Raw genomic sequence first — 72089 nt, 5'->3', positions numbered from 1 at the left:
AATTACAGGACAATCAATGATTTCCTGGAAAGAGTTGAGGACGAGGACAATTGGCGCAATAATCGCGACAGTGGTGGAGGCCATGGTAACAACAACAGGAACCACAACAACGATAACTATGGGAATAATGCATACCGCAATCTTGGCAGCAATAACAATAATGGTTCGGGCCGTAATGACAATCGGTACAATGCAAATAATAACCGGAATGACGGAAACCAGTATCATACTAGCATGATACGGGCTGCGCAGAATAGTAATAACGCCAGAGGGTGTGACCAGCCGCCTCAGCAGTATCCGGGGAGCGTATCTGCTGGGACGAGACAGGGAAACCATTAGCCGCGCGGGTGAGGGGCCGACCGGGCGTGGAGAAATTTTGGCGGCCCAATAACAGGAGAAAACCGAGGTGTCGTCGTTATGAAAATTCCGTATGGTCTAATCAACGGCGGGAGAGTGTGCCAGTGTTAGGAGAAAGGAGTGCGTCCACAAGTAGTAGATCAACTGTATACACGGCAGTAGAAAATACATTCACTGTCAGTGACAACAATTTAAGTAGTGTTCCGGAAATCTATTATAAAGGGGCAGCTGTAATACCCACAGCGGAACTGGAGATTGAGTTTAAGAATAATTCGCAATTGTTGAGGGAAGATCAGATGTCGGATAACACGTCCGTCATTGAGCGAGGGGATGCAGAGAGGGATGAGGTCTGGTTAAGGCAGTTCGGTCGCTTATACGACGAACTAAGAGATTATAGGGGCCTGTACGGGAGAAGCATTTATGGAGAGCGCGGGCAGGATTTGCCGCGTCTCGTCCCGCAGGAAGATAGTGATTGTGAAGTGATGGAAAGTTCTGGCCCTAACCGGCAGACTTTACTAGAAATAGTTTATGTTAATGGGGAGCACGAGCAAGATGCGTCGTGTTTCGTCCCGCAAGAGTTGAATGTTGAAGTAGTAACGGAAAGCTCTGGCCCTAACCGGCAGACTTTACCGAAAGTTGTAGTGGTAGAAGTAGCCGACCCATCCGACGCGAACATCCAGTTTAAACATTGCGAGAGTATTAAGGAGAAAGATTACGAAAATTTTAGTGATAGCCGGAAACGATTGGTAGAAAAGCACGTAGATTACAGCGTGTATGAGGTTAGAGCTGACATTATACGGTCAGAAGATAACAGTGTGGGTTGCGCAGATCTAGAGAAAGTAATTGCAGATACTACTGGGCACATGTCTCCAGGTAGATTGGCAGATGAGATCAATCTGATTAAAGAGGAATCAACGAAGGTGACAATTAGTGAATTGATAGCAAAGCAACACTCACTAGTTGACGAGTTACAGGAAAAGGTTTCGGTATTGGAGGCGACGCTACAGACTAAGCCTCAGGACAAACGTGTTGAAATTAAAACTGTATGTGAACAGAGGCTGAAAAAGCCGCCAGATAAACCGGATTTAGGATCAAAGCCGGATGGTTTTTTCTGGAATGACCTGGATATAGACGAGGATTTACTGTGGGAAAATAAAGAAACAGTCGAGGACAAGTGTAGACAGATAGTAGTGTCTGTTAATATGCACGACCTACAACTAAACGTGTTGATTGACACCGGTGCAGAATTGAGTGCTGTATCTGGGAAAATATTTGAGTTACTGAAAGACAGACCTGGCATCGTAGTTATGCCAGTAACAGGGGTGAAAATTATCGGTGCTACTGGGAAGGCCAGTAAACCGGTCACAAAACAGACTTTTGTCAACTTCGAGATATGTGGGGCACGATTTGAACAAGAGTTTGTCGTCGTGCCAGACTTAACTACGGAAGTAATTATCGGGTTAGATTGGCTATTAAAGTACCGTGCAGTGATTAATTGCGAAAGCAAAACTTTGACATGTACGTCACAAGATAAAGCAATAGTAGTTAGTTTTGACGAGGCAGGAGACGGTGTGCATAGGCAATACCAGCCTACACACATTGTTAACTGGCCGGATGACATTGACGTAGGAATGAATTTGAACTGCCGTAACGTGAGGAATCTCGGCATTGACAAAAGTGTAGAAAGTGAATTGGAAGAGATAATCAAATTCCCTCCACGGATTGACATTAGTATTGGTGTGAAAAAAGATCGTTTGCGAGAAGTAATGAAGCTAAGAGCCGATGCACGCATACGTCGTCATGACGCTAAAGCGCGTTTTGCTAAGTTTGCAATCGGAGACTTAGTACTTGTAAAAGCTCATGAGAAATCGAGCGAGATAGACAATGAAATCTCTAAATTTAAGTTTGTTTATAATGGACCTTATAAAGTCATTGGTATACCTCACACAAATGCTTATTGCTTAGAGTATCCAAGCTCTGGAAAACGATTAGGTATACGGAATATAGTAGACTTGAAATTGTACCAACCTAGGATCGATTAATACCACACAATGCGTAATTTGTACAATATGTAAATATAGAGTGTAAGATTTAAGGATGTGCCATGTGGCGATGCTTTTGCCTGACCTAGAGGTCATTAAAGAAATTGTAATTAATAAGTAATTTATGTTGATTAAATGATTTAAGAGTGATTATTTATCAATTGAAAAATCCAAGCTGCTAGTTTAAGTTTTCAGCTGAGTCACAGTAGATTAAGGAATGTAAATATGATTTTGTAAATAGCTGTAAGATTCCATAAATATGTGATTTACTAGTCATTGCCGATGTACTTAGACGCTGTTTTCAGTTTCAGGCTTGTACATGTGTGATGATGGACAGTGTTGAGTTATCCACTGTGATAGTGTTAATGGACTCCTTGAGATTACTCGGGAGTGAGTTTTTCCTAAAGAATTCAGTGAAACGGACGTTCTGGAAATGCCGTTACGCAGGCGAGTGAGATCAAGCGTGCCGCATAGGCGGGCGCAACAATACTGGCGAGGCTGAGCCGCTGTCGGCTCTTGTGCCGCTGTCGGCTCTTGGGCCGCTGTCGGCATTCTTTGTACTTGCGAGTACGGAAGGCGGAGTTGTTTTTCTTCCCGGACAGCTGATATGAAAGAATTCTGTTGTCAATATTTATGTTTTTGTCGATCTGCTGTATATTATTTTCTTGTTTAGCGTTAAGTGCACACTCATGACGAGAATATTAATTATGAAAAGTTTATATAAAACACATATTCTGTGTAATTAATTATTAATTTGAGTATTTTGATATACCTGTTTTCTATGACCATGTAATCTGATTAATTTTGTAAATAGTATTCCATTTCTTGATACTGTTGGGAATTTTGACAATTTTAGAATAGCTAAACCATTTTCTATGTTTTCTATGAATTTTGTCAACCTGTTTTATTTTGTGCAAGATGACAGAGTGGAATAAGATTAGGAGTGTCTTCACTCAATTATTATGGTCTAAAAATTGATTTATGGTTAATTAGACGAATGCTAAATTTTGTTGATGTTTTGAGCATATGCATATCCGCTGTTTCTTTTTTGGGACATTTACTGAGTCTGTTTACGTTACACGAACATCCTCAGACAATGTGGGGCACGTGTAACGCCGGAAATGCATATCCTCCTATTTCCGTCTATTGTACTATTATTTTTTTTCCTTGTTTGTTACCTCAAGATATGACATTTCTGTCTCTTTATATATTGTAATTGTTTTACTGTTTGTATATATATATTTCTGCACTTATGTCGATGTATAATTGGTTTGTTTCGTAAATATTATTTGTATTTTTACGCTGGGTCTTGCCTAGGGAAAACTGCTATCGAACGATTACGTCGATAGGTCGTGTGAAGAATCAAAGTGTGTAGGATCTTTGGTAGTGTTAACTCTGCCGCGTGGAGCGCGGGCAGAACAGAGAGAGTCTGGCTGGAGTAGCGAGTGGAGCAGGTGTGTTGTGTGACGCTCCCGCGAGTTGCCGCGCTTTCGGGGTTTGGCAGCATGTAATTGCGCTCGACTCGCGATGATAGTTTCTGACATGGTGTCGCGGACGGGAAGCATTAGCTGGCGCACATCAAGAGCCCGTTTCGCCTGGTGACCGTGTCGAGAAGAAGGCGCGCCAACATCCAGCTTCTGCAACAGCGACGGCCGACAATGAGTGACTGTCGCCACCTCCTCGATCGACGGCTTCAAACCTTCAATCAACCAACAAGGAAGACTAAAAGCACGTAAAGTTTCAGAACTGTATGGCAGACCTCAGCTTTTCAAATTGTTCCATTTGCCTCGCAAAATTACAGCAACTTAGCATGAACCTTTGTTGCTCATTGTCCCAATTGCATTGCCAAGTAGGGTCCCTTCCTTTTCCGAAATGAGCCCGAGGTCGTTGAAATTCAAACGCCAGCATCATTCGATTTCACTGCTTTAATTTCAAAGTTCAGCTGGCTACAATATTTAGATTGCAAAAGCACAAATTAAGAGTGCGAGTTTTGTTACCGTATTTTAGTTACCTGTGACTGCAGCTCAGCTTGGTACGTACTAAATTTTACTATTGTTAATTGTTCAGAATCATTTAATTCAAGTTCAAAGTTAATTCTCTTATTTCTAAATTGCGTAGAGTCAAGTTGCTTTTGAAATGATTGTTGAGGTAGTCCAAGACTAACCGTATTTTACTGGATTTCGATGTGCTTCAGAAAGAAAGCTCACTATTAACTTCAGTCACTAAATTAACTTTCGATTTTCCGGTTTTATTAATTCTTTTGCTAAATTAAGTCAGAGTGTAGCGAAATTTATTACTTCTGACAAACTTTCAGTTTTCACACTACACGTGTCAACCTTCAGTTGCCACGCTTCTAGTGTTAATTATATGTGTAATAACCTTTCTTTTTCAGTTACTATAGTAATTGTCCTTAGGACTGGCGACCGTGATTTCCCCCAAATCTCAAATATCTAATCACCGCTAGTTAATTGTTAACGTAACGGCCGCACATTTACTTTCTTTATTAACTTTACCCCTTTTAAAAAATTAATTTCCACCAGTTTCATTTGCATTTTTCCTTTCATTTAGATGTAACCCTTTCCTCCCTCTTTACCGATAGATTAACTTCGGTGACGATTGTTTTTCCCAAATTTCCATTAGGTACACGCGGTTTAATTTTTCACTGTCATTAAGGTCGATAAGTGAGGGGGGAGGTTACATCCTTTCTCTCAGAAGTGCTAGTTCTACAAGGTCCGCAGAAGAGCTTCTGTGAAGTGTGGAAGGTACGAGACGAGATACTGGCAGAATTGAAGCTGTGAGGACGTGTCGCGAATCGTGTTTGCGTAATCAGTGGTAGAGCACTTGCCCGTGAATGGCAAAGGTCCTGAGTTTGAGTCTCTGTCCAACACACAGTTTTAATCTGCCAGGAAGTTTCATGGTTATCATATATTTTTGAAGGATAATTCGCAGCAAATAGCAGTTTCCGAGGTGATGTTTTGGTTGTGGTCTCATAGTATACCTAAACCTAGGGTGTACAGTACGCTCCATACCGTGCTCTATATAATTAAAACCACACTGGAGAGAAAATGAGCCACCCTCGGAATACATCACACTAATATCGTGTAATAGTATCTCTAGCCTTATTATGGTTACCATTTTGGCGAGGATGAGTGTTCACAAGTTACTTCAGGTATGTAGTTTCCAGCTGAGGCCACTCATAGGTGATTAGAGCCTCTAGACCTACCATATTACGAGGATGCTGACTTGCTACATTCCAGCCGCTGTTGCAAATAGTCCCGAAAATTTCCTTTGGATTAACATGGGGTGATTCAGCTGACCTGTATGATGCGACAGGATGACTGGTTGGTCAAATCAGGAACGCATACCTGCAGCCCTGTAAACACGGGTGTTGTCATCACAGAAGACGCAAGTCAGATTAGCTGCAGAGGAATGGTGAAGAATTGGTCACTCAGAATGTTGAAATAAACGTTTGGTTCATGTTCGCGGTGACTGGAATAGCTGTGTCCAAGTCCTGCTGTAGAAAACACCTCCGAAACATTATAGAATCATCTCCAGCCCGACTATATTGTTCGTCGGTGCAGTCTGGCTCTATATGGAGAAAAATGCAAGTTACGATCCAGAATCAGCAGTGTCCTTCCTGTCACGTCGTTTAAATAATATCTGGGCATAAAGCTGAAGAGAAATGTGAAATGGAACAAGCATATGAGTACTGTGGTAGGGAAGGCGAATGGTCGACTTCCGATTATTGGGAGAATTTCGGGAAAGTGTGGTTCATCTGTAAGGGAGACTGTTGTGTTGGCAGAAGAGCCAACACCGTGTTACTAGTGGAGGCCGAAATGCACGCGTTTTAGCTCACGCAGGCTGGCGTGAGGAGGGAAGAAGTACACTCCTGGAAATGGAAAAAAGAACACATTGACACCGGTGTGTCAGACCCACCATACTTGCTCCGGACACTGCGAGAGGGCTGTACAAGCAATGATCACACGCACGGCACAGCGGACACACCAGGAACCGCGGTGTTGGCCGTCGAATGGCGCTAGCTGCTCAGCATTTGTGCACCGCCGCCGTCAGTGTCAGCCAGTTTGCCGTGGCATACGGAGCTCCATCGCAGTCTTTAACACTGGTAGCATGCCGCGACAGCGTGGACGTGAACCGTATGTGCAGTTGACGGACTTTGAGTGAGGGCGTATAGCGGGCATGCGGGAGGCTGGGTGGACGTACCGCCGAATTGCTCGACACGTGGGGCGTGAGGTCTCCACAGTACATCGATGTTGTCGCCAGTGGTCGGCGGAAGGTGCACGTGCCCGTCGACCTGGGACCGGACCGCAGCGACGCACGGATGCACGCCAAGACCGTAGGATCCTACGCAGTGCCGTAGGGGACCGCACCGCCACTTCCCAGCAAATTAGGGACACTGTTGCTCCTGGGGTATCGGCGAGGACCATTCTCAACCGTCTCCATGAAGCTGGGCTATGGTCCCGCACACCGTTAGGCCGTCTTCCGCTCACGCCCCAACATCGTGCAGCCCGCCTCCAGTGGTGTCGCGACAGGCGTGAATGGAGGGACGAATGGAGACGTGTCGTCTTCAGCGGTGAGAGTCGCTTCTGCCTTGGTGCCAATGATGGTCGTATGCGTGTTTGACGCCGTGCAGGTGAGCGCCACAATCAGGACTGCATACGACCGAGGCACACAGGGCCAACACCCGGCATCATGGTGTGGGGAGCGATCTCCTACACTGGCCGTACACCACTGGTGATCGTCAAGGGGACACTGAATAGAGCACGGTACATCCAAACCGTCATCGAACCCATCGTTCTACCATTCCTAGACCGGCAAGAGAACTTGCTGTTCCAACAGGACAATGCACGTCCGCATGTATCCCGTGCCACCCAACGTGCTCTAGAAGGTGTAAGTCAACTACCCTGGCCAGCAAGATCTCCGGATCTGTCCCCCATTGAGCATGTTTGGGACTGGATGAAGCGTCGTCTCACGCGGTCTGCACGTCCAGCACGAACGCTGGTCCAACTGAGGCGCCAGGTGGAAATGGCATGGCAAGCCGTTCCACGGGACTACATCCAGCATCTCTACGATCGTCTCCATGGGAGAATAGCAGCCTGCATTGCTGCGAAAGGTGGATATACACTGTACTAGTGCCGACATTGTGCATGCTCTGTTGCCTGTGTCTATGTGCCTGTGGTTCTGTCAGTGTGATCATGTGATGTATCTGACCCCAGGAATGTGTCAATAAAGTTTCCCCTTCCTGGGACAATGAATTCACGGTGTTCTTATTTCAATTTCCAGGAGTGTATACTGACGTGAGGTCTGGAACATGACATGGAATTAAAATTCAGAAAGCGGACGTAATTAGTTTGATACTTAACTTTAATCCATTAATGAGAAACGTCGCTCTTGACGGTATATGATTCGCAATATTATCTGTTCAGAAAACATATATTAACTGAAGAAGGCGCCTTGCTAGGTCGTAGAAAATGACGTAGCTGAGGGCTATGCTAAACTGTCGTCTCTGCAAATGAGAGCGTATGTAGTCAGTGAACCACCACTAGCAAAGTCGGCTGTACAACTGGGGCGAGTGCTAGGGAGTCTCTGTAGACTGGACCTGCCGTGTGGCGGTGCTCGGTCTGCAATCACTGATAGTGGCGACACGCGGGTCCCACGTATACTAACGGACCGCGGCCGATTTAAAGGCTACCACCAAGCAAGTGTGGTGTCTGGCGGTGACACCACAGAGATCGCATATACGACGCTGTTTTTGAGTACCACTCGAGTGTTTGGAACCGCACGAGGTCATATTAAAGGAAGACATCGAAGCAGTCAGAAGCATGGTCACCTAGTCACGGCTGTACACCTTTTACAGCGCTCCAAAGCGACCCGTGTGCTGTTTCTATGGTGTGACTAATACTTTGTTTAGCAAGCCTACTTTGTCCGTGTCATATCGTACCAACTTTTCGTTTACACTGACGAGCCAAGATTGACGAAAAGGCAATGGGGCACGACGTGATGCATTTGTCTCACCACAGTTGTGGTAGAATAAGGTTTCTGACGCCCCACATTCAAATTGAGTCCCTAAATTCAAACCAACAGCGACCACATTTGCTGTAGACCCTCTGTAGCCTCTTATAGATCTGTAGAGGAGACGTGACGTCGATTAGTCACACACTTGTAGTCGTTCCCTGCAGCTGTTTATGCATGTCGAAACACTGTTTTTGAGATCTTCCCTAACATGGGATCTTGTTTAACCTGCAATGTTCTATAACCCATGCACCTTGCACCAACTATCATCTCACGATGACAGTTAACACGCGACGTATTTTAGAATTCACTACACTCCTGCCTGAACAGACTACTCAGATGTTGCGTCTACACTAGCGCACTATGCCTGTAGTCACAACAGCCGAGCGTCATGCGCGACAATCTTCGAAAGGGACAACCATTCCCGTTACTTTTGGTCACCCACTTTATGACTCTACTTTAATTTCGTTCTATCGTACAGATGACATCTCGACAATGTTTATGCGACACAGTTCTCTCAATGCTTTTGCTACCTTGTTAAATCAGCCAGTATCACTCAATGCCAACTCATATCCCATATTTCCCACATTTTTCTTTAAAAATTCGGTGTGGCAGATTTTATTATTTTAAATACAGGGTGATTGTAATTAAGGTGCAGCTTGGAACAAACCTCTTCCTTGCTGCATAAGCTTTATCTGTTCATCTCGGTAACTGCGCTGGTCCAAAAACCGACTGAATATCTATAGCAATATTGTGGTCGACACAAGAGGTAGATTTAAAACACTTCCATTACATTCTCGGTATAAACTGTTCATCGATGTAGCGAGTTTCGGGTGTCACACATAGTTCAGATTAAAGGGAAGCATATTGTTACCTACTCACTAGTTCACAGATTGTTAAAACTTCCTCATGCAGCAATCACACAGCACAGTCCATTGATTCAAAACGATTCATATGTGGCAAAAATTTAATGTATCGGTTCACCATATCACGTCCTGATACATGTTTAAGGAACTAGAAATAATTACGATAGTGCACAAAATAATCAGTAAGTTCGTCAACACTGTCCTGCAAACCAGTCATTGTTCATGGGACTCTAATAAGTTCTCACTCGGAATTAATTAGTAATTTCTGTCACAGAAGTCACGAATTAAAACCTCGAGTGAAGAAAATAAACTGTACGCAAAATAAGTAAATACTTCAGAATATTAGTTATCGGACTACGGCACACTGCTCACAAGACACAGGCGTTACTCCCTTTACTCTCAGCCGCAGACTGCCTGACTTCAAATGTGCCATGTCCATGCATAATTTCGCCTATGAAAAATATGTTTTATACTATTCATTATTAATGGCAGCCATGTTAGATAAAATATTTTATGACGCTCAAAATATTGAACTTTCTGCTTGGCGAGTAAATTAAAAATTATGCACATGAAACAGAAAGTAAAAAATTTATCAAAAAAACTATAACTCCAGAGTTCAGAAGCTAACAGTACTTTTCACATAATTTGTAACTGACGTTACCAATGGTCTAAAACTCCAATGTTAATTAATTCGGAAGATAATTAGTTTCAGACAATTTTAGAAACTTTACAGAAAAGTTGTGTAAGTAGGCTGTTTAGGTTTTTTTATTGGTAACGCAACCTCTGTATGAAAATCACTGGCTGTGCTGTGTGCAGTCTGTGGCTGCTTTGCATTGTTGTAATACTCGCCATTGTAGTGTTAGGCAGTTGGAGGTGAGCCGCCACCAGTGGTGGATGTGGGGAGAGAGATGGCGGAGTTTTGAAATTTGTCATGAACTGCTATATTTATATATGATGATATCAAGGTAAATACATTGTTTGTTCTCTATTAATATCTTTCATTTGCTAACTATCCCTATCAGTAGTTAGTGCCTTCCATAGTTTGAATCTTTTATTTAGCTGGCAGTAGTGGCGCTCGCTGTATTGCGGTAGCTTGAGCAGCGAAGATTTTTGTGAGGTAAGTGATTTGCGAAAGGTATAGTTTAATGTTAGCCAGGGCCATTCTTTTGTAGGGATTTTCGAAAGTCAGATTGCGTTGCGCTAAAAAATATTGTGTGTCAGGTTAAGCACAGTCTTGTATAATTGTTCAAAGGGGACGTTTCATATGTCGACCCTTAGCCGAGGATACCTCACTGGAATCTTCTGATTTTTTCTTGTAGTTTGTGTAATTAGTGTAGCTATTGTTTATTGCTAGCGCGTAATTGTAGAGAGAATCTCCTTTGTAGTTGCAGTCTTTCATTGTTGTACAGTAAAACAGTTGTGGCATGTATGTAGATTTGCACCAAGTATTTCGCAGCTGCAATTAACTAGATATTATTTTCAGTGTTATGTTAATGTGTTCTCTTATTTTTGCTCTTCAAATTGTGTTTTTCTGTGTTATCGTGTGAAATATTGTGACAATTATGGCGTGTGAAAAACGTAATACTAGGCTCCAAAGTAAACTGAGAAATGACAGTGAAGACGAAAGCAGTGTGTTAGCGCCACCGAGTAGTGAATTAACTGATGTTCAAAGTAGTAATTTGGTAATTGCGCATAGGGAAATGGAGCGGGCGGCAAACAATGGTGTAGACAGTGAAACAGGTAGTGAACAGGGAAGCGTTATCGATCGATTGGTCGGCAACAGCTCGCCTCAGGAATCGGGAATGACAGAACACAATATTGCAAATACTGCAGACTCAGGATTTGGGTTCTCACCGTTTTCTCAAATGAGTCAAGACACATTTTCCGCTTGCCAAAATGTGAATGTTGCCGGTGCAACTTCACTGCCGAAAAGCACTGAGGAACATGTTTCAGACACCAGTGCATTGTTATTACAATTAATGCAACAAATGGGACAAAAGCTTGAAAAGTTAGACACAATGGAACAACACCAGAGACAAACACAGCAACAGTTAGACACAGTGGAACAAAATCTCAAAAAGTTAGACACAATGGAACAACACCAGAGACAAACACAGCAACAGTTAGACACAGTGGAACAAAATCTCAAAAAGTTAGACACAATGGAACAAAATCAGAGACAAACACAGCAACAGTTAGACACACTGAAACAAAATCAGAGACAAACACAGCAACAGCTTCAAAAGTTAGACTCATTGGAACAAACTCTTGAACAAACGCGTGAAGATTTAACTACTGAGTTACATAACATTGAATCGAAATGTCAAAAAGTCTGTAATGACGTAAAAACTCAAATTTGTGAGCATTTTCAACCTATTTTTTCGCGGCATGAAAATGCATTACAGAATCACGAAGCAGCCATAAAAGAACTGCAAATTATTGTTCATGAAAATCATGAGACCTTGCAAGCTAAATTTGACTCAGTTGCATCTACCGATTCGGTTACGCAACTTGCAAAAACTCAGGAAAACATTAAGGACACAGTAGATACTCTGAAACTTGGTTCAGAAAAACACACTGAGGAAATAAGTACACTATCGGAGAAAGTAGCCGAACTTTTGGATCAGTTCACTAATTTATCTACGAAGGTAGATGATAATCTGATTGACGCAAGACCGGTAGTCTTTAATGACACAGAAGAGTATGAACAAATTAGGAAATTCAAACAAAATCAGAATCAAATTAATACACAACACCAAAGAGATATCCGGGAAGTACAAGATCAGCTGACACAGGTAATACAAGAATAACGTATTTCAGAGGACACTCGCGCTCCAACACGGGAAGAGGGACTTAGAAATACGGAAAAGCCGCAAAATAATAACACAGGGCATTTCGGAAGTTATGAAAGAAATTGGCAATGTGCACCGAATTTTGAGATGGAACGGCCGACACGACCTAACAATGAGCGATATGCGACTCGCCGACATGATGATTTTGACTATAAGCTCTTCATTACTACACGTAAATTCAAAACATTTAAGAATTCTGGCAACGACATTCATCCACAAGCATGGCTCCATTCAATTCTCGCATTGTTTTCCTCCCAACTGGTCGTTAGAACACAGATTAGAATTAATGTGTGGCTACTTGGAGAATGAACCAGCTGCAAGAATGCGATCGGTAATTCACGATTGCCACAGTGAAGGAGAGTTTTACCATGCCTTCCTCTCAGCATATTGGTCTCAAGCCACACAAGACCGAGTAAAACATAGCATCATAATGATGAAACGTTTCGAACAATCTGAATTTTCCAGTCTTATGAAATATTTTGAAGACATGTTGCATAAGAATCAGTATCTTTCAAACCCATACAGCCCCTCAGAACTTATCCGCATTTGTTTAATCAAACTGCCTGAACATTTACGACATATTATTTTGGCAGGACGCTGCAAAGACGACATTGAAGCATTTCAGGGACTCTTACAAGAATTAGAAATTGACACTGACAATCGCGGAACGCGAAACCAGGAACACAACAACTACAGGTCACATCCGTCACAATTCCGTGACGACAGAAACAATAACTGGACACGACAAGTCTATTCTTACAACGCAAATCGTGACCAAAACAGACACCACCCGTATGACAACCACTGGCAGAGTAATAGTTACAGAGAAAGATCGCATTTCCGTAGTAATGAATATGACAGAGACAATCATAGAAACAGACAATTTGGCAACCAGAACTATTATTATCACGGGAGACAGAATAACTTCAGACGCAACGGTCCACCGTGCAGTGATAATTCAGGGAGAAATTCTCCACCACTTAACCGACAAGAAAGAAACTACAGGAACTACCGACATGACGACAGACGATATAATCATAACGACAGACCTGAATTTCATCAGAACTGGCGGGATTCAAACAGAGCAGGGCACTTTCGACAACGTGAATTTGTAGAAGCTAGGTCTGCTAATCCCAATAACGACGCGCGCCAACAAAGAGACAGACAATGACTCGCGCCGCAGGCACCCACGTGCGCCGGCTGGCTCAGAGAAAAATAACATAGAAGCTAACCTTGAGAAAAATTCCAGTATTCTTTACCGACGTATACTGCATGATAATTGCGTTCAAGCTGAAACTCTGCGTACTAGGAAGAGTAAAGGTTTACACCACATTTCACATGTAAAACCGTTTATTGAATCTGCTTTTTAACTTAGTCTTTGTCATAAAATTTTTCGCTTCACATTACTAATATGCTTTGTCAGACTTAGAATCTGTTAACATACAACAATGTTTGAAGTTAAATATCCAATCAAGAACCAAGAGAACTTATTTAAACAGAAATGACGAATGCATTGTTATAGTGAACAGACGTCACAGTGTTATTGTGTGTGTACATTCTTGCTTGTTTGTTGCACGATTACGTAACGACTATAAGGCTCACATACTTAGAACATTTACTGGTACTGCTAATGAGATTTTAATGCAACATTTTGGTTTACTTGAAAATACATTCTGGGTTTAAAGTACTTTCTGTGAGATACCAGACGACACAGTGGTTAGTTTATGTGACAACTACATGGTTTTATCACGACGCTACTAATGAGTGACAATTTACAATGTTGCTTTTGCGGTGTTTCTGTTTTATATCTGCACAGTTTTTCTACATTATTCTGCAAAGTAAAACATGTTTTAGTAGTAACTTTTGTGGTATAGCTACAATGAGACTGCCTTTTCCATAGCACAACAATACGTTACAGCACAGTACTTTCCTCATCATGGCAATAAGCGTAATAACTAAGACATTTATACGCAAAGCATTTCACTTTTGTGTATTATGAGGTAAGTACATTGACTTCTGCAGAACTTAGCTTTCGGAGGACGATAACTACAACACTTCCACACAGATTATGTTGCAACAAGACGCACATTTAGCGCTACAGTACACATATTTGAGTGATTAATTTTGTACTTAAAACATTTATTTTTAAAGATTTTTGAATTACAAAGAAAGTTTTCCGTGATACATTTCATTCCATTGCTGTAATCTGTAACACCTGAGGGTATAATTACATTAATCCTCAGGGGGGTACACGCTTACTTTGTGTACCATGTGTGTGGCAACCACAAGGAACCCTAGCTAATATGGTATTTGCTTATACAACTTTACACATCGGTACCATATTTCTCTAACACGCAAATTACACAGCTATCTGATCATGTAACTGAGAGATAAACTTTTTTTTTATTACATCACTGACAGATGTTTACGCAATTACACAGTTGGATAACTTCACACTTATGAAATTGTATTTTGTCTGTACTTTGTGAAATGCTCATATTTTTTCGGAACCATTGTGATACTATGAGAGCTTTGAATGATATATTTGGTAAGGGAGCATGATTTTAAAGTACGTTTGAGGTAGATGACACTGTTGAAATGAGCAGAGAATTTCTTTTAGGTTTTGAAATTATTGGAGGAAGCTACGACGATTTTGAGAATTGACTGAGATGTTATGTTATTATTACGACGACGATGTGTACTATGCTGTTGAGATATGTTTATGATCAATAAGATGACGCTACCGTATATGAGGAATAAGAAGTATGTTGGAAACCAAGAATCGTACTTTAAGAGTTATGAAATGTGCGTAAATGCGTGACTATATCACAATGCTGACGAATATTTTATTTGGACACTTATATTTATAGGATTTTCTTTCTACAGATTTGCAACGCTAATTCTTGACCTGTGAAATATTTTTATGTGAGACTGTCACTGTAGCGGGAACTGCTGTCGTAAATATTTCCATAAGAAAGTTAAGTGACCACCTGCACGTAATGCGTCGTGGGCACGCAGCTGTGTCAGACGCTGGGAGAACAAGTCATTAGTGAGTGCCTCATCAGAAGCACAGGTAGAAAAAAAGAAAGGGGAGGCCATTATCCTCGCTATTGACATTTCCTTGTCGAAAGCATACTGTGGAGCTCGTAATTTATGATATTTACTGAAATGCCTAATGAAATGCCTAATGAAATGACGAGAAATATTTTTACATCTGCACACCTGATTACGACAAGCGTCTTTCTACGAGAGTTGAGAGAATTTCTACTAATTTATGAAATGTCACATGACTATTGAATGATATTTTTATGCTTTGCTTTTTGTAGTTGCTTATTTCACTTGATATCTGGTTTCCAGCTGTGTTGCAGCATTGCTTTTATAAAATAAAATGCATTTGCTAATGTGAACACTTTCTGTCAACAGATCTATTAAATAATAATTTTGTGATCCACATTCTTCAAAAAAGGAGCACTTGGAAAGGAGAGAACAATAAGAAGGGACTAGTAACAGTAACTGCATACATAATATTCTTTTCAAGTACATGGTAATATTTCTTTTACAATAAGTTGTTGTGGTGCACCACTTTAATTACTTAGACATTAAGATGTGATTATACATTTCCCTTATCTGCATTGTTATCTTTAGTGTACTATTTTTTCTGCTTGAGCTATGTCATGTTTAGATATAAGCTGCTGTTTGCCAGGCATAGTGCTACTGAACTTTAATTTGTGTTACTCTGCTAAGCCAGATTTATTTTTTTGTTTGCTGCGCATTGCCTCATATTAGTTGTAATGTTGAATTGCTTGGTAATTTAGATTTACTGTAGCTTGCTTTGCGATTTTCCATTTTTTTTTCATTGCTGTTTATATTAATTGTTTTATGTGCTGCTGCATTGCCTCGTCCCTTAGTTTAGCATCTGAGCTCAGTAGATTTAAGTTAGCTTAAGAGGGGGTAGACTATATAAGAAACTGACTATGGAGAATAGGTAAAGAATGCATTGCGAAGTTATATGAAAAAGATTTGGGCCCAAATGAGTATTGTACAATCAGAAATAATTATTTTGAAAGAAATATGAACAGAATACAGAAAGCAGGCTTAGGTAGGACTTTTTGGGAATAATGATGAACAAAGGGAGATCTCCATGCAAAATACTGCAGTAAAACAAACCCTGTCCTTTCCTTTTGTGTTATCCCACTATATGTTTGTGTACCCTTGTGTATTTGTTTTCTTCCTGTCTCTGTGTACTGTTTCATAGAACTTTTTTCTCTTCTAATACTATGTTACATTCACTATGATGAGGAATACTGTTATCCTCAAATACAATTGGCATTAATAATGTGTTATTTACTTTGTAAAGATGTTTAGACATTATTTATTCTGTTTTGTGTTAATGCTCATGTGTGAAGTTGATGTTTCGAAAGTTATTCTGATCTTTTATGTATGTACTCATGTCATAATTCCTGTAACACTGACGTATATGTCTATTTCTATTCTTTTGTAACGCCTGTTTTACTACAAATGTTATCTGTATTGTTATGTTCTTTAATGATGTATTTTGTACCTTTGTAATTGTATTCTCATGTTATAAAATTGTAATTGACACCAGTTCATCTTATTATTAACTTGTAAGTTACATTTCACTGCACACGTTTCTGTTGGTCATAGTATATGGACAATATGTGAGAAGTAGGGACTGTTAGTGTTTGCACGTGTGTTAATAATTCAGCAAGGGACTGGATAACAGCATTGCTGGTTCTAAGGACAATTCCAAAAACTTTGTGAGTGCACAAGTGGTGGTTATGGACTTGCTATATTATCCGCAAGACTCTTCAATGGTGATTGTGCACCTGCACAGTCACAACAGATGGCTATCTCTACAAGGACTACAATGGGTCTACACCTTTGATGACTCACCAATACCATTATTTATACAAGGGCTGCAGTGGGTCTGCACCTCTGGTGGCCCACCAATCCCATACTATCTACCAGGACTACAGTGGGTCTGCTCTGTGATGACCTACCTACCAATATTCTTCAAAACTTCGACTGACTCTGCTGTGGGTTTGCTCTGTTGTGGCGCATTACCTGTCTGCATGTCGAGAGTCAGCACTGTCTTTCCGTTGGGAGGTCAACACTACTTCTTCAAGACTGCATGGAAATCCACTACTTCTGTGTGCATTTTCTTTTACTGCTCAGACTTTGAGAAAAACACTGCAATTTTACTGTGACGAATGATGAGGACTGTCTTTATGGACTGTGAGAAAATTTGAGCTTTTGACCAACATTGTATCAATAAGTGTGTGCATTTGATTTCTTTGTTATTGTAATTATGAAAAATTTTTTCAAATCTGTATTGGCCACTGCCCAAACCAATTTGTAAAATTTTTTGTGGGGGAGCATGGGGGCTATGTAAGTAGGCTGTTTAGGTTTTTTTATTGGTAACGCAACATCTGTATGAAAATCACTGGCTGTGCTGTGTGCAGTCTGTGGCTGCTTTGCATTGTTGTAATACTCGCCATTGTAGTGTTAGGCAGTTGGAGGTGAGCCGCCACCAGTGGTGGATGTGGGAAGAGAGATGGCGGAGTTTTGAAATTTGTCATGAACTGCTATATTTATATATGATGATATCAAGGTAAATACATTGTTTGTTCTCTATTAATATCTTTCATTTGCTAACTATCCCTATCAGTAGTTAGTGCCTTCCATAGTTTGAATCTTTTATTTAGCTGGCAGTAGTGGCGCTCGCTGTATTGCAGTAGCTTGAGCAGCGAAGATTTTTGTGAGGTAAGTGATTTGTGAAAGGTATAGTTTAATGTTAGCCAGGGCCATTCTTTTGTAGGGATTTTCGAAAGTCAGACTGCGTTGCGCTAAAAAATATTGTGTGTCAGGTTAAGCACAGTCTTGTATAATTGTTCAAAGGGGAAGTTTCAGTTGGAGATATGTACTTTCAAATGATAGGTGTTAATATGCCGAAATAAGTTTCCTACCGCTCACTAAATATGTAAGGTTGTACTATATGAATATTTTAAATTACCAATACTTCATAATTAACAAAGTTTCTGAGTTAACTAATTAGATCACTGCAACCACAATAACAACTAGTACGTAATGAATGATATTCAATGGGACTGAACTTATTTATGAAACTAAAATTACTTTGTTCTCAATGGGTACGAGGTACACTATAATACTGTCACTATCATAGTTTAAAAAAAAAAAAAAAACATATTAGATGCGATTGGATACTGAACTTGCTTCGTCTCAATCTACTCACGGAAGTCCACTGGGGGCTGTAATCATCGAATGACAGCGAAACTTGGTAGATACGCTAATGCGTTAATAGCGAACCGTTTTACTCTGGAAAAAATAGATCCCATTTGGTCACCAGGTGCAAAACTGGCGCTGTACAGCTCTCTCCGGCGCTCATATTGAACAAACTGTCTAAGTGGCGTTAATAAGAAAATCAACATTACGGCTTTCTCATTTTTTTTGATCGTTTCTGCCTCAGTCTCTTTCCTAATCCATAACCGGTACATATGGAAACAATTCTATATGTCTTCCTTGCATTCACAACATCAGATTTGCACCTCCTGGCCAAAATTGAAATTATTTTTTTCAGCGTAAATCGGTTCCAGATTAACGCAAATAGAATATGTACCAAGTTTCGCTGCCACACTATAATTACAGCCAATACCGGACCTCTGTGAGTAGCTGCACTCTAATCATAAGCACCTGGTACTACACTACTGGCCGTTAAAACTGCTACACCAAGAAGAAATTCAGATGATAAACGACTATTCATTGGACAAATATATTATACTAGAACTGACATGTGATTACATTTTCACGCAATTTGGGTGCGTACATCCTGAGAAATCAGTATCCAGAACAACCATCTCTGGCCGTAATAACGGCCTTGATTCGCCTAGGCATTGAGCCAAACAGAGCTTGGATAGCGTGTACATGTACAGCTGCCCATGCAGCTTCAACACGATACCACAGTTCATCAAGAATAGTGACTAGAGTTTTGTGACGAGCCAGTTGCTCGGCCACCATTGACCAGACGTTTTCAATTGGTGAAATATCTGGAGAACGTGCTGGCCAGGGCAGCAGTCGAACATTTTCCGTATCCAGAAAGGCCCGTACAGGACTTGCAACATGCGGTCGTTTATTATCCTTCTGAAATGTAGCGTTTCGCAGGGATCGAATGAAGGGTAGAGCCACGGTTCGTAACACATCTGAATTGTAACGTCCACTGTTCAAAGTGCCGTCAATGCAAACAAGAGGTGACCGAGACTTGTAACCAATGGCACCCCATACCATCACGCTGGATGATACGCCAGTATGGCGATAACGAATACACGCTTCCAATGTGCGTTCACCGTGATGTCGACCAACACGAATGCGACCATCATGATGCTGTAAACAGAACCTGGATTCATCCGAAAAAATGTCGTTTTACCATTCCTGCACCCAGGTTCGTCGTTCAGTACACCATCGCAGGCGCTCCTGTCTGTGATGCAGCGTCTAGGGTAAATGTAGCCATGGTCTCCTAGCTGATAGTCCATGCTGCTGCAAACGTCGTCGAACTGTTCGTGCAGATAGTTGTTGTCTTGTAAACGCCCCCATGTGTTGACTCAGGGATCGAGACGTGGCTGCACGATCCATTACAGCCATGCGGATAAGATGCCTGTCATCTCGACTGCTAGTGATACGAGGCCGTTGGGATCCAGCACGATGTTCCGTATTACCCTCCTGAACTCACCGATTCCATATTCTGCTAACAGTCATTGGATCTCGACCAACGCGAGCAGCAATGTCGCGATCAGATAAACTGCAATCGCGATAGGCTACAATCCGACCTTTATCAAAGTCGGAATCGTGATGGTACGCATTTCTCCTCCTTACACGAGGCATAACAACAACGTTTCACCAGGCAACGCCGGTCAACTGCTGTTTGTGTATGAGAAATCGGTTGGAAACTTTCCCCATGTCAGCACGTTGTAGGTGTCGTCATCGGGGCCAACCTTGTGTGAATGCTCTGAAAAGCTAATCATTTGCATATCACAGCTTCTTCTTCCTGTCGGTTACATTTCTCGTCTGTTGCACGTCATCTTCGTGGTGCAGCTATTTTAATGGCCAGTAGTGTAGATATAATTATTTCGCATCTACCGTTTAGTGTCATATCTATGTATTTGATTTTGTCTAAGCCTTATGATCACTCTCGGACTTCTGTTTAATTATTATTTATATTTTAAATTTGAATTATTGCAAGTCATCCATTCCAAAGTGGAAGTTCCACTACCGCAAGCGTACGTTTAAGCCACTTTTCGACGGTCCGTTAGACTGCCGTCTGCTGACTTTCCGTCGCCTACCAAAACCCGCCCGCTGGAGCGTGGATGGCGCTCGTCCCGTAGAGAGTGTCTGTCGGCTGCAGTGTGCCGGTTGCCTGCTGGGAGCCGGTTTCCCAGGCAACTGCAGACGCTGCGTGGCGGGACAAGGTCATTGCCACGGCGCGGCGTGGTTGCGGCGCTGCGGGTTGCGTCTGTCCCCTTACAGCTTCAGCGTCAGGGACTGAGAAATGAGGAAAGGAAATTTAGGGGCTGACGTCGCGTCTTGTATGTGTGTGTGTGTGTGTGTGTGTGTTTGTGTCTGTGTGTGTGTGTGTGTGAACTCATTCATAATAACTGATAATACGTAACTGAATAACAGCAAGTGGATAATATGTAGAATGTGATAACGATTAGGTTGGCTTTGAGGAAGGTAAAAAGCACAGTAGAGGCAGTTTTGAAGTTGCGCTTGACAATGGAGGCAAGGTTTAACACAAATCAAGGCGCTTGCATAGAATTTGTCAAGAGAGACAGCACTTTCGACAAATGGCGAAGTATGTTTGAAATTCTCGGAAAAATAGGTAAAAACGACAGCGAAACAGAGGTAAACGCAATAAGTATGAGAGCCAAGAGAGAAGAAAGAACAAAAGATCAAGAAAAAAGAGTGCGGATTGGAAAGGGCCTACGGCAGATATAAAGTCGATCTCCCTTATTGTTTAACTTGTATATCAAGGAACGGATGGTGGAAAAAAGAAGAAAGTTTCAATAGTGGGATTAACATTCAGGATAAAAGGATATCAACTGAAGAAATAAAGTCAGTAAATGAGTCCACGATCATGTTTTCCCACTTTATTTATAAAGGTCCGTCTTGATCGCATAAATTGTTTAATTCGCAATTAATGATTTCATCCGCTGTCATCTTCAGACCTGTTACAAATAGGAAAATAGTGGTGCAGCATTCTAAGTTGAATTTGGTGTAGCAATTTCTACAACAAGTCTAGTTATAGATAATAAAAACAGAAATACTAACATGATTAACGACCATGCATACCAGCCATATATACCATAAAAATATTCTGATGTCAGTATCAACGTCATGATCTATATATCTAGGTACATAGTAAGTGTTGGTAATGGTCTGGGCGCGTCCTGTGTTTATACAAATAACTGAGGCTAATAGTGGGCACGAATGTTAGGGTACATGAATAACCAGTGTCGTGAATTCAATAGATAAAATGCAATATGCGTAATAATAAATTAAAATTATTTCGCATGGCAGAAAGAGCCTTTGACAATGAAACACGATCTGAAATACAATATGTGGAAATAAAATTCATACTTAAAACCACGTGAAACGTGTAGAGAGTAATAATAGGAAGCTACTATCCTGGCAAAGTAAATAACACATAATCGCTGCGGTAAAAAAATAGGTAACAGGAACGAGACAACAGATTCAGTGGGTGAGAGGTTTGTTGCTACGTCGTACAATGGTGCATTTCCCGACAGAATTGCACAAGCGTTTGGAAAAAAGGAAGTAAAAATTGGATTTTTTAATAAAAGGACCGATGGTTCTAGGCTACTCCACAACATTAGTAACAACAGCAACAATATGTAGGATCTGGTGTCTACATCACCGACACCCAAAACTATATATATATATATCCAACATAAGAACACATTCTGTACACTTTTGGATAAAGAAAAGCATATGGTAGGATATACAGGAATACTGCGGAAGTGTTGCAGAAGGAGCCAAAGAAGAATTATTGAACCTATTGGAAGAAATGGAACATTATGTACATACAAAATGACAAACAGGGTTATAGCTAAATGAAAATAAGAGTTTAACTTGAACGCTTAATCTGATGTATCCAGAAACCTACCAGTTTTAGCATTGTGGCGGGCCGCAGTAGCTTGGCGTGCGGTTGTGTGCGCCGGCCACCAGTGGCGAAGAGGCTGGGCCTTCTTCCGCAAGCTTCGCCTCAGAACTCCAGAAACTTCTTACAGAGAATCCACGAGGCAGTGCCACTGAGATTCCACTCCGAATGTGTCATGGGCTACCGATATTTTAATTAATGGTCAGTGTCCTGTCAATTATCTTACACTTACGGCTATGTTTGATTGTTTTGTCATGCTAAAATGTTTCGATCATAATTGTGCTGTCATTTTCAAAGGTTTTTAGTCTGACTTTTATACAGTCACAAGTTATTTACTATTTTTATGGTACGTATGGCTGGTATGCATGGCTATTAACCATGTTACTGTTATTATTTTTCTTATGTATCACAAGGCATGTTGTAGAAATTGCTTCTAGTAGTTGAACTTACGTTGTTTGTTACAATAGTGCTTTTCTGTTTGTAAGCTGAAGGTGGCAATGGACGGAGCCGGTAATTGCCAACTGCACAATTTAAGTCATCAAGACGGACCTTTGGAAATGAAGAGATATCAGTCATAAAATTCGCTGACGGTATTGTTATCCTTTGTCAAAGCGAGAAGGAATTACGGATCGTACTGAATGGGATGAGGAAGACGGGATATGGACTGAGAGTAAAGCAAAGAAAGACGAAGATAATGGTGAGTTGCAGAACTGATATTAGCGACAAACTTTGTATGAAAATTGTCGATCACGTAGTGGAAGAACTGAAGAAATGCTGCCACCCTGGAAGCGAAATTCCGCATGACGAACGAACCAAAGAGCATATACGAAGAATACCTGCACAGGAAAAAAAGGAATGCCTTGCTAAAAAAAAGCCCACTAATATCACACATAGGCCGTAATCTCAGGTAGAAAATTTCTGAGAAAGCCCGTATTGTGCGGATGAGAGCCGTGGGCGGTGGGAAGACTGAAATATAGAGAAGTGTAGTGTTTAACATGTGGTGCTATAGGAGATTGATGGGTAAGAAATGTGGAGATCGCTGCAGAATCCTTGAAGAAAGAATATGTGAGAAAAACTGATTATATGCACGGATAGCTAAAAGGACGTTAGGAAATAACTACCGTCGTAGTAGGTGGAGCTGCAGGCAGCACAGATTCTTGAGAAAGACAAAGATTAAAATACATATCCAGTAAATAGTTCAGGACTTGGGATGAAAGTGCTCCTCCGAGATAAAGCGGCTGAGGCATGAGAGGAAGTCGTGGCAGGCTGCATCAAAGCAGTCAGAAGTCTGAACAAAGAAAAAAAAAATTTAATGTTATGTGTGTACTATGTATAACGTTGAGTCATTTTAGATGCCTATAAGAGTTTTCGCTCAGATGTCAGCGATGGAGGATAGTATCAAATTGGCCTAAGACAGAGAAGGAAACCGGCAGTGTACGAGTATATGTCAAAGGAAGCACCCCTTACCTCGGATTAAATGTCTTAAAGAACCCATAGAAAACCTAATTGAGTATAGCCAAACGTAGATTTCGGTCTTGCTCCATCTCGCTCCGTCAGAATGTAACTTAAGTATCCCGCTCAATTCGAATGTACCTCCAGTATGGTAACCAAGGCGCCCCTCGCACAACTGCTGCTGTAACGTCAGCCTCACTGGCGGTTAACAAGCTGTGTCTGTTTCCATATACTGCACACGTGTAACATGAAAAGCTTCCGTAACACCGCGTGAAACTAGCCGACGGCGCAGTCTAGCGTTTCCCGACAAGGAAAAACTGTACTAGAAACACCAACAATAGAAACAAACAACATTAGACGTTTTTCTGTATAGTCTATCACCAAAAAGCTGTTATAAAACTCTGCTTTGTTGCAGCTGGTGCCGACTAGTTGATCATCTTCTAGCAGACCTGAGCATAATACATGATAAGAGTACGCTACTGAAAACATTATTTAGTTCCTTTAAAAATAAGCGAGGTCATTGTCATATTCCAGCAGCTATTAATGTAACCCAGAAAATTTCCCACATTTTCGGCTGCTACTTTGAGAAAACAATACCCCGATTTTTATTGGTTCTGGATGTATAGAATTGAAGATTATGATGTTTTATCGAAATTGGTCACATCATAATAACAAATGCGCAACTGAAACTGCAAAATAAACGATAAATCTGAAATATCAACACAATTGCTGGATCTCTAGCGACGAATATGTCGACAATAATACAATATACAGGCTGTCCCCCAAAAGGAGTTTACAAGTTTGAATTTTAATAACTGGGGAGCTATTAATGATAACCCGATCCTGTGGTGATTCTATGGTGCTCTTATGACTGTGTGTGTAGCCATTCATTTGCTTTTCTTTTGTTATTATTTTCAGTTGCCGGTAACTAGACAAAAATCTCAAGATGGCTGTAAACTTCTCGTTGGAACGGAGAAAATTGATTTTAAAGTGTTGTTGAAATGTAAAAACATGAAAGGAGTGCAAAGGCGATGGCGGGCAGAGTTTGGTATTGGACCACTGTCACATGTAACAATAACGAAATTACGTGACAGATTTGAGAGGAAAGGAAGAGTGCGTGATTTGAAGATGGGGTGGTGTGGCAGGAAGAAATCAGTAGCGAATAATAGAGGGATGAACACAGTGGTACAAACTCTGACAAGATCCCCAAAGAAAAGCATACAGCAAGCTGCACTTCAATCACGTGTAAGCAAATCAAGTATTCACCGTATTTTAAAGTAAGCAACTTGAAAACCCACACATTACCATCGTGGCTTGCGGTAATTACTGGATGAATGAGATGGATAGGCCGACAAGAAAATGTTGAGTTTTCAGCGATATCTCCCGATTAAACACCGTTAGACTTCATCTGTGGGGAACTCTGAAGAACACCGTCTAAGCTGGATGAGGCAATTGTGACGACCTGTGAATCCATTCCAACTGTAACCGTAACACATGTGTGTCGATGTGTTTCTCAGCGTTGCAGACACTGTACCCTCACAGAGTACATGCTCAGCAAATGAAGAGTAATGATTCTGCAATCTTCAGCCGCGTTCATGCTCTACCAATCTACTAGCTGCCTGATTGACCAATATAAATTTATCACAATCAAAAAAATGGTTCAAATGGCTCTGAGCACTATGGGACTTAACATCTATGGTCATCAGTCCCCTAGAACTTAGAACTACTTAAACCTAACTAACCTAAGGACATCACACAACACCCAGTCATCACGAGGCAGAGAAAATCCCTGACCCCGCCGGGAATCGAACCCGGGAACCCGGGCGTGGGAAGCGAGAACGCTACCGCACGACCACGATTATCACAATCAACACAAGTAATTTTGGTAACCCACTTTTGGTTAGTAATTGCTTCTGATCTTTTCAATTGAAAATACACTGCGCTGTGATATTCTTCACATAGCAGGAAATCCTATAATTGCAGGATTTCGGAACCTTTGGCCGTAAAATACCATTAGAGTGCTTCATCCTGTAACGATGTAATATATTCGCTACTGATGAAGTATTGCCATTATTAATCATTTCTTCACGAAACTAGCTTTACTTCGAATTTAGTCTTCAACTGTATGCTTCTGAAAGGCATATGTGCTAGCTATTAAACTTGCAACACCATTTGCATAAAGAATACTACCTTATTGGAAAGTAAATCATCAGCATTTCAGCGCAACCATACAGTATAGGTTGGAGTAAAGCCAGCTACATTCTATAGATGAAAAGAGATTACACAGCGAGTTTCTGATCAATATTTCAATGTTGTTTATTTGTAAGAAGATCGTGATTTTTCTTGCGTGTGTAGGAGAAACTTCTACGATCGCGAGTCGGAATTTGGCATCGACAGGATCGAGGCCTATCTACACTTTGGTTTGTCACATCCAAGACATAACTGCTCAGGGTAGTCTGAATCCAGCGACTTTCATGTTAATGTGGAAACTATGAGTTCAGGAGGTTTGCACTCAGTGCCATTCAGAACCCCAGCGGCCACATGCAACTACTGACCGAGAGGAAACATATTCCAGAACGAGATTTTCACTCTGCAGCGGAGTGTACGCTGATATGAAACTTCCTGGCAGATTAAAACTGTGTGTCCGACCGAGACTCGAACTCGGGACCTTTGCCTTTCGCGGGCGAGTGCTCTACCATCTGAGCTACCGAAGCACGACTCACGCCTGATCCTCACAGCTTTACTTCTGCCAGTATCTCGTCTCCTACCTTCCAAACTTTACAGAAGCTCTCCTGCGAACCTTGCAGAACTAGCGCTCCTGAAAGAAAGGATATTGCGGAGACATGGCTTAGCCACAGCCTGGGGGATGTTTTCAGAATGAGATTTTCACTCTGCAGCGGAGTGTACGCTGATGTGAAACTTCCTGGGAGATTAAAACTGTGTGCCCGACCGAGACTCGAACTCAGGACCTTTGCCTTTCGCAGGCAAGTGCTCTACCAACTGAGCTACCGAAGCACGACTCACGCGCGGTCCTCACAGCTTTACTTCTGCCAGTATCTCGTCTCCTACCTTCCAAACTTTACAGAAGCTCTCCGCAATATCCTTTCTTTCAGGAGTCCTAGTTCTGCATTGTTCGCAGGAGAGCTTCTGTAAAGTTTGGAAGGTAGGAGACGAGATACTGGCAGAAGTAAAGCTGTGAGGAGCGGGCGTGAGTCGTGTTTCGGTAGCTCAGATGGTAGAGCACTTGCCCGCGAAAGACAAAGGTCCGGAGTTCGAGTCTCGGTCGGGCACACAGTTTTAATCTGCCAGGAAGTTTCAGGAAACATATTGTTCACTCAGCCGTGCAGGCTCTTACAGCCCCGTCATATACCTTGAGAGGGAGAATGAAGCGGCTTGTAGCAAGACAAGAACGTGAAACGCGACTGTGTGACGGCATCTAGAGCAACACAGACAGCACAACGACCATTGCTATGGCTTCATTGACGGGGCACCAGTGAGGCGCGCAAACAACAGTGCACTCAGAGGCACTACTGGACACTGGAAGGGCATCACATCAGTTTTTCAGACAGGCTGCATTTCTGCGTGCAGCATTACATTAGGTCTGATCGTATGTGATGGCGTCGAGGAGAATGAATAAAGCCAGATTACATTCATTACTGTCACATGGATACAGCAACCAGTGTGGTGGTACTGGATGCCACTGGCTACACAACATCGTCACCTTGGTTTCTATTGTTAGTAATTTGGGTAGCAAGCCTTATATTTCTCATTTGTTAAGCCCAGTCCCTGTACCCTGTCTTCGAGATCTCAGTGACAGTTTTCAACAATATAACGCAATAACGCATTTCCAACAAGATAATGCAAGAAACGCAGTTTTCAAGATAACTCAAGAATGAATTTTACCATAGCTGTTCAGACTTACCTCAGCACAGAGGGTGCTCGACTAATATCCTGACCGGCATGCTCTCTAGACGTCTCACCTACTGAAAACATCTGGTCATGACCACTCACTAGACAATAAGATCGATCAGCTCTGACATAGAGTTGAAGCATCATGGAATGACATACCTGTGTCTGTCATCCAAGATCGGTTCAATTCCATGCCCAGCCAGTTTAGGGCGTTTTTTGCTGCTTTGTGTACTAAATTTTTCACCCTGCGTTGCTACAAACTTCATACAAATTTAATAGTGCTTTCTTGCTACCACAACATAGATTCACAAGAACTAAAATTTCGGTATTTCCTATTGTTCCCGGAGTTCCAATTTTTATCACCAGACTGTGTACTTGGAAATATACTTAACAGTCACCTACCTATGCTTCTGGTCTCGCTATCAGACTGCCATTGACCCAAATCTCCTGATTCAGAGCGTCTCTCCAATGGTTTCATGTTACTTTTTTTTTACTCCCTTACAAATTAAAATAAATTTTCTTCGCTTATTCAGCTAAAACCAATAAAAATGCTTCACTCACTTTCTACACAAGGAGGAATTATAGTTTAACCAGGAGAAAAGTTTTAGTTTCATATAGGTCAAGAAGTATTACATTGACATGATTAATTTTTTAGTGAATCGATTCTGAAAACTGTTTTATTTCTTGCAAACATGTTCCTGAGAAAAAATATGTTGGTCACACTCTGATCTTTATGAAGCTGCTCTCTAACGTATCTAATGGATATATTCCAGAGATTGAGACCAGATCCTAGACAGTGGTATCATCCAAAGATCACAGTGCCACACCACAGGCGGCAACGCACATTGATACCACAGCTATTAGCGAAGTCTCGCTGCAATCCGCGACGACGAATTGGAGACGCTAATGAAGATATGCCGTTTCTCTCTCTCTCAGCACAGCAGCGTCCTCACACAGAGGTCCATACAGACCCGAGGTTGGAAGCGCCCTGACCACTTAGTGACGTCAGCTGAAGCAGTCAGCCTCATCGAGCAGAACGAAAGAGTATTCAAGTCTCAGATAGAACTGTACTTTTGTAAATGTTGAATATTGTACTTTAAGAGAAGAGTTTGTTAATTAGCGCATTAAGTGTTGCTTTAACACTCAATGACGTCTGTAAATTATCAGAAATTCCCGAGGCAAAGGACTGTATCAAGTTAAGTATATCTTTTTATTTATTCAAGTAACAAAGTGAACTAATGTTTCATATGTTGTAGATCCAATGATCCACAGTTATGTCCAGGAGATTGTACTTATTTCTGATAAAACACAGACAAGCGTTGAGTGAAATGCAAAGAAAAACCTGAGGAGCTCGTCTAGATGTATTCCATCACTGAATTCTGCTGCATAGGCAAAGTCGATACGGCTAGATGCAGGCACCAAACCTCTGTATATCGTTGAAGGCGGCTTCCTGACATTTCCAATACTTTATAGTCATCAGAGAGGTAATTCTAACTATCAGTTTGACTACCTGTTGAAAAACAGATTTGGAGTGTTCCATAAAGGTCCTCTTTTCATCCACAATGACGATATCTACAAATAAAATTATGAACTATGGGGATTTTTGAAGGATTTCTGTTGACAGGAAACCCGTGCTTCAGCAATATTTACATTGTTTCGTGAATAACCAAATGAGTTGTTGTCTCTGAGCTCCCACTACGTTATCACAAGTATATTACTCGTCTTTTCTTCAAGTTTCGAGTCCGCAGATATTTCTGATAAAATACTCTTTCAATAGCGTGACCGGTCTAAGAAAGTTCCTAGGTGAGGTAGGAAGGCCCCTTCTTTACCAGTGGTTTCTGTGCGAAACCTTAATTTTTAGGTCGACTATCTTACTAGTGATGTGATGACGTTTACAGGTACTTACTGAACACTAGCGGCCATCTGAAATACTCGAGTTTGAATAGTACACATATCCCATCTTTACTAGCTCCCGTACTATGGTCAAGGAACCCGTTATCTTTAAGCTGGTTCATGCTTAGGTCCAAAATACGTCAGTTTTTATTGATGTTAAGTGCTAATGCGTCCAATTATCTTTTATGTGCAGCAGGTTATAATTACGCGTCATATTTCGTATTCAATAAGATGACCATGTTTGATTTCAATCTGAAAACGCTGCCAGTATTCAATAAGATGTTCATGTTTGATTTTAATCTGAAAACGCCGTCAAGTAAGCGTCGAATCATCTCCGCTTTTTAGCAGCGAAATCGTGGAACCTCTTGTCGTAACCAGTGACACACTATATCGCCTACCGGATGAATCGTCAAATGATCATCAGCCAGTAATCTCCAACACTGCAACGGTAGCACCACACAGCGTGGCATTTCTTGGTGTATTTTTAATCAGTACCAGAACAATCATCAACAAAACTGAAGCAAGAGGTAGAATGTGCTTGACGGATCGCAGAGTTGCTGACACATCAAGGATTCTGTGAGCTAACAACTTGTTCGCCAGCAATAAGAGTAAACGAAGCACTATGCATAATACGTTACGCACCACATGTTCTACAAGCTAAACGTTTAAATGAAATGGATGCACATAGTGAAGAAAACATCAAGAAGTTGTGCATTGTGTAGCACAGTGAGACGACTACATCGTACCGAACACCTGTGCCAAACATGTGAGATAGCATACCATCTGAGTAGTAATGAGTGCAGAATGGCACGATCCCTGCTTTACCGGTCAAACCACAGAGAATAAAATCAACTGTAAAATTTTTTTAGCGAAATACTTATGTTATATTGACGTATACTTGATTGTACCAATATTAATCACACAATAAGTTTAACAAATATTTTATTACTGATGAAGAAAGCGATGTAATTCAGTAGCTTCAAGGTCGATATCAGCTCCCTGGATATCTGAACTCACGGCATTAATGTTTCTCACATTTATTTCCAAACCAACTGCTGAAGAGGCGACGTACAGTCTTTTAATCGTAGTTGTACTGCCAGGTCTTCACATATGAGCACGCTGTCGTCAACAGATCGATTGTTTGGAGAACGGCATGAAATCTGATCCCTGCGCTATCCTAATCCAATCACGAGCGTACGAGGGCAGTTCAATAAGTAATGCAACACATTATTTTTCTCGGCCAATTTTGGTTGAAAAAACCGGAAATTTCTTGTGGAATATTTTCAAACATTCCCGCTTTGTCTTGTATAGTTTCATTGACTTCCGACAGGTGGCAGCGCTGTACGGAGCTGTTAAAATGGCGTCTGTAACGGGTGTGCGTTGCAAACAACGGGCAGTGATCGAGTTTCTTTTGGCGGATAACCAGGGCATCTCAGATATTCATAGGCGCTTGCAGAATGTCTACGGTGATCTGGCAGTGGACGAAAGCACGGTGAGTCGTTGGGCAAAGCGTGTGTCATCATCGCCGCAAGGTCAAGCAAGACTGTCTGATCTCCCGCGTGCGGGCCGGCCGTGCACAGCTGTGACTCCTGCAATGGCGGAGCGTGCGAACACACTCGTTCGAGATGATCGACGGATCACCATCAAACAATTCAGTGTTCAACTTGACATCTCTGTTGGTAGTGCTGTCACAATTGTTCACCAGTTGGGATATTCAAAGGTTTGTTCCCGCTGGGTCCCTCGTTGTCTAACCGAACACCATAAAGAGCAAAGGAGATCCATCTGTGCGGAATTGCTTGCTCGTCATGTGGCTGAGGGTGGCAATTTCTTGTCAAAGATTGTTACAGGCGATGAAACATGGGTTCATCACTTCGAACCTGAAACAAAACGGCAATCAATGGAGTGGCGCCACACCCTCTCCCCTACCAAGAAAAAGTTTAAAGCCATACCCTCAGCCGGTAAAGTCATGGTTACAGTCTTCTGGGACGCTGAAGGGGTTATTCTGTTCGATGTCCTTCCCCATGGTCAAACGATCAATTCTGAAGTGTATTGTGCTACTCTTCAGAAATTGAAGAAACGACTTCAGCGTGTTCGTAGGCACAAAAATCTGAACAAACTTCTCCTTCTTCATGACAACGCAAGACCTCACACAAGTCTTCGCACCAGAGAGGAGCTCACAAAACTTCAGTGGACTGTTCTTCCTCTTGCACCCTACAGCCCCGATCTCGCACCGTCGGATTTCCATATGTTTGGCCCAATGAAGGACGCAATCCGTGGGAGGCACTACGCGGATGATGAAGAAGTTATTGATGCAGTACGACGTTGGCTCCGACATCGACCAGTGGAATGGTACCGTGCAGGCATACAGGCCCTCATTTCAAGGTGGCGTAAGGCCGTAGCATTGAATGGAGATTACGTTGAAAAATAGTGTTGTGTAGCTAAAAGATTGGGGAATAACCTGGTGTATTTCAATGCTGAATAAAACAACCCCTGTTTCAGAAAAAAAATATGTTGCATTACTTATTGAACTGCCCTCGTAATTTCAAATTTCGAAGTAAGCTCACCGGACATAAAAACATTCATCACCAGGAGACATCGTACTAACAGCATGTAACACCGCCTTTAGCCTTGGCTGGCTTCTATTCAGCGAAGAACAAAGTTCCTTCAAATATTGCACATCTTGCTGAATTTACATCTACATCTACATAGATACTCCGTAAGCCACTGTGCGGTGCGTGGTGGAAGGTACCTTGTACCGCTACTAGTCACTTCCTTTCCTGTCCCACTGTCAAATAGAGTGAGGGGAAAAAGAGTGTTTATATGTTTCCGTATGAGCCCTAATTTCTTGTATCTTATCTTCGTGGTCCTTATGCTCAGTGTGTGTTGGCGGCAGTAGAATCGTGTGCCAGACAGCTTCAAATGCCGTCTTATCTATAGTGTTGCTCGAAAAGAACTTCGCCTTTCCTTCAGGGATTTCAATTTGAGTTCCATAAGAATCATCATAACACGTATTTTTCGAACCTATCGGTGACAAATGTAACAGCTCGCATCTGAAATGCCTCGATGTCTTCCTTCAATCCGACGTGGTGTGAATCCCAAACACCCGAGCAGTACTCAAGAATAGGTTGCACCAGCGTCCTGTATGCCGTCTCCTTTTCCCAAAATTCTCCCAATAAACCGAAGTCGACCATTCGCCTTCCCTACCACAGTTCTCGCATGCTCGTTCCACTTCATATCGCTTCGCAACATTACGCCCACAGATATGTAAACGACTTGTCTGTCTCATTAAGGACACTAGTAATACTGTATCCGAACATTACAGATTTGCTTTTCCCGTTCATCCACATTAACTTAATTTTTTCCAAATTTAGAGCTAACTGCCATTCATCACATCAACTAGAAATTTTGCGTAACTGGTCTTGTATCTTCCTGCATTACGTAATAAAAAAATCGGTCAAAATTATTATTTGAGTGCATTTTTTCGTCTGAGTGCGTGAGAATGATTGAGAGAGTGTATGTGGGACATATGTTAAAATTTGATATTTCATTTTACGTAAAACCGTGTGCAAACGAACCGTGGGAAAGTATGTTGCAACCGCTATTTAGGTAACGTATGTCGGTGTGTGCTTGGCTTTGTATAAAAGCAGTCAGAACGGAAGTTAGAGGCGGAATAAATTTATTTATCAATTTGAAGAATATTTTGCACTTCGTTTATTTTGATTAAACAAAATACAAGAATTTGAAGTTTAGCTGACATTAATTACTATCAACATAGTGATTGGATAAGGCAAGATTTCCACGAGAATGATCAGGAAGGAACGTTCTGATTGGTCGTTTAGATCAACAGCCAATCAAAAATAAGTAGGAGTGGGCAAACAGGAGGGTACCTCGAGAAGAGTCGCTTGCTAACTGGTCTACGGATAACACGACGTCAGATCGCTCCTCAAAAATACTCTGTAAGATGAGGAAATCGTGAGCTAATTTCTGTTCGAAGATATCGTGACTGAAGCGACTGGAGTTACGAACATTCTAATGAAAGTTTGGTGTTCCTAAGTTAAATAGTTCGAGAGATATGTGAGTGTGAACTTTCTGGTCGTAGTAACAACTCCGCGTGGCGTGTTTCGTGCTCTGTACGGAATATTTTGGCGAGCACTTCTTACGAAGAACACCACTGAAACAACCAAATGTTTAACTCGCGAATTGTTCTGGGTCTGTGAATGGTAGAACGTGAAAATTAGTCGGGTCGGACTTACTAAAATTCTGGCTGCTTTTCTAGTGAATATTTGTTATGCAGACAGTGAACTTCAAATGATAACGTTTTACCATATAGACTACGGAGTTGATAGCCATTTCGTGTGTTTCAATATGAATAAAAAGCAGAGTTAGTCTAATTTTAAACGCTTTTCTGCAAGTAGACTGAAGATCCCGAAAACCAGATTTTTTAACCACGAACGTTCAGGAACTGACTTTCAGCTACAGTTGCGCGCCCTCTGTGTGGTAAGTATTAGGTGGTGGTTTCATCAACGCTGCTGTTCACTGCCTAGCACGTATCTGCTATCACAGAGTGAAGGGAATCGGCAAGAATCCTATCGAGGTAGGTGGACTGAACGATAGCGTTAACTAAAACGCGTACCTCCGACCCCGCCCCGCCGCACATGGTGATACAACTACAAATCGGGCAACTTCATTCACGTTGTTGTAATCGGCAACTCCAAGCAAGATATCTCCTCTCTGCCATTCTGTCGCGGCCCCTTTTCGGCTCGTCTTTCTGCACTAATTCCTATAATAGTCTTGCGCATGTGCATCACTTCATTGTCGCTGCGTATGTCAGCGGTGGAGAGTTTTACGATTTCTTGTATGTCGATCCTTCTGAGTGAAGGTTTGTGACACTTCAGCCGTTCACTTGTGTAATAAAATGACACAAACACCTGCAGGCGTTCCTTCAGTGTTATTTAGCATACAGTAATTAGTGACTCAGTACACCAAATGGTTCAAATGGCTCTAAGCACTATGGGACTTAACATCTGAGGTCATCAGTCCCCTAGACTTAGAACTACTTAAACCTAACTAACCGAAGGACATCACACAGATCCATGCCCGAGGCAGGATTCGAACCTGCGACCGTAGCAGCAGCGCGGATCCGAACTGAAGGACCTAGAACCGCTCGGTCACAACGGCCGGCTCTCAGTACACCATCTTCAGGGCTTAACTGACGCTGAGGGGCTGAACTCCAGTCGTATACACGATCCTTTCAGTGGCTAACATCAATGAAGTCGTGTATACGATTGGAGATCACCCCCTCAGTGTCAGTTAAGGCCTGAAGATGGTGTATTGAGTCATCGAAACTGGTTGCAGTATAATAAATAACACTGAAAGGACAGCTGCAGATGTTTCATAATATTACAGTCACACCAATGTCTGGTACGAGTTCCACAACATCTAACGTACTCCAAAGCGACCATCCTGCTGTTTTTATGTGGTGACTAATACTTTGCCCGCTAAAGTTAAACATTCTCTGTGGACCCCTATGAAACTAATGTGCATTAGTAACGGTTTGAGCTCAGAAACAGAAACTAGCAATCGCTACCTACTCGTCACATCAATAAACAGCTTTTCATGTTATGCAACTTTCGGTTACTAATTTGGCCACTGCGCACAAGGGAATCACCATCAGATTGAAGCAACGCCTTAGCGCACTCCTAATTACATTTGTTAAATCATGGTAGAAGTTGCAGGAGTTAGGCTTCATAAATGGAACAGACATCACAATTTGGAGGTTTTATTTATATTCAGAATCAACATGAAATCTTTTTTGAATGCGACTCTTGGAAACAAAAACACAGAAAACTAACGTGAAATACTGAAGTTTGTCATGTGAGACTTTGTTCGACATCCTTAGAACTCAAAGAAAAAGAAAGTCACAGTTCCCCATTTTCAGAAGTCGCATTTTTAAATTAGCATGAGAAATAACCCAACAAACTCTGCATCCAAGACGCACAAACAACCAGATAAATGTGAGTTGCTCAGAGTACTGTCTCTGAAATATAAAACTAACACCTAAAGCTAAATCAAAAAGCGGCAGACTTCAAATTTCACAGTCAGTGAGGGACGCTAGCTTGGAAGCGAATGATGGGACATGAATACTTCCTGGAAATTAGCAAATAGATTTCCAGAGTCTGTGTACTCAATCTCAGTTTCGAGAGGCGGCGACAAGCTTGCAGCTAAAGTAAATGAGCCTCGTAGGATGAAAACAGAGAAGAACGCTGCACAAGCTTCCCTGATACGGCGTACAAATGTTCATAGGCAACTTGTAAGGTTGGTACTGAGTCTGAATGGTATTTTACTACAGCTGAAGTACCACGGGTAGTGTCTAGAATGGGAGGCAGTACACAGGATCGGGCTTGGCCGAACAGAAATAGTGTTGAAATACAGCTAGACTTCTCTAGTTTCATGGGAACGAATAGACAGGATTTATTTTGATGTCCATGCTGAAAGGATACTTTCTACATCTGAAGTAGGCACTTGGGGTCTAAGGGACCACTGCGGCCTCGCATCAGCGATTAACTCTCGGAAACCGCAACTTCAGAATGCACCGAGCAGGCTCTGGGAACCACCCCAGAATGCCATCCGGCCTAAGCAAAGCCTTCGTGCTGCAATTCTACAGTAGAAACGGGATGTCCCGGAATCCGAAACTTGGCGTGAGAACCTTTCAGCCACCGCCCAACAGTTATTACTGCCCTACTCTGTAAATGAAATGCATTGAAGCGCCAAAGAAACTGATATAGGCATACTTATTCAAATACAGAGATATGTAAATAGCCAGAATACGGCGCTGCGGTCGACAACGCCCATATAAGACAGCAAGTGTCTGACGCAGTTGTTAGATCGGTTACTGCTGCTACAATGGTAGATCACCAAGATTTAAGTGAGTTTGAGCGTGGTGTTATAGTAGGCGTACGACCGATGGGACACAACATCTCCGAGGAACGATGAAGTGGGGATTTTGCCGAACGACCATTTCGGGAGTGTACCGTGAATATCAGAAATCCGGTAAAACATCAAATCTGCAACATCGCTGCGGCCGTAGAAAGATCCTGCACGAACGGGATCAACGACAACTAAAGAAAATCGTTCAACATGACAGAAGTGAAATCCCTCCGCAAATTGCTGCACATTTCAGTGCTGAGCCATCAAGTGTCAGCGTGCGAACCATTGAACGCAATATCATCGTTTAATATATTTTGTATGGGATCTAAAATTTAAAAACCTCTCTCACACCGGCCTGATTTAGCTTCACTGATCAGGATAGTAAAAAACATGCGTATATTAAGGGAATTTTCATTGACAAAGCAGGCTTATCACATTCACACAGTTCAATACTGTTCTATCCTGGTTACATTAAGCTTAACTTAAATTCCATAAGGCAGTGAAGCAATTTCGAAGTGTCGGTGCGACGAAAATTGTCAGTCGATCTCCTGGAAACATTTGTAATAATTATTAACTTTCGGTGATCACATGGGGAAGACCGGAGATCTGCTGGTAAGACCGTGTTAGCCTATTTATTTGAAGTAACTGGATATCTTGAGCATACAAAACGGCAGGTTCGTCCAGTGTAAATCAGACGTTCCCCACTGATCCCGTGCAACACAGTGTAGTAAGCAGACACTGTCAATAATAATAATCCGTTAAATAATACGCGAACACACTTACTTTAGTTTAGTTCATGTATTAAATTCCTTCTCATACAGAATCTCATCAAGATGGCGACTAGCTCAACAATACATACATATACATCCTTCTTTCAAGACTAATCGGCAAGAAGTCCCCTATTCTTTTTCCTAAGAGAAAACATAGATAGCAGAGAAGCTATTCCATGGAGTAAATGGACGCTCCAAGGAATAATTGGGCTTGAAACTACTTTGCCTTGATAATCGGTAAGATAAGAAGATATATTTCGAGATATGTACTGAGTTATATGATTTATAAAATTTCTGTAAATATCGCGGAGAGACCGCTGCAAGAGACATTACAATCGATATGGGCTTTCGGAGCCTAACACCCACTCGTGTATCCCTGTTGACTGTACGACACAAAGATTTACGCCTCTCCTGGGCCCAACACCGATAATGGACCGTTGATGAGTGGAAACATGTTGCCTGGTCGGACGAGTCTCGTTTCAAATTGTGCGTGTACGGGTATGGAGACATCCTCATCAATCCATGGACCCAGCGTGTCAGCAGGGGACTGTTCAAGCTGGTGGAGAATCTGAAATGGTAGGAGGCGTGTGCAGTTGGAGTGATATGGGGCGCCTGAAACGTCTAGATACGACTCTGACAGCTGACTCGTACGTAAGCACCCTGTCTGATCACCTGCATTCTTTCATCTCCATTGTGCATTCCGACGGACGTGAGCAATTGCATCAGGACAGTGCGACACCCCGCACGTCCAGAATTGCTACAGAGTGGCTCGAGGAACACTCTTCTGAGTTTAAACGCTTCAGCTGGGCACCAAACTCCCCAGACATAAACATTATTGAGCATAGCTGGGATGCCTTGCAACGTGCTGTTCAGAAGAAATCTACACCGCTTCGTACTCTTACGTATTTACGAACAACCCTGAAGGATTCATGGTGTAATTACCTCCAGCACTACTTCAGACATTAGTCTGGTCCATGCCACGTCGTGTTCGAGCCCTACACGATATTAGGCAGGTGTACCAGTTCCTTTGGCTCTTCATTGTAACATGTACAGGATCGTCTGGCAGTCTGTACCAGTCATGTTCCACCTATTTGTATTAACCACATAAAATATAGGTCACGCGGCTCTGAAGCCTTATTGTCTATACCTCAGAAATTCGAGCAGCACCGTTCCTCTTTTTGTGGGATCTCCTACGTTGCGCCTCCCTTCTGGTGCGACCTGTTCCATAGAAAGCGAACGCGCGCAGGCGCGGCGACCGGCGCGTGTGAGTGCATGCCTCTGGAGAAGCAGCAGAGACTTCACCTTTTTTTTTTTTGCTCGTGTGAGGCGGCGGCAGAGGGCTCGGCCGGTCGGAGTCTGTGGGAAAACTCGGCGGGTCCGGACAGAGCGAGCCGCGGCGAGAGTGAACCCGGCCGGTACGGCTCTCTCTGGCGCAGCACCCCCCGCCACGCACCTGGCCGCCGGCGTATATATGCGGCGAGGCGGCAGGGGCCCGGCACAGCCGCCGCAGACGGTCCTGTCCACACGGCATCAGCGCGCAGCGGAGCCACCTCCGCTACTCCGGCGACATGGCTCGTGCTCTCTGCCTCGTGAGTAGCCTGCCTGCAGCACCCAGCTGTCCGCCTAACTCGTACTGTGCCTGGTCCAAATCCTCACTCAATACACGTCACTATCGTCGTGTATTTGAGAGTAATTCTGTGTCACCTCCCATCTTCACCACCACCATCATCACTCCAGCAGTCTTGGTGTTTTGCTACATGTGCCCCCCCTCCATTTGGAACTATCAATTTAAATTTTATTTTCATTACATTGTTCACAGTTCACAATGATCCGTCTCTTTCCAAATTCTTTCAGAAACAGAACGATATGGCATCGTGGCTGGACTCGTACACCTGGGGATGGCATATCATCTGTGGTTTCCATAAACCGCTTAAGGCGAATGACCGGGTGATTCTTTTGAAAATGCTACGGCCTATTCCCATACCCATCTTTCGCCTGTCCGAATTTGTGCTCCGTCTCTAATGATCTACTAGTTGGCAGGACAACGCATCCTGATCATCCTTTCTTCCCTGCGTTTTATTTCAGACTTTATCTTTCGTAGGCCTCTAGATCTTTGCCCTGTCACAGTTCTTCCAAATACTTTCTTTAAATTCCACATGAAGCCATTCTTTTCATCTACCTACATCATTTAGGTCTTTTAAGTTACTAAAAAAATTATGTCGTGTGACTAGGACCTCCCGTCGGGTAGACCGTTCGCCGGCTGCAAGTCTTTCGATTTGACGCCCCTTCGGCGACTTGCGCGTCGATGGGGATGAAATGATGATGATTAGGACAACACCACACCCAGTCCCTGAGAGGAGAAAATCTCCGACCCAGCCGGGAATCGAACTCGGTCCCTTAGGATGGACATACTGTCGCGCTGACCACTCAGCTACCGGGGTCGGACTTTTAAGTTACTGTGCGTCCTTCAATCAAGTTTTAAAGTGACTAATGGTCGTATAATCTCAGTTTTTTTGACTGTGGTTTTCTGAAAGCTAAATCGGAAAAACGTCATTTCATTTCCCTGGAAATGATAGCTCGGCGCTTTTTATACGTACATCAATATTGGCAGAAGCCATGATTCACTAGAGTCGATTGTGTAGGCAAAATTTAAGCTGAGAAGTACAGTCCTCCAGCATCTGATATATCGGCAAAATGTATTTCTTCCTTTGACAGTTTCCGAATCTATGGTATTATCTGGTGTGGCTCGATGGCTAAGACTCATACTACATATCCGAAAGCCTAGGGTATAAACCGCGGTAGTACCAAGATCTGCTAAAATAATCATGATTCAATGAGTGACTTATTAGCGTGCCTAAATTTCGGTATATTTTTAAAATACTGTTTTATACATACACCTTATGTGAGTGGGAAAGAACTTCCCAAGCTGTTTAGCTATAAAATGTTATTCGTGACATCCTGACACACAGTTTGAAAAGTTATTTTTAAATTTTTTTTAAATTTTTATTTGGGGGTAACATTTAGTGGATTGCCAATAAGCTGGAATGTCTTCTCGGTAGGGTGAAATACGAAGCAGATCACAACGCCCTCCTCATATCATTTGCACCTTGATCAGATTTCTTCGTCTTCTCATTATTATAATTAGCGTAATAGTGGTAAGTCCATTCAACACTTCGCGATAATATACCTATCCTCTCTTAATATTGTTCTCATTATCGTCATATTGTTTTTGTTCTCATTGCATACTCATCTCGCAAAATAGGTTTGCGATTTGTAATTTAGTCACTCACTAAACCAGATATATATTAAATTTAAATAACTTCTTGTTATTGTGTAGTATGACATGGTGGATAAAACGACGTTGAAAACATTGAAATATGATCATAAACTTATAGTAAGTTCCACTCAAAATGACGAGCGAACATGTTATTAATAAAGGAAATAAATTTCCTGTATGAGACGAAAATATTTTGAATATTTTGTGAATGAAATTGTCTAGCCCTTCAAAATTGGGATCTATTCACATCTCTTTTTCACTCATTTTGTGCAGGCTGCTGTCCGCCGCATGGACGTCTCGTTATCTGTCATTCTTATCTCATACGTTACATAAAAAGCTTGCGGGTTTACCCGAGATTATGTTCAGGCGAATGGGAGTGTCTTTCTGCGCTACACTTGGTTTCAGTGACATTGATAAATATTCGTATTTACCTATGACACTTGGCACTGTTCTCTAAGATATCCCAATCTACCACATATGATATTTTAAGCAAGGTGCTGTGTATGAGGATGTAACGAATTTCCTAGTTCAGTACACTATAGCACGTCAAACTGCTTATCACACGTATTGTGGTCGAATGAGAAATCCTTTTCCTAAGGTGCTTCTAGGCGACGACTTTCTGAAATAAATATGTGGAAATAACTTATTATACAGTGCGTTGTAGCACACTCAAGTCACTGTGTTCACAAAGTGCAGCATTTTAATTTGTTTTTATTCTGTCATGGCTTAGAAACAAAGATCTGTGGCTATAGGTGTCAAAGAATTAACTAACAAGACTGCTGCCTTCCGTGAAAACACCGTAGGAAGTTACGACCGTCACGCTAGGCCCTCTGGATTCCTGACGCAGTTTCCGGGCGTTCATGGAGCGCGTGAATGGGCCCGCGTCACGGCCGAGGTGAGCTACAGAACGGGTTCTGTGGCCGACAAATGGACTCCACTCTCACTCCGACCTTGGAGAACGTTCTCGCGCTTAAACAGCTTTCTGCTTCGGCCGTTAATCGCGCCAACAGCGACCGCTTTCAAACCGCCTGCACTCAGCAGCGTTGCAAATGCCGTATTTCTGACTGGGACCTACAATTCCCACGTCTCCTTCACATGACTTGATTGAGTTGTCATTATTCAGGTCCCTGCTAGTGCCAGAGGATTCCTATGATAATTACAATAGTTCCCTGTAGGTCAACAACCTGGTGCGAGTAATTTAACTGGGCGCCGCTTCGATGACCTGCGTTTCCCTAACCTACCTCAATTACTCTACCACGTATATTAGGATCTATAGTTTAACGTAGAATCAGAACTACTTGTCGAAACCAGCCAGTATTCATATCAATTAAAAGTGAAGGCTAGCTTAATGGCAGACACATATTTTTGGTTCAAGTGGGCTTCGATCCCGAGACTAGAAGAAGAAATTTCGATTCCATTTTAAGAAACCATCATTAACGATCCGCCTTTCCATTTGTTCTTCCTGTCACCTCTTCCAGTGATAGGCAGAAAAGCATACATGGTCAGTTTGCTTCTGAACTCTGTCTTTCGGTAGATACGTTGTTGTGGAGACGAGAAAGCTATGACATGTAATTATACCAGCCTTTGCAACGTGAAATGACGAAAAAATTCGCCACCTGTCCGTACAAATCATTTTAATTCCTCAAAAAATGTTAAAGAAAACATTCTTCCAGATTTTTCAAATGTTCGCACCTTTTCACCACCAGGTGTAATTAATTCGTAGAAAACAGGTCTCCATATCCACTGAAACAACAACTCATGCTGTCCATGTCAGCCGGCCGGAGTGACCGACCGGTTCTAGGCGCTACAGTCTGGAACCGCTCGACCGCTACCGTCGCAGGTTCGAATCTTGCCTCGGGCATGGATGTGTGTGATGTCCTTAGGTTAGTTAGGTTTAAGTATTTCTAAGTTATAGGGGACTGATGATCTCAGAAGCTAAGTCTCATAGTGCTCAGAGCCATTTGAACCATTTGTCCATGTCAAAATCCTCATACCCACGAATAGAACAGAAAGAGATGTTAGAGTCTAAGCTCCCACTGACATCTGTCTCACTAGAGACAAGTCATGAAGTCTGCTGCTCTGTTGGAGGAGTGCGAAGAACTGAAATGCCTCTAATATTGAAAATAGGGCTAACCAACTTTGTTTTCAGATCGGTAGGAATCGGGGTGTCTTAATACAATGCGAATTTGCACACCTCCAGTGCTGTTGGTCCTAATATCAGTGTTTGGAGGAGATCGCAAAATGTCATGATCTGGTGAACCGAGTATATGAACCACAACACTAGACAAGTGATAGAGTAACGGTTTGCATTATGCAGGAGAAGAATCTTTCATTCAGCAAAGTGAGCTGTACACTACAGTTTACTGACAACTGAGTGTGATTGTTATGATATTCTGGCGTTTCCAAGCACATAGAGAGCCCGTCGGGCGACTGTAAGGAATTGCTGAAAGACTTGGCCATAATTTTGGCTTGATGTCATGAACGACTGCTCTCTTTAACTGTGAATAAACTCAGTTACTATAACAAAGAAAGAACTCCACAGTACCCGATTCAAACATCAGTGGCGTCCATCATTAGCACGCTATATCGTTTAATTATTTAGGGGTAATACCAAGAAGTACTATTACCTTCTCGTAAAGTATAAAGCGCAGTGATATAGCTTGCAAACATAGGGTTGTGAGCCAAGCTCAGATCGGACCCAAGCGGCGGGTTAATGATAGTAGTGTGGTACACCTTCCAGCTTGAATGATGTTTTAGGTGGTTTCCCACGCTTGTTTAGGTAAATCCTGGACTGTTCCCCATATTTCGGCCCAGAGAATGTGATACACAAACAGAAGACGGACAACAAACGTTTACACAGTTCACAGTCAGATGGTACACTCTTCGATGACTGTACCTTCGAAGGGCCTCCGTCCACAAAGTTAGGGCATCGGAAAGTTAAATAAAAAAAATTTTTGCCGAATCCTGAAAAGGGGACCCGTACTAGGCGGGATAAACGCTATGGAAAAGAAAGTGACCAAGGCATGATCTTAGTTACGTGGGCACGTATCTAAGATTACTAAGGGTGGCTGCATTGTATGGATACTAAGATGCGATATCAAAAATCACGAATAAATCAAATCAGTTTTAGATAAATAACAGAGTTAGGGTTTTAGGTAAGTCCCGCGCACCTCTAAAGTAAATAGCGTATAAGAAGATACCTGGGCCAGTAGTTTTTGGAGACATTATCAAGTAGCCCCGACAGCAGCTATCGCATTAATAAAAAGCAGTAGTCCATACGAATGTGTAAGAGATACACTCAGGAAAATAATGAGGAAAGGGGGAGGGTAGGGAAGTCAAATGGAAACGAGAGACGAGACCGTCAATGGCTTCATGGGCAAATGTTTTAGGTTGGTTAGGACTTTAAGCAGACGTGCACTTCTCCGTCGGAAGCAAATCGACGGCCACAGTGTCTTTCTCCTGGGGCCCAAAAGTATGCTAATTGCACGAGTAGAGATCGGTCTGTACGGAGGATGTGATAGGGCTTCCCAGCGAAACTTCTATAGCATACTTGAAACAACCTTGGCAACACGCGGGCGGGTAAATATTAAAATGCGCATTCGAACAATTATTAGACAGTGCTGAATATATTTCGTACTTAATGGAATACTTTATCGGAAGTGGTAGCTGGAAAACTTTTCTAATGACGTGGCGGTCCAGAATGAGATTTTCACTCTGCAGCGGAGTGTGCGCTGATATGAAACTTCCTGGAAGATTAAAACGGTGAGCCGGACCGAGACTCGAACTCGGGACCTTTGCCTTTCGCGAGCAAGTGCTCTACCAACTGAGCTACCCAAGTACGTCTCACGGCCCGTCCTCACAGCTTTACTTCTGCCAGTACCTCGTCTCCTACCTTCCAAACTTTACAGAAGCTCTCCTGCGAACATCATGGTCATCCGAAACTCAGAGATAGGAAACAATGTCGCGTCAGAAGGACTTCCAGTGGACTGGATAAGCACGGATCTAATGGTAAAAATACAGTGTGTAGTTTAAATTAATGATTATAATTTGTTTTTCTTTAATAGTTTAGATTCTGATGGCCTTAGTACTAGTTATTTCAGGTCTACCATGTCATAAACTGTGTGCAAAATAACACATACCTCCAAAGTGGCATAATCCTAACGTTTAGGACTCAGGGCTCAGGCGGTGAATTGTGAGGTACGTAGGCAGTCGTTGTTCCCTCGCTTATCAACCGCCAAGGACTGAACAGTGGTTTGCGGATGTACGATATGTAGGTCTAGCCGTCGCCAGCAAGAGCAGAATACGAAAGAACGGCGAATCGCGTGGTAGAAACCTCTCTTATCCCACAAGACAAGGCATGACAATGACTTTAAAAGCGACGGCCAAGACAGTCGTATGGCAAGGAGTCATCTTCATAACAGCACAGTGTCATCCGAAGATGTCATTTGGAACGGACGTGAGCGGTATGAAATTGTTAGAGTCGAATCACGTGCCACAATGCATGACACGCTGGACTGGTACTGTGGTTGAAGAAGGTTGACATATCCGCCTGCCCACTGTGCGATTTTCATGCCTCCCCAACTCGTGTTAGGTGATTTCTGGAGTGGTTCCCGTAAATAGACGAAGCCATTTCCCTTCTCTACGACTTGCCCGGCTTCTGTCTGATGATCACGATGCCGACGGGACGGTTAGCATTTTCCTCCACGGACGCGCACTGCCGTGATGCAGGCTTGTGGTCGGCAAGCTCAGCTGTAATCCCATCCGCTGTGCTTCACGGTCCAGTCGCCACGTTTGGTAACGGCCACGACCGCCAGTCACCGCTCACTGTGTCCTTGGCCGTCACGTCTGCCGCCTGCAGAGTCCACGTTACGTCACTGAGGACAGTCGCCTACTACAGCTCGCCCCATTCATTGAGAACGCTGGATGACTAGAGTGTTACTGAGAGGAATTCCGTTTTCAGCTGACTGCATACTCACTAAAAGTTTGCCATCCCTTCTTCTTTTTCCTGCCCCTTTATCCCGCATCGGTGCAGGGTCGGCATGGTTATCAACGAATTTGACACGATTAGTTTAAAGGTGGCCGGTACCCTTTCTGTCGCCATCCTATTAGCTCCTGGGACTGTGTATCCCAACTATCGGCGTGCAACGAAAGTGAGTGGTTTTTTTTAATGTTTGCAAATCATGTAACTGAGCTGGGACTTGGGATTTGGGATGTGGAAAACCACCTAAAACCATATCCGGATTGACCGGCACACCGACCCTCGTCGTCAATCCCCCGGGCAGATTCGATCTGGTTCCGGCGCATCTCCTCGTCGCGAAAGCGGCGCTTTAATACGCACTGCTATCCGCGCGGGTAACAGTTTATCATGACTATATCTCAGAAAGCCTCAGCGGTGTTTCCCGTATAGTATTAGGACAAGGTACACTGAGTGACTAAAATGTGATGGGAGGGCGCCGTGTCCGTACAGTGCTGGTAGAAGTAGGTACCTGACAAGTCGGTGATAGTCTTCACTCTCAGCGACGCCTAGGCCAACAAGGCTCTACGAATGCGACGTGACGTCCGTTTGTCAAACACTTGTGATAGCACTGCGGAGTTTTCTCCTGTGTGGAAACATTGTTTCTGTGATATTAATGATCTTCCCTAACCACATTTGCCCCCGGAAACCCGAAATCTCTGATATGCTATGACCCATGAGTTTTGCCCCGATTGTGCCTTTTGCCTCGATTATCATCAAACGGTCAAATTCAGTTAATTTGGGACGTGCTGCCATGTTCAAATGGTTCAAATGGCTCTGAGCACTATGGGGCTTACCTTCTGAGGTCATCAGTCCCCTAGTACTTAGAACTACATAAACCTAGCTAACCTAAGGACATCACACACATCCATGCCCGTGGCAGGATTCGAACCTGCGACCGTAGCGGTCGAGCGGTTCCCGACTGTAGTGCTGTCATGTTCAACACCAAACTGTAACAGCCTTATAAGGTCTTGTGTCTACACTCGCGCCGTGCGCCAAACGTACTCACAACATTCGGGCGTCATGCACAGTACGTCTTTATCGGATAACCACTTCTGTGACTTTTGGTCACTCTTTTAAAAGGCTTTTTGGCCAAGCCTGCCATTAAAAAATTGTGTTTCTGGTCAAATCTACACTTATTTTTCGAAAGAACTGTTACATCAATTCACCTGTTCGACATTGTCTTTCCAGACAGCTGATTATATTCGAAATGTAATTCGGGAAAATCTGGATAAAACTCATTTCATCACTGGACTCAAAACTTTTCCTACATCTAACCCACCCTAAGCTAACCTGACCAAAACCAGTTTAACTTCTTCTTCTCCTGATTCTTGCATTTCGAGGAGTTGGAGTCTGCCCTTTCCGAAATCAAAGGAATTTAACAATTGTTGTCTTCATTTCTTCATTTGTCGTCCTTTGTCCCGTTTTCCAATTTAGTTGAAATGTAATGCCTTCCTTGGTAAGCGCTCAGGTGGAATCCTTTGGATGCGATCATAGCATTTTTTTATTTTTATTTTGTGATGTCAGGTCTCTTCCGTCATTGTTGTTCATACGTCTAGTTGGTGTTTTAGACCTTCATTTCGCACTCTGCCTCTTAGCGTTAGTTCAGGAAGTAACCTCAGAAACCTCATTTCTGCTGATTCAATTCTTAGTTCATCTCCTTTTGTTGAGATCAAGTTTACACTACCAAACATAATAACAGGCTTAGTTGCCACGTTGCGTAGTCTTTCCTCATAGTCCTCCAAGATACCTCCTTATACAACCATTTATAGCATTATATTTCTGTATATTTTGAACCACATCTGAATTAGCTTTGTATATAGATATCTCTGCCCCGAGGTGTTTGAACGAACTTACCTATTATTTTATGGCTTATCACAATTTTTCCCATTCTTATATGCCTTCCCTCAGTTACCAATACTTTTGTTTTATTTACGGATACAACCATTCCAGAAGTTTGTAAAACGTTATTAAAAATTTTTCAATTGAAAATTTATTTCGATGTGAGAACAGGTGGAACCCAAAGACTCCGCGTTTCTCTTTTCCCCTTGCGAATTCCTTTCTGGGAAGTACACTTTCTTGAGAAATGAGGATTTTTTTCCCATTGTAATCGAATCGTCTTCTTAGTTATTTTTTCATCCAGCAGGTTCATAATAACCACACACTATTCGCTGTTTAACGTTCTGTCTTTGGAAAGCAATCAATAAGAAAAATCCCATTCCCAGCACATAAAACTTTGGCTATAAACTTTGTAGTAGACTATATATCCTTCACTGTTTCTGGCGCAGAACCGTTAGCTTCCACTACTTTAATTTCTGTTCGTATCTGGTGTGACATGGTACACCTGCATTTCATCAACAGTAATAAATGGGCGCTCATCGTCAGTTGCATTCCTTCTGGAGCAGTTTTAACACTGGTAAAACGTTTTTCTGTTTCAACCAGTGTACAACAAATACAGCACCGATTATGAAAAAAAGTTTGCCAATTACTTTTTCACCTGAAGTGCACTGTACTGCTTCTTCTGATACCGTGGTGACATAACTAATTTCAGAAACCTTTGACAGCGGTCGCTCAATACCATATTCGGCACTTCTGCAGTATTTTCATCTGTTGTCGAGGCCCTGATCGCGGTTATTCTTCAAGAGACGTATGTCCACGCTGTTGAAAATGAAGGAGTTACGTAAATCTTCACTACTTCTTATGAATTTTTGCTTGCAGTGAAGTTTCGAATATACTTTTAAGAAGCCACGCTACACCATTTTATTTATTCAACAAGATACACTCAAGATGACTGGCTACAAACTCCATATAACAGAAGTATACCATAGTTAATATTGACAATTTCTGTTATATTACTGAAAAAGATGTACATATGTAACATAAAATTTCATTCATATCAACGCCACCTTTGAGGTAGAACGGGAAACGTCTTCCTTGCCTCCCTGCGTACCGTTCCTTGCATCCAATTTTGCATGGAAGTTCTCCTCTCTTCTTTCAAAAGGTGAATCCTTGTCTTTGCAGCTGCAACTTCCTTCTCTTCAGCGGTCCTCTTCATCTCCATGTTTGAAGGGAAATTAATCCCACTGACGGTACTTTTTAGATAACATGTTCTCCGTCGTCCCCTCGTTTTCTTTTCTACGATCGTGCCTTCGGAAATGTTTTGTGAAAGAATATAATTTGTCGTTAAGTGTCCAGTGAGTAATGCTTTGCGTTGACCCATAACTTCCAGAAGTTCTTTCTTCTCTCCTATTTCTTGTGGAGCTATCTCATTCGTTTTGCCACCAGCCCATCTAGATCTTTCAGTTCTCCTCCAACACCACATTTCCTTAAGCTTCGAGTGAGCTTTCTCCTGCTCTGCTGACGCCCAGATTTCCCATCCGTCCGTTACGACACCCCATACAAAGGTTGTTATAAACCTTTTCTTAGTGTGGAAGCTGACGGACTTCTTCAGCAGAAAGTGCTTCGTATTTGGGAACCTCGTCAACCAGAACTACGGTTTCTGCAACCGCCTGAGAAAAAACTTGTGAGACTACAGACGAAGCAGTCGTGTAGGACAGCCGACTAAAAACCTAATTGTTCTAAAATATCGCAGAGAATCGTTACATTCATATGTGTAATTGTTATGTCTTCACAGACAGCAGTCCGTAATCCAGCTGTCCAACTTCTTGTCTGGCCATCCAAATTTAGGTCTTCCATGATCTACCTAAATCGCTTGAGGCAAATGGTTCCTTTGAAGAGGACCAGGCCGATATCCTTCCCCATCCTTCTGCAATCCGAGCTTTTTATCCGGTTCTCCTCGTTGTCGATGGAATGTTAAACTTTAATATTCCTTTAATTTTTTTTTTTTCATAGGAAGCAAGTTCTGTATATTTGCTTTCGATATTGCCCCGCCATTCGATTTCACACATCATTTATGAGATATACTACAATTAGCTGACGATTCTGTTCCTAAGCGTTCTTGGCCCCCTCGCTGTACACTATATGCTACCTTACTGACTGTGTGAGCCTATGTAAATGCAGATCCCTGCAATTACGAGACTAACACAGAGTTCTCTTCCGTGTTTCAGGTGGTTTGCGTTCTGCTGGCAATCATCGCTACAGTCGGCGCCGGCTTTGGCGGGAATGAACAGTGAGTACATTACATACTTCTCTACGACACGCCTCTTCCCTGTGGTTTACTATACACCTTTGTGTTTTAATGGAACGGACTTATAGTAATGATTCTCAGTAATTCACAAAATAATAAGTAAAAACTCTGCTAACGTTTACTTTCAGCGTTGTCAAGCATGGTATCGCCAACTACAATACTAATTCAAAACTTTTCAATAACAAACTTTAATGCTCTTTCCACTTTATTTCTATCATTTATTGAGCGCTTATTATTTTGGCAAATTATGAACTTCTTCCTATTTCAGTATCAATTAACTCACGAATAAACAAGCTGTTGCTAGTTAATGTTGCTAAAATGCTCACAGGTAGCTGCAGGTAGAAGTTATTGTTATGTTTGTATGAAGTGGTTAGACTATTATTTTTATTTTTAAGTCATGAGAAATTCGCTCGGATTTATGCTTCCAGCACCAACTCAGCTGTCCATTGATGTCACAGCAGGTATCCCATTCACCTGCTAAGGTCATCCACAATTTATTTTCCTTAACCATTCCTTTTAGCGCTTCTTCATTTCGTACTTTACCTGCCTAATTTTAAACTTTTTTCTATACCATTAGACTTCAAACACTTCCACTTTGTTTTCGCTTGATAATATTCTGCGCATTGACTGTCGGTACTAATAATAAAATACTCTTTTACCTTAAATTATTGACTACTCTACACTTTTTGCTGTGCAGTCATTTTCAACCGACTGAAATTTACTATGCGATCAAAAGTATCCGAGCACACCGCCGAAGTAGTTTCGAACTGGCCAACAGGTGTCACGAAAGGCGGACCCGGCACTGTAATGGGTGCCGGGGACTACTGTACTGTCAGTAAAGGACAGTAACAGCACAATGGGTCGTTCAAGACAGCCCTGTGGACTGGATGCTTGATTTCGCCTGAGTAACAAATCCAAAGGGACATTTCAACCCTTCTAAAGCCGCCCAAGTCGACTATTGGAGATGTGATTTTGAAGTGGATACGCGAAAGGGACAACCACAACTCTACCGAGAGCAGCCAGACCCCACGTGCAGACGAACATTGCGGAGGCTGCTTGTAAAAAATTGCATGAAATCAGCAGAAGAAATCACGCGTGAGTTACAGAGCGCTACCAGTGGTCCAGCTAGCATAATGACTGTGCGTAAGGATTTAAAAAGACGGGGTGCTCCTCAAGAGCCACACATTCCTATTGTCAGTGGTAAGCGACGATTGAGCTGGTGTAATGGACGATGTCAGTGGAGAGTGGATGACTAGAAAAGAAAGATGTGGCGTTATGAAGCACGCTTTAGCCTGAGGCAGTTCGATGGAAGTGATTTAGTTTGGCGGATGCTCTCAGAACGATACCTGCCAACAGTGGAGTACGGATGAATTGTGTTACTGTATGCAGGTGTTTTTCTGGTTATGATGTAGTCCTCTTGGTGCGCTTAAGCAAACGTTAAATGTGGGCGGATACTAACACATTGCACATAACTGTGTAGTTTTTACTGTAAAGGAACATTTCGGAGATTGTGATTATTTGCATCAGCATGACAATGCGCTATATCATAAAGCTGCATAAAGCTGGACGACTACGTTCCTGAAATGGACTGGCCTGTCCAGAGTCCTGGCCTGAACACAATAGAAGTCCGTTGCGAATAGAACGTCGACTTCGCTACACGTCTCAGCGTCGAAATTCATTACTTTCTCTGATTTCGGCTCGTGAGAATGAACGAGCTTCCAAAGACATTAAGACATCTCACTGAAGAGTCCGCAGCACACTCCAAGGCCTCATAATAGCGAAGGGTTGACACATCTCACGTGTCCGACCACTTTTGATAAGATAGTTTAAATAGCAGGTATAGTATCTTTAGAGCACAAACATAAGAAAACAGTTGTTTAGTCGCAGAACAAAAGCGAAAATTAAGTTAAAGACAACTTGCATGCTATAGCTTGTGAAGCGGACATGTCTGGGCTACAGTCAAAACTTAGTGCTGGTCATGTATAGTTAAAAAGCAGTGCAGTGCTGTGGCCTGGTACGCAACGAAATACAGCTGCACTGCTCTCCCGGTCGTTGCCAGTTTCCGAGGCAATTGAGCCGCTACTTCTCACTCAAGTATGTCCTCAAACGAGGCAACCAGATTGAGTGCACTCCATTGCATTCCTCTGACTAGGAAAAATCCCTGGCAGTACCGGAAACTGAAGCAAGGTCCAGCATGTAAGAGTCAGACACGCTTAGTACTTAGCTACAGAGTTGGAAAAGAAATAAAATAAAAGGTTTTGCATCACTGGATTTTAAAATAAATGTGACATCAAGTACTCCACGAATGCTTCCTCTTTCATGTTCTTCCGATATGTAATGACCCTTAACATAGACAAATGTAATGTATTGCGAATACATGGAAAGAAGGATCCTTTATTGTATGATTATATGATAGCGGAACAAACACAGGTAGCAGTTACTTCTGTAAAATATCTGGAAGTATGCGTACGTAACGATTTGATGTGGAATGATCATATAAAATTAACTGTTGGTAAGGCGGGTGCCAGTGTGAGATTAATTGGGAGAGTCCTTAGAAAATGTAGTCCATCAACAAAGGAGGTGGCTTACAAAACATTCGTTCGACCTATACTTGAGTATTCCTCACCAGTGTGGGATGCGTACCAGGTCGGCTTGACGGAGGAGCTAGAGAAGATCCAAAGAAGAGCGGCGCGTTTCGTCACGGGGTTATTTGGTAAGCGTGATAGCGTTACGGAGATGTTTAGCAAATTCAAGTGGCAGACTCTGCAAGAGAGGCGCTCTGCATCGCGGTGTAGCTTGTTGTCCAGGTTTCGAGAGCGTGCGTTTCTGGATGAGGTATCGAATATATTGCTTCCCCCTACTTATACCTCCCGAGGAGATCACGAATGTAAAATTAGAGAGATTCGAGCGCGCACGGAGGCTTTCCGGCAGTCGTTCTTCCAGCGAACCATACGCGACTGGAACAGGAAATGGAGGTAATGACAGTGGCACGTAAAGTGCCCTCCGCCACACACCGTTGGGTGGCTTGCGGAGTATAAATGTAGACGTAGATGTAGATGTAGATGTACTTCAACCCTATGCTATGTTCCAGCCGTGTAATGTTACGATATTTGCTCCTCGCATCCAGTTCTGTGTCTAGTGTCAATAGAACCTCTTTTATTGAAGACAGCTTTCTCGCCTTTGTCTACTTCTGATCTATTCCTTGCTTCGACCTTATTGTGGTAGTGACTCGCAATAAAATGTGGAGAAAATTGAGGTATTTTGTCAGATGAATGAATGCCAGGCGTTGACCTTAGTGCTACGGTTTGTTTCAGCGTCCACATACGTGTGCACGTCCCACACCTGATCAACGAGGTGCACCATCAGAAGAAGATCATCTACCAGGAGCACCACCCCAGCTACGGCGGCGAATTCTCCAGCCACGGGGGTGGAGGCGGCTTTTCCAGCAGCGGCGGCGGCGGCGGCTACGGCCACAGCAGCAGCGGTGGCGGCTACGGGTTCTCCAGCAGCGGGGGCGGCGGGGGCGGCTACGGCTACTCCAGCAGTGGGGGCGGGGGCGGTTACGGCCACCACCACTAGCCGCCTCCTTCCTCCTCAGTCACCTGCTGAGGCGGCTCACTGAGTACGGCGTGCCGCTACGTCACCAGGTCCGGCAGAGTGGTCGCCTAATGCGACGAGAGGGGAACTAGAGGGCAGCTTAGGTAACGTGGAAAGGCGTTAGGGTCACTGAAGCCCCCCCCCCCCCACCCACACTCTTCGTCACCCCGTCCCAAAGACAACCCGTATTTATTCCGTCACGTTTCTAATACCCTATTCACTCCCGCTGTGTTAAGTTCAACTTTTCTCTCCTGGAAATCATGGACACTTTTCGACATGAGACAGATTCATGGTGCTAACATTTCCAAGAAGTGTTAATTCGACTGATTTATGTGACTTTTGTTATACAGACTAGAATTCGTTGTTACAACTTTGTACATATCTTGTTGTTATTTGTTACAATGTTTGTACTTTTTTCTGTAATAGTTCATGCTTTGCGCATGAATAACGTTGTTTTTCTGCCTGTCATTTGTAAATAATTTCACTGAACAAATAAACCATTATTTTCACTGTTTATTTCACTCAGTTTCATTTCCGACTGTTGCCAATGGCAATTCTGAACACAGATCAAGTTGAATGAAACACCAACAGTGAGATGGCATGCAGCGAGAAGTAATCACATACGTAGCCAGCATAATACTGATAACAGTTCTAATACACGTCTTGAAACATCCAGACAGATTTAAAAAAACGGTTCAAATGGCTCTGAGCACCATGGGACTTAACATCTGAGGTCATCAGTCCCCTAGAATTTAGAACTACTTAAACCTAACTAACCTGAGGACATCACACACATCCATGCCCGAGGCAGGATTCGAACCTGCGACCGTAGCGGTCGCGCGGTTCCAGACTGAAGAATCTAGAACCGCTCGGCCACACCGGCCGGCAAGACAGATTGAAACTGTGAGCTGAACTGCATCTCTGACCTGGAATCTGGTTGCCTTTCCTGGCTGCCTATCGTACCGACTGTGCTATCTAGCTGCAGTGGGTAAAGTATCTCCTGCAAAAGGCAAAGTTGTTTCAACCTCGATGCGCTACAGTGTTTCAACGAACAATATTTCTAACAGCTCATATGTCTGCAGTGTAAAAGATTCGTTCTGGAAGCGTAAATGACCTTAAAAAATATTTCCCTTATCTAAATGACTCCTATAGAACTATAATATCATCGTCCTTCTACGCCTATGTTTCGTCAACGACACATTTCGCGTACAGATAGCTTTTTATCAAAGGGAGAGAAATTGTACCTTTTACTATACATGCAGTTAACGAAACAGTAAACGGTGACATTTTCCTAAACAAGCTATTTAGTTATGACAGTAGGAACCTACGAATCAGACAAATTCGTCTGCTGCCAAAGAAGAGGGAAAAAAATTAACCAAACGCACAACGCTGTAAAGACATAAGTAATTCAAAACATTTGTCAGCAGAGTATTTAAACATCTATGACATTCCTCAGGATCGGTATTAGCGCGTCCCTCTTCCTCATCAGGGCCCGGAACTTGAATGTCGATTCACGTAAAACATAAAAAATAAATACACTCCTGGAAATTGAAATAAGAACACCGTGAATTCATTGTCCCAGGAAGGAGAAACTTCATTGACACATTCCTGGGGTCAGATACATCACATGATCACACTGACAGAACCACAGGCACATAGACACAGGCAACAGAGCATGCACAATGTCGGCACTAGTACAGTGTATATCCACCTTTCGCAGCAATGCAGGCTGCTATTCTCCCATGGAGACGATCGTAGAGATGCTGGATGTAGTCCTGTGGAACGGCTTGCCATGCCATTTCCACCTGGCGCCTCAGTTGGACCAGCGTTCGTGCTGGACGTGCAGACCGCGTGAGACGACGCTTCATCCAGTCCCAAACATGCTCAATGGGGGACAGATCCGGAGATCTTGCTGGCCAGGGTAGTTGACTTACACCTTCTAGAGCACGTTGGGTGGCACGGGATACATGCGGACGTGCATTGTCCTGTTGGAACAGCAAGTTCCCTTGCCGGTCTAGGAATGGTAGAACGATGGGTTCGATGACGGTTTGGATGTACCGTGCACTATTCAGTGTCCCCTCGACGATCACCAGTGGTGTACTGCCAGTGTAGGAGATCGCTCCCCACACCATGATGCCGGGTGTTGGCCCTGTGTGCCTCGGTCGTATGCAGTCCTGATTGTGGCGCTCACCTGCACGGCGCCAAACACGCATACGACCATCATTGGCACCAAGGCAGAAGCGACTCTCATCGCTGAAGACGACACGTCGCCATTCGTCCCTCCATTCACGCCTGTCGCGACACCACTGGAGGCGGGCTGCACGATGTTGGGGCGTGAGCGGAAGACGGCCTAACGGTGTGCGGGACCGTAGCCCAGCTTCATGGAGACGGTTGCGAATGGTCCTCGCCGATTCCCCAGGAGCAACAGTGTCCCTAATTTGCTGGGAAGTGGCGGTGCGGTCCCCTACGGCACTGCGTAGGATCCTACGGTCTAGGCGTGCATCCGTGCGTCGCTGCGGTCCGGTCCCAGGTCGACGGGCACGTGCACCTTCCGCCGACCACTGGCGACAACATCGATGTACTGTGGAGACATCACGCCCCACGTGTTGAGCAATTCGGCGGTACGTCCACCCGGCCTCCCGCATGCCCACTATACGCCCTCGCTCAAAGTCCGTCAACTGCACATACGGTTCACGTCCACGCTGTCGCGGCATGCTACCAGTGTTAAAGACTGCGATGGAGCTCCGTATGCCACGGCAAACTGGCTGACACTGACGGCGGCGGTGCACAAATGCTGCGCAGCTAGCGCCATTCGACGGCCAACACCGCGGTTCCTGGTGTGTCCGCTGTGCCGTGCGTGTGATCATTGCTTGTACAGCCCTCTCGCAGTGTCCGGAGCAAGTATGGTGGGTCTGACACACCGGTGTCAATGTGTTCTTTTTTCCATTTCCAGGAGTGTATATTTAACATCTAGTGAACTGTGTTACAAGTCAGCTCAGTAAATTGGGAACAAAAGGTCAGCTCATTGTAAACGATGTTATTAGTTGCTCTGCACAATTACCGAAATAAATTTCTCTATTATCCAAATCTCACGTTAACTACAAACGTATGAAAAATAAAATTGCAGCAAAGTTCCATGGTATTCTGATACAAAGTAACTTAAAATACTTCAGACGTGTTGAGTGTATCAACTGAGTAGCCCTTATTGGAATGCCCTGCTTAACCCGCACGACCGGACAGATAGAATAAATTGTGGAAAGGGCCCAAAATAAGGGGCTGCCAGTTACACTCGAACATACAACTTTATTATTTGATCAAACATTACAAGAGCCCAAAAAATTTCTTAAACACACAGCTTTAATCTTTGGGACTTAATTACCGGCTGAAAGCCACTTTAATTTAAAAACGGCTGAAGGCCAATAACTTAAAACGCAAGCATAATCATAAATTTAAAAGACAAGCCTTATCTTACAACAGTTCTTTAGCTAGGCTGAAGTAAGCAAGTTAAATTCAAATCGGCTGAAGTCCGAACACTTAAAACTCCAAAACATTAATTTTTTTAAATACCAAAGTCCTTACGTGAAACAGTTCTTTAATTTAGGCTCAAGGCCTTAAGAACAAACAACTGAAACTCAAACTGGCTCAAGGCCGAACACTTGAAAATTCAAAAATTTTTTAAAATTCCAAAAGGCTTACCTAAAACAGTATCTTAAACTAGGCTGAAGGCCTTAAGAGTAAAACAACTCTAATTTAAAACACAAACCGGCTACAAGCCATACAAGTGCCAACAAAAAGAACAAATTTTAAAAAAATAGGGCAGTTCACACAAGGGCGCCCAGACGTTCGAGGGTCGGCCTGTAATTCAAACACTAACGCTCGCTTAGGTGAGACAGGCAGTCGGGCCAACCATTCACGATCCGACGACAACCCAACCGACCGACAGTCAGCGGACCCACCGACAAAATAACTTCCACTTCACCCGACCAGGGCACAACAGGGAGCTCAACAGAACAACGTAGAAGATATTGGCCCTCACAACCAATCATACACGAAGCTGTCAAACTACACACCATGCTAGACAGCAACAACACGATGAGGAAACTACACTGCCCGAAATTTGCGTCAACGCCCAGGGCAGGTAACTGGAACGTTAACGGCCACAAGGCAGATGATTCCGCTGGTGCACTTCAGTTCAAATTACCAAATACAATGAAAGTCCACCGGAGGGTGGATAGAATTTCCCAACTTGAAAACCACCTTCTTGCTCGCGGGAACATCCCAGCAGCCGACAACGAACTCCAAACGACACAATGTGAACAGTCTTGACTTGCTCGTAGGTTAAATCAAAACTCAACTTTCGTGTCCAGGGTCAATGAGCCACGGACCTCGTAGCAATGGGAACGACGCCACATTATCCAACACCACGTAGAGACCCCCAGCGGGCCCCGGCCAAACTACGCCCCGCCGAGAATTCCTCATTGCTCCACGCCAACTGTTCGACTCCTCGCACACCGCCCAGCCGGAAACTATAAACGCCAGGTCAAAGATAGTCCAAGGTGCGAATATCGATACACACCGCTGCTGCCACCCGCGGGAGGAGAAGATAACAGCATAACCGCGATAACTGCGAGGGAATAAAGACAAAATCGCAATGAAGGTTTAATCCAGCACATAGCATGAGCCAACCACGGCTCACTTATTATCTTTTACCGGTTATATACAGACCGTTAAATGAACATCCACTAATTAGAGCTTTATCTGATTATAAGAGTGTGTCGGATTATGCGAGTCAAAGCTACTTAGTCACTGATACTCGCAGATTCAAAATATACTTTACTGAATGTTGCTTAGAAAATTTAGGAACAAAAGAAAGAATTAATAAAACACGAAAAAAATCATTGTAAGAGAGTATACAAATAACACATTACAGAAAGAAGTTCTGAATTATTGCTAGGAACTCCTACACGAGACAGGAGTAGTATGTCATAAGGAAACCTTTCAATTAAGATTTGAATCCTTCTGTTTACTACTCTTCTTTTCAGTTCTGCTAGAAGCCTATTGAAACTGAAACTTGTTGAAGACTGCACACTTTTCTGTACAGTGTCTAAGGAAGTATTATCCAAGTGAATACCGTTTTCACGCCTAGTCTTCACTGAATGAGTGTTGCAGTTTCTTTTGAAAGAGTCAAGTTATATGAAGCCAGACAGTTTTAAATCTTTTCCCTTTTTGTTGAGACCGCTTCCTAGTTTACAAATATAACGTGACCTATTACTGACCTATTCCATAGTTTACAAAATCAAATATTTTCGTTAAAGCCCAAAAAATAAGGCCAATTGTCCTCGATCTATGCTTACTACGCATTTACATATCTTCGTATATATCTGAATATGGCCTCATACTCTCGGAACATTCACCAGCTGCTTAGGGGAACTTCAGATTCCAAAGAATAGCCGTTGGTACAATTGCAGGCGCACAACAAGACAGCCATGTGAACTATTGTTTAAAATACTCAAATTACTACCATTGCTGTGCATCAGTATTATGGGTACCTAACCCATATTAAGAATGTGTAATAGTGGATGTTGGTGGTATTGAAGAAAATTGTCATACATACAGTGTCAACACGAGATTGAGAGGAGACCTGTATATACAAGTTTATGCCTAAAATGTATTTTGTATATCGGAACAAAACGGTTTAACCAATTACAACGAAGAATGGAATGTGGAGAAAATAATAATCTATTCGAAAGACTCACCGGAAAATATATACGATAACACTGTTTCTATTAAATAGGTGAATATATGAATTTCTTGTATATGTGATCACGAATACAATAAGGTGACAAGTCATGGGATACCTCCTAAAATCGTGTCGGACCTCCTTTTGCCCAGAGTAGTGCAGCAGCTCATCAAGTCGTTTGAAGCCAAAAATGGTTCAAATGGCTCTCAACACTATGGGACTTAACATCTGAGTCATCAGTTCCCTAGATTTAGAACTACTTAAACCTAACTAACCAAAGGACATCACACACATCCATGCCCGAGGCAGGATTCGAACCTGCGACCGTAGCAGCAACGTGGTTCCGGACTGATGCGCCTAGAACCGCTCGGTCACAGCTGCCGGCCGTTGGAAGTCCCTGCAGAAATATTCAGCCATGCTGCCTCTTTAGGTGTCCATAACTGTGAAAGTGTTGCCTGGCAGGATTTTGTGCATGGACTGACCTCTCGATTATGTCCCGTAAATGTTCGTTAGGATTCACGCCGGGTGATCTGGGTGGCCAAATCATTCGCTCGAATTGTGCAGAATGTTCTTCAAACCAATTGAGAACAACTGTGGCCCGGTAACATGGCACATTGTCAACCATAAAAATTCCATCTTTGTTAGCGAACATGAAGTCCATTAACAGCCGTTTCCAGTCAATGATCGGTTCAGATCGATCAGAGGACCCAGTCCATCCCATGCAAACACAGCCTTCTCAATTATGCAGCCACCACCTGCTTGCACAGTGCCTTGTTGACTACTTGGGCCCCTGGTCTCGTGGAGTATGTGCCACTGTGCCACACAAAAATCCTATCGTCAGCTCTTACCATATGAAATCGGGACTCATCTGATCAGGCCATGTTTTTTCAGTCGTTTAGTGTCCAACCGAAATGGTCACGAGTCCAGGAGGGGCGCTAAGACAATGTCGTGCTGTTTGCAAAGGCACTCATGTGGGTCGTCTTCTGCCACAGCTCATTTCTACATCTACATCTATACTCCGCGAGCCACCTTACGGTGTGTGGCGGAGGGTACTTATTGTACCACTATCTGATCCCCCCTTCCCTGTTCCATTCACGAATTGTGCGTGGGAAGAACGACTGCTTGTAAGTCTCCGTATTTGCTCTAATTTCTCGGATCTTTTCGTTGTGATCATTACGCGAGATATATGTGGGCGGTAGTAATATGTTGCCCATCTCTTCCCGGAATGTGCTCTCTCGTAATTTCGATAATAAACCTCTCCGTATTGCGTAACGCCTTTCTTGAAGTGTCCGCCACTGGAGCTTGTTCAGCATCTCCGTAACGCTCTCGCGCTGACTAAATGTCCCCATGACGAATCGCGCTGCTTTTCGCTGGATCATGTCTATCTCTTCTATTAATCCAACCTGGTAAGGGTCCCATACTGATGAGCAATACTCAAGAATCGGACGAACAAGCGTTTTGTAAGCTACTTCTTTCGTCGATGAGTCACATTTTCTTAGAATTCTTCCTATGAATCTCAACCTGGCGCCTGCTTTTCCCACTATTTGTTTTATGTGATCATTCCACTTCAGATCGCTCCGGATAGTAACTCCTAAGTATTTTACGGTCGTTACCGCTTCCAATGATTTACCACCTATGGCATAATCGTACTGGAATGGATTTCTGCCCCTATGTATGCGCATTATATTACATTTATCTACGTTTAGGGAAAGCTGCCAGCTGTCGCACCATGCATTAATCCTCTGCAGGTCCTCCTGGAGTACGTACGAATCTTCTGATGTTGCTACTTTCTTGTAGACAACCGTGTCATCTGCAAATAGCCTCACGGAGCTACCGATGTTGTCAACTAAGTCATTTATGTATATTGTAAACAATAAAGGTCCTATCACGCTTCCCTGCGGTACTCCCGAAATTACCTCTACATCTGCAGATTTTGAACCGTTAAGAATGACATGTTGTGTTCTTTCTTCTAGGAAATCCTGAATCCAATCACAAACCTGATCCGATATTCCGTAAGCTCGTATTTTTTTCACTAAACGTAAGTGCGGAACCGTATCAAATGCCTTCCTGAAGTCCAGGAATACGGCATCAATCTGCTCGCCAGTGTCTACGGCACTGTGAATTTCTTGGGCAAATAGGGCGAGCTGAGTTTCACATGATCTCTGTTTGCGGAATCCATGTTGGTTATGATGAAGGAGATTTGTATTATCTAAGAACGTCATAATACGAGAACACAAGACATGTTCCATTATTCTACAACAGATTGACGTAAGCGAAATAGGCCTATAATTATTCGCATCTGATTTATGACCCTTCTTGAAAATGGGAACGACCTGCGCTTTCTTCCAGTCGCTAGGTACTTTACGTTCTTCCAGCGATCTACGATAAATTGCTGATAGAAAGGGGGCAAGTTCTTTAGCATAATCACTGTAGAATCTTAAGGGTATCTCGTCTGGTCCGGATGCTTTTCCGCTACTAAGTGATAGCAGTTGTTTTTCAATTCCGATATCGTTTATTTCAATATTTTCCATTTTGGCGTCCGTTAGGCCAAATTTCTAAAGGATACGTGCGTCGTAAGTCCCACATCGATTCGTGCGTTTATTTCAAGTAGTGTTGACTCTCAGGTAGCTCTTACAACAATGGTTCAAATGGCTCTGAAAACTATGGGAGTTAACATCTGAGGTCATCAGTGCCCTAGATATTCGAACTACTTAAACCTAACTAACCTAAGGACATCACACACATCCATGCCCGAGGCAGGATTCGAACCTGCGACCGTAGCGGTCGCGCGGTTCCAGACTGTAGCGCCTAGAACCGCTCGGCCATCCCAGCTGGCTAGCAGTTACAACTCTACGCAAACGCTGCTGCTCTCGGTCGTTAAGAGAAGATCATCAGCCACTGCGTTGTCTGTCGTGAGAGGTAACGTCTGAAACTTGGTATTCTCAGCACTCTGTTGACACTGTGGATCTCGGAATATTGAATTCCCTAATGATTTCCCGAACTGAATGTCCCACGTGTCCACCTACCGTTCCGCGTTTGAGTCTGTTAACTCCCGTCATGTGGCCATAGTAAACCGTTTCACGTAAATCACTGGAGTACAAATGACAGCTCCAGCAATACATTGCCCTTTTATACCCTGTGTAAGTGATACTACCACCACCTGATTGGTGATGTTGCTATTTTAATTTCTATTGCCTGAATATTAAATTTTGGTGGTTGGAATTATATTTATTATTATGATTTTATTTCTAATTCTTTTGAAATAAAGCGTATTACTATATTAATTGTTTTGGCAGCTATAACTAAAAGAGCTCAAATTCCTTTTTCTTCTTGACTTCCTGCTGCTATGGCTGCTCCTACTCCTGCTTCTGCTTCAGTTCATTCTTCTATTCTTGTTACGGGTGGAGTTTATTTATTGATTCGTTTTAGACCAATACTAGATACTTATAATTGTGGTTGATTTTTACTTTTAATTGGTTGCATGACTATATTTATGGCCGGATTGGGTGCTAATTTAGAATTTGATTTAAAGAAAATTATTGCTCTTTCTACTTTAAGACAACTTGGTTTAATAACAAGAATTTTGGCTATAAGTCATCCAAAGCTTGCATTCTTTCATTTATTGGCTCATACTTTGTTTAAGGCATTATTATTTATTTGTGCACGTTCAATAATTCATAATTTAAAAGATTCTCGGGATATTCGTTTTATGGGCTCAATTGTAAATTTTATGCCTTTAACTTCTGTTTGTTTTATTGTTTCTAGTTTGTCTTTGTGTGGTATACCTTTCTTGGCCGGATTTTATTCAAAGGACTTGATTCTTGAAATGGTTTGTTTAAGATGAATTCATTGTTTAATTTTGTTTCTTTATTTTTTTCTACAGGTTTAACTGCTTCTTATTCTTTTCGTTTATTTTATTATTCAATATCTGGGGATAATAATTTTTATTCTGGATTTTCTTTTGATATGTGAATATCGATATCCCACGATTTTACCACCTCAATATATCTTCCATGCACACAGAAAACATTTAGATCAAATCGCGATATCATCAAGTACATTGCACTGAATATAATCCAGTATAATAAATAAACACACATGATTTTCATATAAAATGGGCTGGAGAATGTTGCCATACATTAACCAGCCGAAGGAGACTGGTACGTAGCCAAACAGATAATAAGGAAATGGACCACTCTTAAGTGAGAGCTGTGTGAGGTACGCTACCTTAACCTGACCTGCAGCTGCTACAAAAGTGAAGCTTCGAGAAGGGAAGGAGGAAACGAAATGCATATTCAAACGAGTAGAGAGGTTGTGTGATGTTTTTTTCAGTGATTACAAAGTCGAGTCGGATTTACTGAGAATCGACAGTATAAACCAATTTATCGGTATGACGTTGCACCCAATCTGGACTGTGTGCAATAAACTGATTCGGTTCGCAAGGGCGTCAAAAAGCCATTGCATCGTCTCCTGAGGCGAACTGTTCCACAACTGTTGTAACTCGTCTTGATATCCTGGATGTAGGCATTGGGACAGAGTTTACGCCAGAAGTGGTCCCACGCGCTTTCTGTCGGAGACACATCTGAAAGTCTTCCTGCGAAGGAAAGTATCTCGACATCACACAGGTAGTTAATAGAGACACGTGCCATCAGTGGACAAGAGTTATCCTGTTGAATAATGGCACCACGATACTGTCGCCTGAGAGGTATCACATGAGGACACAAGATGTCCTAGATGTACCTTCGTACCATCAGAGTCCACACATTAACTACTAGCCGTGGTTTCATACATAATGGCTCCCCACACAATAATACCAGGTGAAACGTCGCTGTGCCTTTAGCAAAAATTGGGAGAATGGCACCGGTGCCCAGGTCCTCACCATATTCGTCGACGGTGGTCACTGGGGTAGTGCATAACAGGCACTCATCGCTGAAAAATTGACTCCATTCGGCAGCAGTCCACCCTTCCTGGTCACCGCACCACCCCAAAGGCAGCCATTTGTTTTGTGTTAACGATAGCCTACACATTGGACAGTAATTCTCTAGTTCGGCCTCTGCTTGTCTCTCACCAATGGTGAGAGACAACATGGTGCCGCAGTCGCTACAAGTGTGCCTGTTCCCGAAGGCCCCCAGTGCAGAGGTTGTTGTTGTTGTTATTGTGATCTTCAGTCCAGAGACTGATTTGAAGTAGCTCTCCATGCTACTCTATCCTGTGCAAGCTTCTTCATCTCCCAGTACCTACTGCAACCTACATCCTTCTGAATCTGCTTAATGTATTCATCTCTCGGTCTCCTTCTACGATTTTTACCCTCCACGGTGCACTCCAATACTAAATTGTGATCCCTTGATGGCTCAGAACATGTCCTACCAACCGATCCCTTCTTCTAGTCAAGTTGCGCCACAGATTCCTCTTCTGCCCATTTCTATTCAGTACTTCTTCATTACTTACGTGATCTACCCATCTAATCTTCAGCATTCTTCTGTAGCACCACATTTCGAAAGCTTCTATTCTCTTTTTGTCTAAACTAGTTATCGTCCATGTTTCACTTCCATAGATGCCTACACTCCATACAAATACTTTTAGAAAAGACTTCTTCACACTTAAGTATATACCCGATGTTAACAATTTCTCTTCTTCAGAAACGTTTTCCTTGCAATAGCCAGTCTTCATTTTATATCCTCCCTAATTCGACAATCATCAGTTACTTTTCTTCCCAAATAGAAAAACTCCTTTACTACTTTAAGTGTCTCATTTACTAATCTAATACTCTCAGCATCACCTGATTTAATTCGACTACATTCCATTATTCTCATTTTGCTTTTGTTGATGTTCATCTTATATCCTCCTTTAAGACACTCTCCATTCTGTTCAGCTGCTCTTCTAGGTCCTTTGCTGCCTCTGACAGAATTACAATGTCGTCGGCAAATCTCAAACTTTTTATTTCTTCTCCTTGGATTTTAATTCCTATTCCAAATTTTTCTTTTGTTTCCTTTACTGCTTGAACAGTACACAGACTGAATAGCCGCGCGGTTTGAGGAAGCTTGTCACGGATTGCGCGGCCCCTCCCGCCAGATGTTCGAGTCCTCCCTCGGGCATGGGTGTGCGTGTCGTTATTAGCATAAGTTAGTTTAAAGTATTGTGTAAGTCTAGGGACCGATGACCTTAGTAGTTTGGTCCCATAGCAATTCACACATTTGAGCAGATTGAATAACATCGGGGATAGGCTACAACCCCGTCTCACTCCCTTCTCAATCATTGCTTCTCTTTCGTGCCCCTCGACTCTTATAACTGGCGTCTGGTTTCTGTACAAATCGTAAATAGCTTTTCGCTCCCTGTATTTTACCCCTGCAAACGTAGGTTTATTTTTCCATAACCTATCTTCTAAGATAAGTCGTAGGGTCAGTATTGCCTCGCGTGTTCCAACATTTCTATGGAATCCAAACTGATCTTCCCCGAGGTCAGCTTCTACCAGTTTTACCACCCGTAGTAGTACATGCTTGTACGTCCTTACATTTGTCCTCTAGCCATCCCTGGTTAGCCATGTTGCACTTCCTGTCAATCTCATTTCTGAGACGTTTCTATTCCTTTTCTCCCACTTCATTTACTGCTTTTCATATCATCTCCTTTTATCAATTAAATTTCATATCTCTTCTCTTAACTATGGATTTCTACTATCCGTCTTCTGTTTACCTACTTGATACTCTGCTGCCTTCACTATTTCATCTCTCAAAGCTACCCATTCTTCTTATAACGTGTCTCTTTCCCCTGTTCTTGGCAATCGTTGCCTTGTCCTCTCTCTGAAACTCTCTGGTACTTTCAGTTTATCTAGGTCCCATCTCCCTAAATTCCTACGCTTTTGCAGTTTCTTCAGTTTCAGACTACAGTTAATAACCAATAAATTGTGATCAGAGTCCACCTCTGCCTCTGGAAATGTCTTAAAATTTTAAACCTGGTTTCTAAATCTCTGTCTTACCATTATATAATCTATCGGAAACTTTCAAGTATCTCCATGCCTCTTCTACGTATACAACCCTCCGTCAAGTTTCTTAAATCAAGTATTAGCTGTGATTAAGCTATGCTCTGTGCAAAATTCTTCCTAGGCGGCTCCCTCTTTCATTCCTTACCCCGAGACCACATTAAAAAATAGTGCAAATGGCTCTGAGCACTATGGGACTCAACTGCTGTGGTCATAAGTCCCCTAGAACTTAGAACTACTTAAACGTAACTAACCTAAGGACATCACAAACATCCATGCCCGAGGCAGGAGTCGAACCTGCGACCGTAGCGGTCGTGCGGTTCCAGACTGTAGCGCCTTTAACCGCTCGGCCACTCCGGCCGGCAGACCACATTCGCCCACTACTTTTCCTTCTCCTTCTTTTTCTACTATCGAATTGCAGTGCCCCATGAATATTAAATTTTCGTCTCCCTTAACTATCTGGATAATTTCTTTGATCGCGTTATACATTTCTTCAATCACTTCAGCATCTGCGCAGCTAATTGGCATATAAACTTGTACTACTCTGGTAGGCGTGGGCTTCGTGCCTATCGTGGTTACAATAATGCGTTCACTATACTGTTCGTAGTAGCTTATCCGCGTTCCTATTTTTTTATTCGTTATTAAACCTTCTCCTGCATTAGCCTTATTTGATTTTGTATTTATAACCTTGTATTCACTTGACCAGAAATCTTGTTCTTCCTGCCATTCTTCCTGCCACCGAACTTCACTAACACCCACTATATTTGAATTTAACCTATCCATTCCCTTTTTTAAATTTTCTAACGTACCCGCCAAATTAAGCAATCTGACATTCCACGCTCCGATCCGTAGAACGTCAGTTTTGTTTCTGCTAGTAACGGCGTCCTCCTGAGTAGTCCGCGCCCGAAGATCCGAATGGGGGAATACTTTACCCAAGAGGACGTCATCATCATTTAACCACACAGTGAAGCTTCATGTCATCGGGAAACATTACGGCTGTAGTTTACCGTTGCTTTCAGCTGTTCGCAGTACCAGCACAGCAACGCCGTTTTGGTTGATGCTACAAGCTCGATCAGTCAATCATTCAAACTATTGCCTCTGACACTACACAAAAGGCTGTTGCCCCTCTTCAGGAACCATACGTTTATCTGGCCTCTCAACGGATACCCCTCCATTGTGGTTGCACCTACGGTACGGCTATCTGTATCGCTGAGGCACGCAAGCCTCCCCACCAACGGCAAGGTCCATGGTTCACGGGGAAGACCATTACATTAATGCACTATAAAGCAGTTATGTACGCATACTTTGGTAACGATAATCAGATTGAGTGTGGGCAAGATTAAATATGTTTTCTGAGAACAACAATACCAAAAACACACATAGAAACAGTAAAACAGTGCGTGTGAACTCTCTCTCTCTCTCTCTCTCTCTCTCTCTCTCTCTCTCTCTCTCTCTCTCTTACCGTCCTCCTTTCGGTGTCTGACGTCCCACATAAACTTTGTTTATCACTGCTCTGTAGCGTTACTTTGAATCATCAGTTGAAACACATTTTGGAAACACATCGTGTTACTGATACAATGCGGATTAGTTTCCACAGGCAAATGAAGCCTCAGTCCATATTTAAGGATTTATGTTTCTGTGAGTGTACAGCTAAAAGCAGAACAACTAATTTAGACTCAGAATCATTTTTGAGCTAAGTTGAAACTTAAAATTTTCTGGATAGTGCAGTGAGATCACTACATTTACATCTACACCCATAGTATTCAAACACTTTCAAGTGGACGGCACGGAGTGGTTTCCATTCTGCTGCTTGTCATGGAGTTTCCTCCCTTTCCATTCTCATTCGGAATGTGGAAACCATGTCTCTGTGCAGTCTGTCATTAGGCTAATTTTGTCTTTAGGGTCTCTATAGGAGAGATGCAACGGGAGTTATGGTATATTCCTTGACTTCCCACTTAATATGGTTTTCGAAATATTGTCAGTAAGCTTTCGCGTTACAGTTCACGCCTTCAGGCGTCTGTCATTTCAAATTTTGCAAAATTTCCACGACCTTCTACCTTGTATCAAACGCCATTTGCGAGGCTTTTCATTTTATACGCACAGTTTCCTGTATTAGTGCTATTTTATTTCAGCAGTATTCACAGATGGGTCGACCGTGCGTTTTGTAGGCAATATCTTTTGTAGCCTGACTGCGTTTTCCCAATGTTCTACCAACGACCTGAAGTTTACCACTTGTTTCATCTACGACTGAGCCTATGTAAGCATTCCATATCATTCCATTCTGTTAAAAATTGTTACAGCCAGGTATCTGCATCACTTGACTGAATACAGTTGTGACTCTTTGATATTGTCGTCATATGAAATTACGTTTCGTGTTTTATTAACTCCACACTTTTACGTTTCTGGACGATTAAATAGAGTCCTGTACCACTTTGGAATCCTATCAAGAAGTGATTATTTGTGCATCTGTTTTAGACAGTACTTTATTGTGAGTGATTCCATTATGTACTAGAAGCCTGAGTTTAATATTAATATTACCTGACAGGAAATTAGTTTACAACATGGCCAGCAAAGGGACCAACACACTTCCTTTACCTAGTGAGGTGGCACAGCAGCTAGCACACTAAACTCGCATTCGGGAGTACGACGGTTCAAACCCGCATCCTGCCATCCCGTTTTAGGTTTTCCGTGATTTCCCTAAATGGCTTCAGACAAATGCCGCGATGGTTCGTTTGAAAGGGCACGGCCGACTTCCTTCCGCATCCTTCCCTAACCTGCTGGATCCAATGACCTCGCTGTTTAGCCCCCTCCGCCAAATCAACCAACCAACCGCACTTCCCTGGGCCATGCCGGAAGTTACTTCTGTCGATGACTCTCCATTGAAGACAACACCATGCACCCTCCCCACGAAGAAATTCTCATTTCAGTCACAGTTTTCTTTTTTTACTTTTTGATACCCTTATATTACAGTAGCTTTGTTATCAAACAATCGTGTGGAACCATATCAGAAGCTGTTCGGAAGAAAGACTATACCCACCCTTCCCGGGTTCGATTCCCGGCGGGGTCAGGGATTTTCTCTGCCTCGTGATGACTGGGTGTTGCGTGACGTCCTTAGGTTAGTTAGGTTTAAGTAGTTCTAAGTTCAAGGGGACTGATGACCATAGATGTTAAGTCCCATAGCGCTCAGAGCCATTTGAACCATTTTTGAACTATACCCACCCGGTTTCATTGACCCGTACCTTCCATGTCATTTATGAATTAAACACGGCGGCATTTTTGGGAATCATTTCTGCTACTCTTCTTATAAATTGCTGACACAAGTGCCCTGTTCCATCTACTGGGTAGACTCTTGCACAAGGGATCCAAGGTACGTTAGTCTTCAAACAAGAGGCTCATTCTACAGCAAATTCGTATAGAATCTGATACGAGATCCATTGAGTTTTGGGGCCTTGTTCAATTTTAGGGACAACAGCTTTGTTTCAGCGCTATCGGCAATCCTGTCTCTATGACTCATATTTTCAGCGGTGCGAGAAAGGAACAGGAGCATTATAACGGGGTAAGTAGCCTGTTTATACACTCCTGGAAATGGTTGGTTGGTTGGTTGGTTGTTTGAGGTTAAAGGGACCAAACAGCAAGGTCATCAGTCCCTTGTTTCAAATAGACTCCATTCTGCTAACGGGACATCTCAGAAAAGTCAGAACAATAAAACGGAAAAAGGGGAAACGTAAAAGGGCAGTCACGTTGTCAATAGTAAAAACAAATGAGGGAAGTTGGCAAGAGAACGAACCCAACACTATGCTGAAGCAGCATAGGCAAGACCACCTGTGACTTAAAAGGTACAACTGCTATAATGCAGAAAGTACGTATGGGAATAGAAAAACTAACCAAGCCTTAAAAATAAGGGGGAAAAACAGAGTAAAAGGGAAAGAAAAGAGGATTCCGGTCAGGGAGGTGAATCGGGAATCTCTGAACACTGCCTACAGTGGGAGTCACCCAAACACTCACCGCCCTGCCCCAACACCAGAGGGAGATTAAAAACTTTAAAACTGAGAATAAAAACCACTCTGCCGGAGGAAACCTAGAACCAGAGAGACCATCCGGGAATCGTCAGCCAACAAGTGTGGGGGAGTCTGTACTTAGCACGCAGAGCCAAAAGAAGGGGGCATTCAACCAAAATGTGGGCCACTGACTGGAAGGCTCCACAACCACATAGCGGGGGTGCCTCATCACGCAAAAGGAAACCATGGGTCAGCCTGGTATGGCCAATGCGGAGACGACACAGTGTGGTCGAGTCCTTGCGGGAGAGGCGAAAGGAAGAACGCCATGGGCCTGGATTCACCTTAATGGCACGAAGTTTATTAGACAGTGGAGAAGCCTCCCAAGAATTGGCCCATGACTGTGCAAAGTGGGATTTGATGTGAAGCCGTAAATCCGCTGCAGGAGGGGTTACAGAAAACGGGGGGTAAGTAACTGCTCCCCCAGCCAAACGATCAGCGAGCTCATTACCCGGGATACCCACATGGCCCGGGACCCATAGGACGTCAATGGAACAAGCAGCACGGTGAAGATCAGCGGGATGGTCATGGATGGCAGAGACCAAGGGATGGCGCGAAAAACACCGGTCAATAGCAAGAAGGCCACTCATCGAGTCTGTACATAACAAAACGCGGTTGTGTTGGGATTGTTTAATAAAGGTAAGGGCCCGGGAAATTGCCATCAATTCCGCAGTAAACACCCCACATGAGGGTGGCAGTAGATGATTTTCCGTTCCAACAAAGGACGTGAAGGCATACCCAACATGATCAGCAGATTTAGAGCCATCAGTGTAAAAAACAACAGCATCCCGAAACTCCCATAAAATTTGGCGGAAAAAGGAACGGAACACCACCGGGGGATGGAATCTTTCGGACCGCGGCGGAGATCCATCCGAATTCGAGGCCGAGGAACTAACCAAAGAGGGGTGGAGGGGAGGGAGCGAGGAAGACAGGACAAAGAAGGAAGCCGAAAATCACGGTTAAGAGACGCAAGGCGCAGTCCAACCGGTAAACCCGCCCGAGGGCGGGAGTCAGGCGGGCGACGTTCATGGTCTGGGAAATTGATAGAATAGGAAGGATGAGCGGGAGAAGAACGGATAGTAAGGGCATAAGACACCAGAAGCTGGGACCGCCGAACAGAAAGGGGGGGGATCCCAGCTTCAACCAGGAGACTATCAACAGGGCTAGTAGGGAAGGCACCGGTGGCCAAACGGATACCACGATGGTGGACCGGATCCAGCACGTGCAGCGTGGAAGGAGCAGCTGAACCATAAACTTGACAACCATAGTCCAAACGTGACAGAACTAGAGCACGATAAAGACGGAGGAGGAGGGAACGGTCCGCACCCCAAGAGGAGTGGGCAAGGAAGCGAAGGACATTGAGTTTACGGAAACATCCTACCTTCAGGAGTCTGATATGGGGCAGCCAAGTGAGCTTGTTGTCGAAAAGAAGACCTAGGAAACGAAACTGTGGAACCACAGGCAATCTTTGTGCAGCGAGATAGAGCTCTGGATCAGGGTGGACCATAGTACGGCGACAGAAGTGGACCACCCGCGATTTTAAAGGAGAGAACTGAAACCCGTGTGAGAGGGTCCATGCAGAGGCACGCCGTATAGCCACCTGGAGCTGCCATTCTGCAGATGGCATCGAGGAGGAACGAACCCAAATGCAGAAATCATCCACATACAGGGCAGGGGCGACCAAGGGACCGACAGAGGCCACAAGTCCATCGATAGCAATGAGGAAAAGAAGGACACTCAAGACAGAACCCTGTGGGATGCCCGTCTCCTGGGTCCGTGGAGAACTAAAAGCAGTACCAACTCGAACTCTGAATGACCGATGGATCAGGAACTGGCGGATAAAAATCGGGAGTTGGCCCCGAAGACCCCACTGATGAAGGGTTAGTAAGATGTGATGGCGCCAGGCCGTGTCATAGGCCTTGCGAAGGTCAAAAAACACTGCAACCAAATGGCGGCGCTGGGAAAAAGCCTGCCGAAC

At 43.0% G+C, this 72089-nt stretch overlaps 1 protein-coding gene across 1 annotated transcript; it reads left to right on the top strand.

The window, feature by feature from the left end:
- The first annotated feature begins 38695 nt into the window (after positions 1-38695).
- Positions 38696-53824, top strand: LOC124613732 (glycine-rich RNA-binding protein blt801-like). The gene is made up of 3 exons (XM_047142450.1): positions 38696-38894; positions 49664-49725; positions 53058-53824. Exons 1-3 carry the CDS (start codon positions 38874-38876, stop codon positions 53320-53322), a joined length of 348 nt encoding a protein of 115 aa, XP_046998406.1. The 5' UTR covers positions 38696-38873; the 3' UTR covers positions 53323-53824.
- The last annotated feature ends 18265 nt before the right edge of the window (positions 53825-72089 follow it).

This window comes from Schistocerca americana, chromosome 4 (assembly GCF_021461395.2).
Source record: "Schistocerca americana isolate TAMUIC-IGC-003095 chromosome 4, iqSchAmer2.1, whole genome shotgun sequence".
Lineage (NCBI taxonomy): Eukaryota > Metazoa > Arthropoda > Insecta > Orthoptera > Acrididae > Schistocerca > Schistocerca americana.
Note: the sequence above shows the minus strand (reverse complement) of the source record. Positions and strands in the feature narration are given on the sequence as shown.

What these genes read in the sequence shown, in the direction of transcription:
- LOC124613732 (XM_047142450.1), top strand. Translation starts at nt 38,874, where the DNA reads ATGGCTCGTGCTCTCTGCCTC. An exon ending in TGGCTCGTGCTCTCTGCCTC is followed by an intron (nt 38,895 to 49,663) that starts GTGAGTAGCCTG and finishes TCCGTGTTTCAG; the next exon opens with GTGGTTTGCGTTCTGCTGGC. An exon ending in GGCTTTGGCGGGAATGAACA is followed by an intron (nt 49,726 to 53,057) that starts GTGAGTACATTA and finishes GGTTTGTTTCAG; the next exon opens with CGTCCACATACGTGTGCACG.